Genomic DNA, 72,089 nt, shown 5'->3' on the forward strand with positions numbered 1-72,089 from the left:
GGATGAGAGCTGTCTTGTTCAGGACTGACCTAGCATTCAAAAGCAGCAGCACCAGGCCAGTGGGCAGGATGACTGACCTCCCGACCTCCCTTTGGATGGGGAGCAGAGCTGAAGGAGCAATGGCCTGAAGATATGGCCAGTGTGCTCCTCTGGCCTCCAGCTCCATAATGCCCCCAGCCTGTAAACACTGGGATGGCCCCAGCCTCCCTGCTCTTCCCCTCACCCAGGCACATCCCCCAAGTGACCTTCCCCCTAAGTCCGTGGTGGCGAACCTATGGCACTCCAGATGTTCATGGACTACAATTCCCATCAGCCCCTGCCAGCATAGCCAACTGGCAGGGGCTGATGGGAATTGTAGTCCATGAACATCTGGAGTGGCATAGGTTCGCCACCACTGCCCTAAGTTAAGCTTCTGCCAAACAGGTTCACTCAAGAGGCTTGGCTGGTGGTTTGTAAAACCAACAGGGATATTTTACTGGCCTGACATTCTTTAAGGACTGAAAGATTTTTAAGGAGTGAAAGTGCTGACATGTAACAACCATGTTATCTCATTAAAAGAGACAGAAACATTTACATACTCAGGCAACTGCCATGAATGACACTGATTTTAAGTCATCAGAAAGACTGTCTGAGGTTTTCAAAAGAGCCTTTAAAAAAATTAAGCGAACCCAGAAAAAAAGGCCACCCTCCCTTGGAAATGAGCAAAAGAGAATATATCTTGCTTTTTAAATGGTATTAAGACCAAGACTTGAAGTGTCACTGGAAGATCCATGAATGACTTTTCCACAACATGTTTAACAAGAAAATTCGTTCAAAGCCCAAATACAGACTGGAGAAGCAGTGCTGTTGCTGCTGGAATACTACTTCTTCCCCTTGGCCTTTTTCGCACACACGGTTTATTCTAGAATTAAAGCAATCCGCATCGACATCCTGACCTTTTTGATGCTGTTTCGTCGCTCGATAGCATTCACACATGGCCAGCGACAGGAAAAATGTGGAACAACGGCTGAAATGAGGTACAGATGGGGGGTTGGGACACATTGCGGCTCAAGTGTGTGCAAAAAAAGTGTGAAGCAGTAACGACCTCACATGTTAGATCTGCAACAAACAGTCTGTGCGAAAAAGGCCCTTGACATTTTTATGTTCCTTATTTGTGTTGAAATAAACTTCACTATAAAGCTGTAATTCCATGCACATTTATCTGACATAGTTCTGAGTAAGCTACATCAAACACTTCCAATTAAGGGTATGAAAGTGGACACTGATATACCTATATCTAACGACCAAAAACCCCACATGCACAGCCCAACTGCACAACAAGCCAGCCACCAGTATGATTTAAGGTTTCACAAAGCTGGGCAACTCCTGCCCCACTCCCCTTACAAAGGTGACAATAACATCTGCACATGTGTAGACATAATAAAAGAACTAGAACAAGCAGGATTTGGGGTTGGTGCACAAACACTGGCAACAGCAATGAGACAGAGAGGAGAGCTGGTGGGTAGGCTGGGAATAAGAACCCCCAGTAAGGAGAGTCTGGAAGGTGGCTGCAGGAGGATGAAGAACAACTGTCAGCAGCAGAAAAAGAAGGGGGAAGAAAGGCAGTTGAAAGGAAAGGGGGTTGGCTGTAGAGAAGAGTTTGGGTTTATATCCCCCCTTTCTCTCCTGCAAGGAGATTCAAAGGGACTTACGCTCTCCTTTCCCTCCCCCCCCCACATCAAACACCCTGTGAGATGGGTGGGGCTGAGAGAGCTCCAGAGAACTGTGACTAGCCCAAGGTCACCCAACCAGCATGTGTTATAGTGCACAAGTTAATCTGGTTCCCAGATAAGCTTCCACAGCTCAAATGGCAGAGCGGGGAATCAAAACCGATTCTCCAGATTAGAGTGCACCTGCTCTTAGCCACTAAACCCACTAGCAAGGGAAGGGGGAAAGCACTGGTGGGGGAGGGATAGAATTTCCCCTCTCCTGACAGTCTTTGTTGGTCATTCGCCCACCCCAGCCTTTGTATCTTTCTTTGAGTGGTAGTATGAAGAATATGAATTAGCTCAGTTATTAAGATAATTTTTAGAAGCCTTGCTCCAGCTGATCCTATCTTCAGAGATTAGGCTTAGTGTTTTCAGTAGCAGGGATCTCTAAATTAAAGCACCCAGCTTTGGAGCATTCTTCCTCAGAAGAGTGGCTACCATGCTTTTTTTGGGCACTAAGTGAAAACTGTTATGTATTTGTTCATGCCTTTCCTGAATGATTCTTTCCCTGCTCTTCTTCTTTATGTTCATACTTATAATTTGTTTCACAGATTTCATGATGATTCTTCATATTCGGTATTTTATGAAATTATCATCGTGAACTTTATTATTTTGTGAGCATACTTGGCTGATTCACTTGGAAAGGTGGGGTGTGTGTGCACGCACGCAACTCAATGTGGCAGAAATTCTTGACATCATGTACTGTTTTTCCTTAAGAGAAACACATGACTAATATGTATCTGTTTTGCATATACAACATATAACAAATGTTAATGCAGAAAAAGTCAGGTTGAGGCAACCTCTTTCATTCAAGAGCCAATGTCTACCTGTGAAGATGCTGATGTGCTGGCAGACAAAATGACATAGGGAGAGATGACCATTTAAGCAGCTAGGGATGCTTGGAGCAAGTCAATCCCCAACAGTGCTATCAGCATCTCTGGGATTCGGTCTTGGACTTGACTGGCAGCTGCACGAGTCTGAAAGGCAATGACCACCATAAGCCACAACTGTCACCTTCTCCCACACCATTGACCCCAGCAGTCCTATTAGTGTCTTGGCTGTCTGGACAGAATCTGACCTCGAGTGCCAAGCAAAATGGCCTGGTATGTAGCTTTTCCTGGGAGACGAGGAATCTGACATGGAGCCTGAGGGAACTGTGGGTCAGGAGCTGCAGGCAACAGAGCCTGCCAAGGCAGAGCCAATAACAGAGCCTGATGCTGTGCAACTGGGAGAGTCATCAACAAGTAATGAGCCAGCTGCTTGAAGAAGGCAAAGACAAAGGCAACAACTAAGTGCTAAAAGGAGAAGGGCTCGCATTGCTGCTAGGTATGGTAGAAGGCTCTGTGAAATGGAGGCATCTGCATATTAGGAGGACTGAGTCCTTGCAGGATCCTAGCCTCGTTAGCCAGGATATCCTATATAAACTCTGTCTTGGGCTTGGCTCTGCCAGAGTGCATCGAGTGTGTTGACTGCTCCGTGCCTTGTACCTAGCCTGCCTGCTTGAACTCCTGGACTTGCTTGACTCTGAATTGTCTGACTAGGCATTTGCTTGCTGCCTGCCTTGACCTTGGACTGTTTGAGTATGCCTCTGCCTGCTACCCACCATGACCTCAGTCTGTCTGAAGCACAATAGCTGACTCCTTCAGCACACAGCTGTTGAGAAGAGGTCAGGGGCTTCTGGTGATATTCATGAATGTGTCTATTCTGTATTAAAATAGGTAATAATTTTTTTAAGCTTAATTTTTTAAAAAGATTTTTTTTCAGAAATTCATGACACTGGTTATAAGCAAGCTAATGGACATACCAATGAAAGGAATCAACACGAAGAAAAAGAACAACTTGGGTGTCTGAGTGGGGGAACAGGATTTGCATGGTCCTAATATAAGAAAACAACTTATTTTTGAGGGGGTTGGACTTATTTTAGCTTCCTAAATGAAACCTTTGTTTAACTACTGACTTCTTCACACCTGTTTGCAAGTTTACATGTCAGTTTGTAATATATCAGCTTCATTAAACATGGTCAGCTCAAAATATAATTCTTCATTTCACGTCTGAATAGCACCTGGATCCCTTCGTCTATTATCAAAGAGGAGATGGCACATACAAAATACAAAGCAATCCATCATTTTTCTTAAAGATTGAGGCATTATAATGAAAACTGGGTACATTCAGGACAACGTTTTAAGCTTCAAGGGCAACATTCAGGACAAGATTTTATGCTTCAAGGGCAAAACCAAAACTCAGCCCCCTACCTGTTTTCAGGGCAAGGCAAACATGGTGCAAAATGAAACCAATACGCAAACCCCTTAATATTTACATATTGAAATAAAAACTGAAGGGTATATTCAGAATTATGGTTTTTGCATTTCCAATACTAAATCCAGTTCAACCCCTACACCTGGTTTCAGGTGTGGTAGAATTTGTCAGAAAATATAGTTAAAATGTGATGTGTCATCACTACAGCTGCCAATCTCCAGAAGGGGGCTGGAGTTCTCTCAGGATCTCTGAATACAGAGTTCAGTTCCTCTGAATAAAATGGCAGCTTCTGAGGGTGGACTTCTGTGCTGAGCTCCCTCTCCAAACTTTGTCCTCCCCGGGCCCTGTTCCCAAATCTCCAGATCTGGGAACTGGCAAGCTAGTCACCACTCTTGATTTCTGAGATCTTGGAATGAATATTGTACTGTTCAGAAAGACCTCTCTATCTGAGACTCTAGAGAGCTACTAGCAGTTATTAGTGATAGTACTTAGCCACTTATGAACCAATGGTTTAACTCACAGCAATGCAGCTTCATCGCTTCTTTGGACACTTTGTGAATAACACTGTGCTCTTTAAGGACAAACAGACTGACCCCAACATTCACATACAAGTTGAAATGAAGATTGAAATATTGGAATGAAAGTTTGTGTATACCACTGGCAGCAACATACTGCATTATATATGCGTCCCACATCTGATTTCAAGAGTCTGGAAGTGAACATTAATTCTTAAACATTGGGCTACTCTAGTAATTAAGGTCAAATTATCCTACAAGTACTCCAGCATGATTCATTCAGTTCCTTGAATGCTGTTCGTTGCCCCTAGTACAGTTGAAGTCAACCTGATACAATAGAACTCTGTACAAGAAGTTTTACAATCACATTAGTATTTCAGGCCCAAGAAAAGTGATAATAACTTATTACATTCCCAATTAGCAGGAAGGAAATGAAAAGGCCTGGCCATCTCCAAAGCATTAAAAATAGGAACTTCATGTGACTTTAAATCAACACCAAAAATGGTACTATCTGCAGTTGTTGAAAGTTGAGCTATTTCTGTGCAGCATAATTAAGCCTCAGAGGGATCAAGATAAGAATGCATCCTGGCATAAATACACACTCAGTAATCTCTGGAGACTGCTGTGCCATCTCCTGTTCTAGTCTACTGAATACTTTTTTATATACCTCAGTAGAGATTAAGACAATCCAGATCTTATTCAAGTTATTCAACCAAAATTCCAGTAATCTCTCACACATCATCACATCACAGTTCTTCCATACCTGGAACCAATGCACACTTTACAACAATGGAGGTCATAGGAAGTGGAAAAGCAGGACTTCGACAAACAATGATCTGCAGTTTCCCAGCACATGTCTCCAACTGTGTAATGATACTAGTTCTGAGATCCATCTAGGCCAGCTTTCAATTTCCAACCAAAAATGGCCAGCTAGATGTTCTTAGGGAGCCCTTTCTGCACTTCAAGCATTCAAGAGTTTGTAACTGGACTCCAAGGTTCCATTTGCTGCACATCCACCATGAATTTGCAAAGTAGCCATTTTATAAACCTATCAAAGCAAGTGACCATCATCACATCCTGGGATCATGAATTGCGTAAGTAGATTTTAAATGAAATAACACTTCCTTTAGTCACTTGGAAACAACTTCTGATTAATGTATTGTCAAAGGCTTTCACAGCCGGATTCATCTAATTCTGGTGGGTTTTCCGGGCTGTGTGGCTGTGGTCTGGTGGATCTTGTTCCTAACGTTTCGCCGGCATCTGTGGCTGGCATCTTCAGAGCTGTATCACAGAGGGAAGTCTGTTGCACACTGTGTCCAGAGAGAAGGAAATGTTTGGGGTATATATTGTCCACCCTCGGACATGGACAATTTTCTATGACTTAAAACTTGCGCAGATGCCATAGAAATATTCTTGGCTAGATTTTCTTGAAGCAGAACACAATTTTATAGCAAGATTTTCTGAGGACAGGAAACAGCACCAACTTTTTTGAAAGTATGGAGACTCAGATATAGTGTTGGGCTTAGAGCAGGGAGATCTGGGTTCCCATCACACTGGGACAATTTACTATTGCTCAGTGTGATATGTTTCACAGTGTTATTGAAGAATAAAATGGAAGAGTTAATACATATAAGTGGAAGATTCTGCACTGGAATTTTTAACTATCAGTAACTTTTAAAATAGTGCAAAGCTCTTAATACCCAGGTGGCCTAAAACAAAGAAAAAGAAAGAAGATTCAACAAATAGTTGGAAAGCCTGGATGAGGGTGGCAAGTGTCCCATCTTCTTGCAACAAACAGCATCTATACTGTATCTAAAAACAGAGGGGTCTGCCCAGTAACACAGTCACATATGGAAGTCCCTCCCTCTCTCCAGATGCTCATTGGTAACCTTTCAGCCATTATAAGCGCTTAACATAAAACAGGCAGGCTCTATTATCACCGGTTACAGTTCTTGTAAAGGGCACCGTGTTTATCTTTGATATTTATTATTATTATTTATTATTATTTATTCCACTTTTATACCGCCCTCCCCCAAAGGGCTCAGGGCGGTTTACAACATAAAATACATATAAGTGGCTAAACAGAATAAAATGCTAAAATTTTATACCGGTTAAAATGCAGCGCAGAGAGGGTGAGAGCCTTACTCTTTGGAGGCAATGCTGGTTGGCAGGACGTTGTTGCTTCTCACCAATTTCTGGGTTTTGCATTCAACATAACACTTCACACCTTTTGTATTTCATAGTGTTTTAAACCCACAATTCACACTCTTTCCCTTTTCTGAACGTGCCTCTATACTGAGGTTTCGTTTCAGACCTCTGTTAAGCTTACCATACCATAAATATGTCAGTCATTAAGGTGCCTAGTCCCTGGCGCCGAAAAAGCAAATGCACACTATACATGGTCAGAGTAATTATCGTTGCGTCTCATGTTCAAGGAGTAGGTCCTAGTCTTAAAAAAGAGGTGCCGAAAGATACTGGAAGAAGCGTTTACACTGGGCAGAGGAATGGAATTTTGCAAGATTACGGAACGTTCCTTGTGGCAACGGCGCGCGAGACAGGGAGCTCCCGGGTGTTGCGCCGACAAAGTAGGGAAACGATAGAAAATAAGACACTCCACAGAGAGGGTGAGAGCCTTACTCTTTGGAGGCAATGCTGGTTGGCAGGACGTTGTTGCTTCTCACCAACTCCTTCTTTTTACTTAACTTCGACATAGTCAGCTCCTCAGCACAACTTCAAGTCCGCAGCTGTTCCTCCCTCTAGAGCAGCCGCGTCCCCTCTGTTGCTAAGACGCGCGCCGCAGCCGACTTGGCCGTAGAGATAAGGGGGAAATGAGACACAGACTCAACTTCCGGGAAAAATTGGAAGCCGCCATGGGTCGTGATTCCCCCCTAGAGATACGGGAAGGGGGAACGCGAGTGTTTTTAGATATTTCCGGTTCCAAATTGGTTTCATTTTCGCTAACTTCCAATGAAAAGTAGATAGAAAAATAACAGTCCACCTTCCCCCCCTCCCCAGTTTCCCGTTTTATTCGAAATACATGCGTTTAATGTCAGGACAAAAACACAAGGTTTATGCGTACGAGCGGGTGAAGGGTGTGTAGTAGCACGTGTTGCAGTAGGTGGGCAGAGAAGCCGCGGCTGGTGTGAGACATAAAGTCGTTCTTGCTTCAGCTTGCGTTGGTTTTGCTTGGGACCTTTTTTCAGCGTGACTAATCATTTCATGCGATGCGCAGAGCAATCCTATGAATATTTCCTGAGTTCCGCTATGTTCCATGGGTTCTAGGATTGCCATCCCCCTGTGAGGCAACCATTTCAAGACGAAGCGGTGATAAGATAAAGCAGTCTAGGTATGTCAACTTTAGCGAGCTATTTTAAAGAAGTGTTTACAGTAAAGAGTTATGTTGCTTCCGCTGAATGGTATTTTGTATAATTTTCAGTATTCTTATAGGAAAGACAACAGACGAAGGTTGTAGTCCTAGGAGGATGAAAATATTGACTTCTACCCCAGGAAAAGTATGAATTATGAGTTATTTGAGGGCATCAGACTGGTGTATGTTTGCACATCTGGGTTTTTTTTATTTGTATTTATTATTTACAGGAATGGGCTTGATAAAGCCTGGGCGAAATAACAACCACTCCGGAGGTGTTATTGCCCGCAGTTCATTTTCTTTGCAAAGACAGTTGACCTATCACATTGTTTGGGTCGTTGAATATTTTCTTTGTAAAGGCAGTTTGCCTAATACATATTTTTTTCTGTATATATTCAATTAATGTGAAAGCATCTGTGTATGCCTGATATTATACCAGTGAGTAAAAAGAAAAAGTTTTGAATGTGCAGGGTTTTGCAGTTGCATGGTGTTTTCATCCTTTAGCTTTTAGGTGCAAAGTGTTGTGACTGTATCCTCCAGTGATGGCCTGGAATTCTGAAATTACAACCAATCTCCAAGCTACAGGATCAGTTTCTCTGGAAGAAATGGCAGCTTCGGAGGGTGGAGTACCCACAAAGCGGCTCCTCTCCTCCAGGCTCCACAGCACCGCCCAAATTTTCCTGAGCAAGATGGGCAACTCTATTTACAACCTTAAGCTGACAGTTGTTGGTCAGTTGAGGTTAACCAGCCTGTATACTCCTAGCCCCCACCCTCACCCTCGCCTGGGACAGAAAAGCCACCAGGAAATTCTCAACAGGCTGATGGCCCCTCAGGACTCAGAGCCACCCCAGCCCAACGAGAGTTGGCACAAATTCCCACCAGTGCAAGCTGGAGCCAAAGCAAAGGAATCACTCAGTTTGGACTCGCCCTGGCTGGCAAGGGACCTACCCCTGGCCTCACTGGCAAAGGACCTATGCCGACACTTACGGCTTAGGCATGTTCTCCCCCTCTTCTTTGGGGATGTGTAGTGTGGGGAGAGAGACAAGGCATTTCCTCTCACGAACACCTCTAGAGAGCCAAGCCATGTAACTGTTTCACTGTTTGTGCATTCTAATTTTTGCACAATCATAACTGCACAAGGTTGTACTTCCAGGCAGTTTACAGAAGAGGAACTAGAAACTCAGCTTTTCTCAAAGTTGACCCAGTTGGGCAGAAAGTCAGGATTATAAATCTTATGACTGACAAACATTCTGTATTCAATGGTGATTACTTACTGAATTTTTTAAGGAAATAGAACAGATTATTTATCAGATGTGAGCAAGAAAAAGTTAATTTGTTTTTAGAATAGCGGAAAGTAACATACCTCATGCTGGTTGTGTAACTAATGTGTCCTTCGTTTCTCTTTACAACTTTTGTCTAGCATATCATGCACCATAACAATTGCAATTGCAAAAGGAAATGTGGAAACATAAAAAAAAACCCATTTGCTGAACTAGATCAGAAAAGGCATATACTCAGTATTATGATTAGCTCTTTACATATCATCTGGCCAGAATTTACTTTCTACTATTCAGTTCCCCCAAGTTCTAGTACAGTGGTTCTCAACCTGGGAGTCGGAACCCCTTTGGGGGTCGAATGACCCTTTCACAGGGGTCACCTAAGACTATTGGAAAATGGTCTTTTTATATTTTATATATACCAATTTTATGGTTGGGGGTCACCACAACATGAGGAACGGTATTAAAGGGTCATGGCATTATGAAGGTTGAGAACCACTGTTCTAGTATTAGCGGACGGAGCAAGCATTTTTTGCCCTGGATCCAGCCACTCAACTCAAAAGTGGAAGTCTTCCAGTAATGCAAGAGTCACAATGCAGAGGAAGGCTGAACAAAGTTATCGAGATAGGTTATTGTCATCATACTATGTCACAAGCTTCCATTGCGTGAAGCTCCAACCTTTCCAGCTTCTGCTTTCAGCAATGTACTTCAACCTCTTAAGTCTGTTTTTGTTGTCTTTGTTGTTCCTTTCCGCCTCTACAATACCCACTCCTTTTTCCGCAGCATTCCAATTTTACAGATTATATACAAGGACATGATACTATTTCATTTTAAATCTCTAAAATCAGATTATTCAGCATTGTTCAAATAGTGATAATCAAGATCTAAAGCACCTGGACTCAGGGCGACAAGTAGATCTTCACAATGTCATCATTCAAATTGTTGTCTCCAGTGGAAAGAGTAGGTGTGGGATGCCTAACTGCAGTCCATTGACAATCATCTCTATGAGGACTAATAGAATCTTGACAGGGAGACAACCTGCACTGATAAGAAGTAGGTTGTGTCAGTGAGTGTGATTGGCATTGGTGGGAACACTCCTCTGAGGAAACAGAGCACCTATCCAATGAGCCTCCACAGTGAGCTGGAGATTGACGGAGCTCTTGCATCCACCTGTCTCTGGAAGATGTGCTCCCATGAGGAGATCTGCTGCTCTGAGATGTGCTTGTTCAAGGTGATTTGCTCCTTTGAAATAGCTGATGGAACAATAGCCATTAAGGTTCTCAATAACGGCACAATAATTATTTCTGATCAAGGTGCTTCCGCTGCTTCCAGACATGGCAAAGCAGCTGGCAGTGATCACTTGTTTAGTGAATGACCTCTCACCTCCAAAAGTAGTTGGTCCAGTGGGCATCAGGACAAGACAGACTTGGAGCAAGATTGCCAAGTGAGAGGACTTCAATGTCAGCTGCTCTATAGGAGAGGAGTGTTGTAGCTCCCTTAACAGGGAAGGCTGTGGATTTTCTGCCTTCTTTGAGCCCTTAGACTTTAGCTTTTTCTTGTTCTTTGCAGGAGGTTTGGATGATTCTCATAGTTCTGATGAAGTAGAGGGAGTCGCCTTCACAGGAAAAGGGACCAAAACAACAGAGGGTGTTCAGGAGCCCTCACCTTTTCCTGAAGACCTTCCACAGGTTTTTTTTCCAGGCCCATTAAGCAAGAAAGGCATTCCTATCTCACCTTTGGTCCGTTGTCCATGTAATTTATGGGATATGGGCCACACCACAAGAAAATTGAAGATTTGCATTTTGTACCACTTATCACACATCAGGGACTGTGTGGTAGAGGCTCCTTTGGTGTCCCACTTTCTGGAAGAGAAGCATCCTCCCGAATCCAAGAAATTCCTGGTGTTAGAGACAGTTGCCAGCTCGGGAAGTCTGATAGTGAAACAAAGACTGTTACAAAGAGCAGCTGTCTACACCTTGAAGTTGGACTGTGTCACACCAAGGGGATTAAATCTGGCTTTGTATGATGCCATGCCTTATATTTATTCAGAAATGAATATTTCATCCAAAAGGTATATGATTTCAAAACTATATAAGCAAAAGCCATTGTTTGGCAAAATTGATTTTCTTATACTTCCAGTCATATATATTTTGCCTCATTCCTAGATTCTCAATCTTAGCTTGCAGTCATTTCTTTATTTCATGGCTGTTGGTCATTAAGGATAGTCAGGAGCATTTAAGTGTAAGTAATTGCTATGTCAGCTCTCTCTTTTTTGAAAACACAGGCTGGACATCAGAAATCCTACACTGTTACCGTTGGCATAGTTTTATATACCAGCACCATGTAAAACATGATATGTATATATTACAGTATTATGTATTTGTTGGGTCACCAGCAAAAAAAAATTTCTGGAAGGAGTGACCAAGAACAATTGAGAATTTTGATTAGAGCATTTTAAGAATTGCCTATAAAGTATGTTCATGCAAGGTTCTTATTTACTTAAAGAAAGGTAAAAGAACAATGGAAATGATGTATGTTGTAATATTTGTATAATTTACAAAGGTACTTTGGCCAAGCTGAAGTGTGAATGACAATGTCAAACCCAACCTAGGGGTTGACTATTGTGGAATACAAGATTACATGTGTTTGAATCTTGTGTGACCATTTTCTATATTGGAGTCATATTTAGGCAAATATTGTATTTATCATTGTGTGTTTATGATTCAGCACATGAGTACAGGTTGCATTTAAACAATGAGTTGGAAACAAGAAAATAAAGACATAAGTTTGTTACATTGCGTTTATTGACCTTTATTGAAATAATCTGTCAAATACAGGCTGTCATTCAGCTGGTTAAGCCACTAGGTGCAGATTTTTGGCAATTACTTGGAGGTTGGCAGCCCTACTCCAAGCGACAACCACTGGGTGAATTCATTTTGCCCAGTTTGCACAACTCAACTAGGCTAGGCTTGTTTGCACAACTCAACTAGGCTTGCTACAGTTCAAAAGTAGTACCTACATAGGCCCTATGTAGTGTAGTGGTCAGAATTTCAGAATAGGGTCTGGGAGCATATTCTGCTGTGAAGGCTCACTAGGTCATTTTATATTAGTCACATACTTTCAGCTTAACATTGTTGTGAGGATAAAAAATAATTTAAAATGCTTTGGTCTGCACTGTGAAGAGATATGGCGCATGAATGAAGTACAGATATAGCTGAAGATGGAAGGCAGATAAAACGTAGATTGGCAAATGACTGAGGAGGTAAGAATGAAGCAGGGAAAGGGGAGAGGACATGGGGGTCTTCAGGAGGAGGGAAAGAGGAAATCATGTGAAGAGAGGGATACAAGGTACACTGAGATGCTCCCCCACAGGCCTCTTGTAATGGACAGGAGGCTGTCCTGCCCTTGAAGGAACAATAACTACTAAGCTGAGCCTATATGAGTGTTTCTCCAGCATCGGATCACCTTTGAGAAGTAGGATTGAATGTTGGAAGGAAGCTTAGGAAGAGTTAGCACAGGTCTGCCTCAGAAAGTTAGCAGTGATAGCTCATGTCTGGCTCTGCAAAGGAGCAGATGACATGAAGGAGAGCTCTGCTTAGAATCATAGAGCTGGAAGAGCCCCCCCCACCCCCAAGGGTCATCAAGTTCAACCCCCTGCAATGCAGGAACACACAATCAAAGCACTCCTGACAAATGGCCATCCAGCCTCTCTTTAAAAACCACATTCCGAGGTAGTGCATTCCACTGTCAAACAGCCCTTACTGTCAGGATGTTTTTCCTGATGTTTAAGGGGGAATCTCTTTTCCTTAACCTTGAACCCATTACTCCTGGGTTCTAGTCTCTGAAGAAGCAGAAAACAACTTTCTCTTCGCCAAACTAAACATACCCAGCTCCTTAAGTCGCTCCTCGTAGGGCATGGATTCCAGACCTTTTATTAGACCTCTGACTGACAGTGTGGCTCCACCTCTGAGACAGAACAGACTACTCAGTTGTTGGGTCTGTCTCTGGTAATGAACAGACCATTTAGTCTGACTCTTGGAAAAGGGTGGACTGGTGAAATCCTGTGTGTGAGAGAGGATCCATTCTACTTGAGCACCACAACACTTGCCTCACAGCAGTGAACCCATTACATGAGCTACCTGTAAAACATCTGGTGACTGATGGGAAGGTTTATAGTTTAAAACAAATGTGATCCCCCAAAATCATAGGCTGCTGTGGGAGTCCCCTCAGTAGGTAGAAAAGACCTGTCAGAGTTCCCTATTATGTAAGTGGGCCTGACAACCACACATTAGGCCAGTTTTCCTAAATCGACGCTACTGGGGAGGGAGGGGAGAGAAAGCTGAAGAGGGGCAGATAAATGTAGGTTGTTGGGTGGGAAGGAGGGGCGGAAGCGAGAAAAGGGGAGATGCTATGGGGGCTTGCAGGAAAGGGAAAGAGGATATAGTGGGAAGCAAGATACCTCCTGCGAGTCTTTGTGGATTCCCACTCTAATAACTAAGTCAGCCAAAATAATACTTAAATCCAAGGACTGGAGCAGTGAATGCCCAAGACTAATCTTTTTAAAAATCCAAAAAACTCTCCAGGTTTGTAGAAAAATCCAAAATCTTAAAAGAAATACATGGGAGGGAGTTTAAAATTGTGTAGTACTAAAATGATAAAATGAGCACCTGTAGCTTTAAGAAACCCCCAAGGGCAACCACAACATTCTAGACTTGTTTTTTAAATACCGTATATACTCATGTATAAGTCGAATTTTTCAGCACATTTTTAATGCTGAAAAAGCTCCCCTCGACTTATATGCGGGTCATTAAAAAATTTTTTGTGTTTTTACTTTGCCGGCCAGCAGGGGGCGCAGTTTTTATGCGAGAAGCACCAAAATTTCAGAGTACCCTCAGAAGACACTCCTGATGATACCAGCCAAGTTTGGTAAAGTTTGGTTCAGGGGGTCCAAAGTTATCGACCCCCAAATGAGGTGCCCCATTCCCCATTGTTTTCAATGGGAGCTATTAGTAGATGGGGCTACCCTTTTGAGGGTCCATAACTTTGGACCCTCTGAACCAAACTTCACCAAACCTGGCTGGTCTCATCAGGAGAGTCTCTTTATGATACCAGCCAGGTTTGGTGAAGTTTTGGTCAGGGGATCCAAAGTTATTGACCCCCCAAAGGGGGTGCCCCATCTTTACAATGGAAGCTAATAGTAGATGTTCTGTTTCTGATAATATCCCTCTTAAAATCTAAGTTGGGTTACATTTGGACATACAGATGATGATGAGGAATCCAGTTTTGGAGGATTTTAACTCTTCTGTTTTAGGTTGGTTGCTGGTTGAGCTAAGGTTTTTGTACTTTTAAAGTTATTGTTGATACCATATTGTTCTTGCTGACCCTCTTTTCCACTTACAGAGCCAGTTTACTGTTTTTCTTTGAAATAAATATTCAAAAACATTTAACCTACTGATGCCTCAATTGATGTAATTTTATTGGCATCTATTTTTATTTTTGAAATTTACCAGCAGCTGCTGCATTTCCCACCCTCAACTTATACGCGAGTCGATAAGTTTTCCCAGTTTTTTGTGGTAAAATTAGGTGCCTCGACTTATATGCGGGTCGACTTATACGCGAGCATATACGGTAAAAAGCAGGACAGAGGCAGGACCTTTTCCAGGGCTGTTTTGACCTTTGAACTAGTAGCAACTACCAGGGTACCTGCTACTACGTGCTTGCACGACTCACTAGGTCTGGCTGCTTGCTATTGTTCAACAACATTCGCCAGTCACCCTTCTCAAACCCAGTGTAATTTAGTGTGTAGAGCTTCATAGTAGGGTCTGGGAAACCCAAGTTCAAATTCCAATCTTGATGTGGAAGCTCACTGGGAGATTTTGGGCCAGTCACATACTTTCAGCCTAACCTGCCGCACAGGGTATAAAAAAGTTAAAAGGACAGTAATGTGAGTGGCTTTGGTCTCCACTGTGGAGAAAGATGTGGTATAAATGAAGTAAATAAATAATAAATATAGCTGAAGATCAGAGGCAGATAAAACATAGGTTGGTGAATGGTTCAGAAGGGGTCAATGAAACAGGAAAATGGCAGAGGACATCGGGGTTGCCAGGAAGAGGGGAAGAGAAAATAATGTGGGAGGATACATCATTTCCCCTGCACCATTCTCCCACAAGTCCTTGAGGGTTCCTTACCAAGTGAGTAGGCCTGGCCCAGCAGCTAGGGAGACTCTTCAAAGACAGGAGGGCAGGGAAAGCTAACGGTTGAATGGTGGATGAATGTTGGTTGACTGTTGGGTGGGAAGGAGAGAAGGAAGCTGAAAGGAGAACAGGCTATGGTGGATTTCAGGAAACAGAAAGAAGACATAGTAGAGAAGATAAATCAGATTCCTCCTGCAAAGTTCTTGTGAGTTCCTACTTGTGTAATACTAAATTTAAAACAGAAAATGTGTCAAAATGTTTTCCCCATAAAAACCAGTTCATAATATGCCATTATGTAAGCCCATCATGGGCCCAAACATTACATTTTCATAGGGCTCCATAAGCCCCCAGCCCTCTGTTCAGGATGGGTGAATCTGAGCATATGTCATGTGGTATACCAAGCCATTACTGGAAACAGGAGGGTTTGTGCTCACATGTCATCTTGGCATTCAGTTATAGGTTCTGTTTAAGGATCTCTAACTGATTGCTAAGCATCTAACCAGCAAACTTCAGTTCCTCAGATTCAAGGACGTCTCCATATGCCCACAGCCCATTACTTATCAAACATTAGGAAAGAGCTGGGGGGAGGGGAGATTGAAATAGACAGGGTCACATTACCTTTCTTTCTTGTTCAATACTGCTGAGTTTTACCCTGACGGTGTACCTTCTCCCCATATCCTTCTCTACTTCCAAGAGTCAAGATCATGAGGAGACCTTCCACATTGCCACACTGAGTGGATTTATTTATTAAAGTCTGGTCCCACTTCATTGACTAGAGAATCTTATAATTTCCAGCACTTTGCATTTCTTAATTTGCTCATCACAGAGTGGAACAAGTATCTCATAAGGCACTGAAATCCTGCCCAGTGACAGTTTTATTCTGTTCTACCTTTATAAATGCCCCAGGTCTTGCCTCTTGGATGTTACAAATATGCTTTCCAACAGCAAAACTGGCATTATGAAACACAATTAAAAGCAAAGAGAGTTTACGATTCCTGCAGCTAATGCCACAGAATTGCGGCATTATATCCAGATGCAACACTGAACAGCAAGGAATTATTAGGCCTTATCCACCTATAAGTATACAATAGCATACTATAACTATCCTACAAAAAGCAGGCCTTATACTACTGTTCTAGTCATGTCCCATCCACGTGGTTCTTCCTCCAACAGAAGAGTTAGCACAAGACAAGAACAGAATACCACCCAGTTACTTTGTACGCAGACTAAATGAATCCTGATCTTGGAAATGGAAGGGGTTTTTTGAGGGGGGGGAGGGAGTTGTGTATTGATAGATTTCAAATGAATAATTTTTTCTTGTACGAGGGGAATAGGCCCCTTTCAAAAATTATCATCTTGTTGGTGAGAAACAACCAATTATAATCAACCAATAATCAATGTACGTTTGTTTTCCAAATTATAAATAAGGTTACGAAAGTGTTCATCTTTTCAATCTCAGCATTTATTTTTCTTTCCTTTCTGAAAGAGAAAGTTTAATCTTTAAAAACCAACAGTTACCAGTGTTCAGTTCAGAGTTTGAACTCAAAGTGTTCTAAAAGCATTCAGAATAGTTGAGTTGACATAAATTTTGGAACAGATGGGGAAGTTAGAAGTATTAATGATTTCAACAAAATTAGCATGTTAGAATGGGGCAGGGGAAGAAAGGAGATGATCGTTGGATCTGTTTTTAAGTGACAAAGTGCCTTAATGTACCTTATAAAAGCTCTAGATCTGTGCATATACACTATCAAATACTTCTGACATCGTAACAAATCTAATTCTGGGCACATAATATGGATTTGTGAGTTTAAGCCGTAAGAATGTTAGGCCAAAAGAAGCTATTTTACAATTAATGGCAGCAGGCTTACTATGGCAGAACAAGTGCTGAAGACACCAGAGTTTAGGCTGTAACATATAATGAAAGTGTGTCTCTAGTTCCCCTCCACCCCAGAAGCCATAACCCAAATAGTAATAAACACTATCAGCAAGCAGTCAACGGAATTCTTTCAGGAACAAAAATAATACTCCACACTATTTTCCTACTTTAACACCACTACACCATTTTGGATTACATACAGATTTGCAAGTTGTACTAGCATAAGAAATTTAACACCCTTAAAGTCCAAGTGTTTGTGTTAAAAACAGTTAACAGTGGCAATAGACAGAGTACAAAAGCAGCAAGATTAAGAAAGACTCTATTTGTACCAAAACCTACAAATTACAAGACTGGAACCAATTTTCCACATCTCCTCTGGTTTCCATCATTCAGTCCAGCTCTTCATAAGTATTTAGTTGAAAATCATACTTGTGCAGTAACAACTGACTGTCCTCAAAGGGTTTAGATATGCAGACCATAACTTTTTTTCTTGCGATAATACAACAGTAAACTCTCTAGGATACTTGCAGAAGTCAGAAATGAATGAGTCACTTAACTGATAGAAAACACTGACAACACTCCCTTCCACCAGCTTCATCTTCTTTCCAAAGAATTACAGCCCAATCTAGAAAGGGAATGGGTTCTTGGAGCCAGAGCAGGGCTGCACCGGTGCATTTGCCCACCCTGCTGATGTAGGTGGCATCTACATCAGTGGAGAGGGCAAACTGGGAGGCAGGCAGGCACCGTGGAGTTTCATAGTACCTGACCTGGAAGAGGCTATGCCCCACAGAGCTGTACTGGCCTAAAGCTTTAGGCCAGAATGGCTGGGTGGGCGAAGAGCATTCCTCAATCAGCCTCTACTGGGCTTTCATGCCAGAACACCCCCTGTGTGGCCTTCATACCATGAAAACAGTGGCAAATGTCTGTTTCATCTATGGGGCTCTTTGAGAAGCAGGAGGGATTTTGAATTTTCCTCTTGCCTGTGCTGCCCAGAGCCCCTTTGGAGGCGGCACAGCACCTTCTTGAACTACACTGTCTCCAGACACATCAGATATTCCCCCACCCCCAATCCAGATTGTGCTGTTAGTCTTCTTTCACATAAGTACACCATAAATCAGGAATATGTGCTATTGCATATCAATTCTATAATATTCGGAAAATGTGAATTTTGGCCGTTAAGCATCTAAAGGATATTAGTTCTGTGATGCAGATGTCAAATAAAGAAGGTGGTATTGAAGTGGAAAGGCAGACAAATGCCAGCCATAGTAGATTGTTACACATATTAAAGGACTTGATAAAAAAAATGCTTATCAGAATGAACACTTTCATTCAGACCAACATTCCTATTTTATTTTGAAACTGCACAGCAGAGAACAAAATATCAAGGATGAGTCTCTCATACTAATGCTTGTTGACTATTCCTTGATGAATAATTACCCTCTTTTTGTCTGTGACCATCTTTTGATTGTGCTAGACAGTTCTGGTTCATAATCAACCCTAGAATATACACAAAATAATTTGAAGTCCCACTTACTAAGGAAAAAAAGAAGCGTGTAAACACCCTGGAGTGTGACCAATATCCCACTAGGATTGTTGTGATCCAGCACCATAGCAGCAGCCAGATGAGAGGAGCTGCTTTCATTGTATGTCAATGATACATTACAGTCACATTAACAGCACTGCGATTTACTTTCTGCTTTCAATGGGTCCGGGTCCAGCTTTATTCTACCTACATCGTTCTCTTCACTAGGGAAGGTTTTGAGATTTGCAAGGATGTTTTCCACCAAGAACCTAGTGGCTTCATCAATGTTGATATTGTCCTGAAGAAACCAAAAGAGAAAAAGTTAATGCTTTCCATTCCCATTGCACAGAAAAATCCAGATGGTACAAAACATTATCTCTGTATTGTATAAAGTTATGCTTCATAAAAGATCAATAAAAGGAATTTAAAAATGTGTGGTGCATAGTTTAAAATTTAGGATTATGACTAGGGTTGCCATCCCCTCACCAAGGGTGGGGGACTCCCCACTCCAAGCTCCCTCCTGCCAGTGTCATTCAGTTGGCCAGCAACAGGACTTAGTAGCTGTAAACAGAGGTCAGCGTTAACATCACCTCCAGAGGTGATGTCATCCTGTTTTCTCAAGCATTTTTTTATTTTGCACATTTAGATAACACACACCTAGAAAGATAAAGAAGAGATCCCGATCTAATACCCCTCCCCCCATAATAATAGTTCTAAATGAAAGAAAAAAAGAAAATACACATACCCTACACATATATATGGTGACTTCCAGCTACCTCACTATGGAACCAAACATAAATCTAGCTCAGTGCTTACAATGTCATCATCATGTTGATTAAAATAGCTTCCACCATAGAGTTTGTGACCCTGGATCATCAGCTACCCCCCCCCCCTTCCCTCACCCATTGCCAGGCCGTGTCTGACAATGGCTCATGTAATTCTGCTTTGTGTAACTAGCTTAGACAGCAACCTCAGTTTTAAAGGTGATATACTGAATTCTTTCACATTCAGTTTGATGTAGTAAATGAGACTGAACAGGCAATAAAGCCTGAAGGAAAAATAGAGTTGGGTGAATATTCCTTTCCTTCTAAATTTTGGTTGCCAGAGTTTACACATGAACGTCTGAGTGAAAATCTGAGTCAAATCTGAGTCAAAGTAAAAACAAAAAATCTTATTTCAAAGAATGTAGAGATCTGTAACAAACTGAAATCTTATCAATCAGCCAAATACCATCTGAGCTGTACTTTTAGGAATATTTCAATGTTTGCTTGTAAGACTGCTGCTTAAGATGAAATCTTTTGAAACTGAGATAAGGACCAAGTGCTGGAAGTAAGACATGGTTTCTATCTTGACTCCCTAGATCTTCAAGGTCTCCCTAGGTCGTTCAGGAACAGTGGAGCCACATTCCAATTAATTAGCTGATGACATTATTACCTTGTGATATTTTACACAAGGGAGGGTTTAAGTCTTCAGATAAATTCTATCTTTATGTCCTCTAGCTAACAATATGATTATGCAATTATCTTACATCATCAGCCACAGATCTGATTTGTCACTGGGCCCCATCCAAATCAGAGTCCCTGGCCATAAAGTTTTGCTTTTTCAACCTAATTTTGTGGAATGCATTCCAGGTGTTTCTATCATGGATCCTTGATACACTGTTGGACTTTGTGGTTTACGGGCTACAAATGCTGCCCTGCTGACTCAGGACAGAGTGGACTTTTGAATGCTAGAGGATTCCAACTGTAACAGTAACATCTTGTATTTTGACCAGCTTTTACTCTGCAGTTAGTCTTTTCTGGTTAGATTTTGTTAATTTAAATCCTCGGTGCTATCGTTCTGTTTGAAATATTCTTACACAATGGTAAATTCCTTTAATTAAATTTTGTGTTTTATCTTCAGGTGGTTTCAATCTAATTTCAGTACCGAGGCTACAAAGCTATCCTTATCAAGTTATTTCATGAAATTCAGACTGCACATGGTCTTGCAGGATGATGTTCTTGACTTTAATCCCAGGCAGGTTATAAGCTTGCCCCTAGGCTTCTGGCTGTTTGGATAGTGAAAGGGGGCTGGTGGCAGCTACCAGGACTGAAGTGTGAGGACTCATACCCCAGGGTTCTGTAATTTTGTGTTTTGCTGACACTACAGAGTGAACACTGTTGGACTAGGAGTTCTCCACAGTTTTACTTCTGTTCAAATACAAAATTGTGATGGCCTACTGATTAAGGGTTAATTTTAAAGTGCAGTTCTGTCAGAGCAAAAAGAATTTAAGGAGTTAACTTGGAGCTCCACCTGATTGGCTGGCTGGTACTGCATCTGTTTAAAAAGCCAGAGGGTGGGTGTTCATGAGCCGGGGGGGGGGAGGGGGGGGAGAAGAGAAGGAGAGATTCTTCATACAGTAGTTTACTGCCAAATACTGATGTTGCTGAAGACAAAGACTTTCTTTGGAGCGAAGTTTAGGCTGGCATGGCTATGAATCCCAGAATTATTCTACATTTGGAGGAAAACAGTTCATTTGTGTTCCTAGAGTGCTGGAAAGCTGCTCATCCCTAATGCAAACTCTGTTAAGCAACTCTATCTCATCTTGCTCCCAAATCTTCTGTTTTTAGCTGCTACTGAGTCAAGTTCGAAGGCTTATACTCGAGTCTATAAGCTTCCCAGTTTTTTGTGGTAAAATTAGGTGCCTCAGCTTATATTCGGGTCGGCTTATACTTGAGTATATACGGAATCTATCAAGTTCTGTGAAGGAAAGATTTTCCCTGTGAAGGAAGTTTACTAGGATTGTTTAAAATTGGGCCAGAAGACTGTTTGGAAACAATAATAGAATATCTGAAACAACTAAAATGTTTAGTAAAATATTCCTTCCAGAGAAAAAGAAAAGTTTAATTATTTCTGTAACTTATTTGCTTGTAATTCTATAAATAAACGTTTCATAATTGTTTGCTTGTTAATAAGCCGCAAGTGTCATTTAAGGGTGCCCCAATCCAGCCTGGTAAGATCGGTCAGTTTTGGAGGGAAAGTTAAAAATCCCCTCACAGAGCGATCAGTATACCCAAGAGGTGGCAATTAGAGTAAGGCTTACAGGAACTCCTAAGGAGCGTTAGGTGCATGCCCACTCGGTCTGCGTGAGCCGACCGTTACAGTGACATTTCAGAATTAACATTTATGGGCTAGTAACATTTGTGGACTTATCAGTAAGATTATGCTAATATAGTAGACCATGTTTGTTTCTCACTTATGATTTTAAGTCTTCTCCAATTTAACAAAATTTTTACCTTTGCAGAGGTTTCAAACCACCCAACAAAGCCTCCATCTTTGCAAAATTGATCCATTGAGGAAGAATTCTGCCCACCATCTTTCTTCTGATCACATTTGTTCGCAAGGAGAACTGCTGGGATGGGGCTGCCATTTGGGAGAAGCACTTTACTGTCCAAATCATGTTTCCACTTAGAAACTGCATCAAATGTCGAGCCTCTTGTAACATCGAAGACAACAAGAGCACCTACAGCTTCCTTGTAGTACACTCTGGTCATGTTGCCAAAACGTTCCTGACCTGTAAGACAAGTTAGAGTATTACAGTAGATTGGACATAAGCAAATACTGCTAATCAGTTAAGAAGAATTTAAGCAAAAAGAGAAGGCTGGATTGATTCCCTGTGTCAGAGACTTGAACTGCTAGTTTGTTATATATAACAGTTGATAAGAGATCAGAAGTCTTAACCTCTCTCTCATGCAGTGTAGATAAACAAGAGCACAAGTACGTTAGAGTAAATAGCAACTCAAGAAAAAAATGCATTACCAGCCCATCACCAGGGACTTTAGCGAAATGCAGGTAATAAATTTACGGAAAATAAATAAAATAAATAATAGCATGAATATTATGCTGATACATTACAACTTCCTAGGCCTCTGGGCGAAGCTCGAATTGTAATGAAAGGCCAACAACCAGCAAAAGAACTGGCAGCTGTGATATCAAACGTAATACCGGGCAAAAAGTAGCTTGAGCTTCCACTGATTCCTTGCAGGTCATTCTTATAGATTTTTCCAGTGTGTTACTGTAGGAAAATATACATTACACATACACAAAGCTGAAACCTTCATCTCCATTATAAACACATAAGGAATCTTGATATGAGCTCTTTCTGTTGCCATGGGAAAGTTCCCTCATACTCAAATCCATGTATTTATTGTAAGGCCTCTAGTAGGCTGAATACTGTGGTGAGATATAAGTATTCAAACTAAAATCCAAGTGATAATCCTACTATGCACCACTATCCTACTATAGTGAACTCTCAGTGTGACAGGACTGCCATACTGAAAATAAAACAGACAAGTCTGGGAAAGAACATGCCTCATGGTATGAATTGTTGTTTATCTGAAACACCAAGGCACAATAGATTGAGTCACTTTAAAAAACAAAAAAGTAGTCTTTTAGCTTTATGAGAACTAGCACTCTGCAGTGAAGTGAAGGAGGTTACTGTGCCATTAAGTTCCAGTGAATAGGCTGCTTCTACTATCTGAGAACTGCTAATAGTAGATGTAGAGAGCCAACAACCCCACTGCCCTCAATATACACGTTCTCCTTCATGGTCTCTCTGGCTGGACTTATACAACGACGCCTGCCCTAGCACAATATCATTCAGTTGATCCCTGCTTACTTTAAGGATCACAGTGGAATTTTTGAAGAAGAAAAAAAGAGATGTACTTAGTTCTTACAAGATAAGTACAATAAGTTTTTAGTTTGTTCATGCAAATAAGTACTGATATTGTGTGGAATTAGTCAAGTTGGTGATAAAGACTCTGGGTTGTTGTTTGACTAAACCTACCACACTGTCTACAGAAAGCTTATTTGTGCAGGAAAAGTGTTACACAACAGATGCTACATAACCTACCACATTTGGGAAACAAACCCTGACTGACCAACTGTGTGTCAGTTTCACAACTTGCCAGGGTTAGTACACATACCCAAGAGTAATCTAGCTTCATTACTAACAATTTGTAGATGATGGCTTAGGTTAGTGAGATTTGTTTTCATTCCATTGTGCCAAACACATAAAGCTCCAGCAGCTTTTCCAGGGAAGTAATGCACACATACACAACCACCCAGCATTTGGGTGTCAGTCCTGATAACAAGATTATTCACCAGTGATTCCTAGATCCATAGAGAAGTTGCATGAGTGGATTTACTGGAGATTCAAAAGGAAGTTCTCATTTTTACCTTCAACCCAGCACTTTAATATCTCAGCAGAGAGTTGGGAATGGGCAATCAGTTCAGAGTAGAGATAACGAAAGTAAATTAGAAGCGGTTAAAGCATCTTACCTTTAACAAATTACAGAAGCTAAACAGTTTTTAAAAATCAAAACTCAGTACTGGTCATGGATAGCTGATAATTTCTGAATTATGAACAAGATGTTATCTACAGCTATTACCCATTATCAGTATTTGAAAGATGCCTATATAAGATTTTTTTTTCATGCACGCATAATATTTATGACACCTGCCGGGAATCTTGTTTCACTATTTATTTTTGCAATATACAATACAGTCTTTTCACACTTGGCACACTTACACATTAACATACGCACTGTGTAAATAGCTAGTTGCCTATCAGCACACAAGAACAAACAACAATGTTTGAAACCATACTGTCTTAGTATAGCCTTTTACAAGCTATACTTATTACCTACCTAACTTTTACTCCTATTCCTCTTTACTCTACGCCAATCCACACCCAGAAAAAAGCTAGCGTTGCATCTTGTTATAGTAAAAGCACAACCCAAGGTATTATGCTTATGTTGACATAATCAGAATTACTAGTGTTCGATTGGGGGAGGGGTAAATCCCTTAATTTTCCCAGACTGGGTATATCATTTATATTTTCAGACAGGTACATCATTTATATATTCAAACAGGTGAACAATTTAAAACTCACAGTACCTTCTGAAGAATCAGTTTTACAATTTATATTGGTCCCTGTATCAATAGAGACAGTGGAAAAACCAGGGAAATTCTGAGGAGCACATAAAAAAACCCTATTGGAATCAGGGAAATTAAAAAGACAAGCATTTAGCCAAAATGTGTTGTATGATTTTTAATGTAAAACAACCCACACATTAGGTAATGATTCCTAAAACAAATAAAAGTTAGAAGTTTTTATTGAAATGTAAATTTACCACTGCAGTACAGCAAGTAGCATTCCAAACACTTAATTATTTATTAGCCTTGCCCATCAGCTCTCCACAGCTTTTGCTGACAAACAGCCAAGAGGTTGCTGTGTGGTTTCCGGGCTGTATGGCCGTGTTCTAGCAGCATTCTCTCCTGAGGGCATCTGAATAGAAGTATGAGTAACAATGAAGACTATAGCATGGGAGTAACACAGGAGATAGCAAGGTCACTGGTGGGAGCATCTGAATAGAAGTATCCTGGCCTTTGTTTCTTTTGTCTATGGTCATCTTGTGTTTGTGTGGAGCTGGTTAGACACTGTCTTGACTCTAGTATTTTTCAACATTGGAAGCCAAGTTCTGTTCATTTTCATAGTTTCTTCCTTTCTGTTAAAATTGTCCATGTGCTTATGGATTTCAATTGCTTCTCTGTGTAGTCTGACGTAGTGGCTTTCAGAGTGGTCCAGAATTTCTGTTTTTTCAAATAATATCTCTATATGGTCCAGGTTGGTTTATCATGTGGTTCTGCTATTGCTGATTTTTCTGGCTGAAAAAAGTCTGCAGTGCTTTTTGTGTTCTTTTGATCGTGGTCTGCAATGCGCTGCGTTATGCTTGTGGTTCCTATGTAGACTTGGTCCACAGCTGCATGGTCAGGGCGGTAGACTCCTGCATGCAGAATAGTGCGTCATTGTTACTCATACTTCTATTCAGATGCCCTCAACTATTGACCTGGTTGCCTTCTTTGTTACTCACAGACAATGTTTCTCCACCCACCCTGGACACTCCAACAGATATATATACTCCACTTGCTTTCCCAACATCAGATCCTCTGAAGATGCCAGCCACAGATGCAGGCGAAACGTCAGGAGAGAATGCTGCTAGAACACGGCCATACAGCCCGGAAACCACACAGCACCCCAGTGATTCCGGCCGTGAAAGCCTTTGACAATACATTAAACAGCCAAGACTTCCAATGAATAGAACTTAATATTTCTGCTCACCGTTGTGTGACATTTTAGTCCCTACAGAAGAAGAACTGGTGTTATTCAGATTTATCACCTGTACCATTCCATTACAGATCTTAAGAATATGTTAACCTCTGAAGCAGTAAGACCACGCAGCACATATTATGTCCCTTCTGCGTGATGACTCTTGAAAGGTTATAGAAGTTCTGAAGCAATAAAAATATACTGGTCAAAACAGAGAAGGGCCAGATCGTCATGCAATGTAGACATTTCATTGTGGTACCTTGTATCTTCAGCAATTATCAGGGGAAATAAACACATCCATGAGACTGATAGGCAAAATGACCTTCGTTCATCATTTTTTTTCAGTGAAATGGCAAATGAATGAGCTGCAAGCAGAGGAAACCTATGTGGTGAATCTCCATGGAGAATTTGCTGCAGCACACAAAATGGCAGGCGCCACTGTGAAACTGACAAGAGCTCCATGCAGCAGGAGGGGAAAATCCATTTTGGCTGGCAATGCTTGTGTTCTCCTGCAGTGTGGGAACACGAAATACCAAAATGGATGTTTCTATAACGTCCTAAAGACGTTACATTTAGGCTGTGCGGAATCCACCATTGTATATCGAAGCACTCAAAACCACAAAATGCAGCATAATTGTTAGGCTCCTCTTACCAAAGCAATGATTGAGGAGAAATATATGCTGAAGCATTAAACACCAAGTGAATTCAGCCTTAAGAAAAATATAGTAATTGCTGTATGTATAAACCAAAATCCTTCAAAATAAACCAGTCTTTTACATTCACTATTTTTTAGATTCCATAGGTCTGAAATAACACAGAAATTTTCACTGTAGGGGAAGACAAGTCATTTTCAGCTACATGGGCTAACCACATGAACTTTCCCACAAGATCAGCACCCAGTGTGCAGGAAAGGTCTGAGACATAATCCCATATTTATGATGCAATCCTAGGAACACTTTCCTGGAAACCAGCCTCATTAGGGATAAACAGCATTTCAGTGGTTCATCTTGGCCTGCAGAAGGTCTCAGATTCAACCCACAGCATTTCCAGTTAAAACCATCAGGGAGTAGGTGATGTGTATGTGTAAGACCATAATCAGCTGCTTGAGACCGTAATCAGCTGTTGCCAGTCAGAGTAGACAACACTGACCTTGATGGACCAAGGGTCTAATTCTGTAAAAGACAACTTCAGGTGTTCAGGTGAACAGATCTGAACGTGATTCTGATCAGATCTACTTGGGATGGCACTGATAATCAGACAAGAGCTGTAAGCATATTCCATGCTTTGATGCGATGCATTTGTATATGACCCATGTGTCTAAAGCAACTGGGAAAATGTCTATGGATGATCAAATGTAAAAGCTATACTTTCATTAACTACTCTATGCACCACACATTTTCTGTAATTACAGTATGTCTAAAGTTAATAGGCATCTGAAACTTTTTTTTTAAAGAACAGAAGGATAACACATAGCAATCACTAAAACTTGTATTCACCCTTGGGATGTATGCTATCTACTTGGGAGAAAGAAAAGGAAACAGCAGCACCAACAGAATACTACCCCACTCCATGCCCCTTAGAGTCCATTCCTTGGCACCTACAAGCCCAAAGCAGGAAGGACAGATAATGTTTTTAAAAGACATGTAATTCATTCCTTAAAACTGACTTCTTCTGCCGTACTGCAATCTCAAATCTTTTATCTTCAAACAAATTAAATGTCTACTTCAAAGCAAAAGAGTGAAACAATATTTATATAGAACAGTATTCCCACTAAATTAAGTAGTTTACTAGAAGTGGCTTCAAATTAAAACTCTTAATCTTAGTGCATAAGTAAATACTAGAAGATATCCATTACAGAAGCTTTCCATAGTAGCATTTTGCAGGATAAGTACTAACTACTATACGTTGCCATCATCCATTTGCCTCTACATCCAGACAAATGCCATTAGAATTTGAAGGGAAACCAGTTTGGTGTATTTAAAAGCCAAAGTCAATTACATGCCATGCCTACCAGAAACAGAGCCATCATTATCTAAATCCTCCATAAAGCAATGTCTTGAATGTTTCAAAATGCTGCACACAAATTGTTTTGATGTTTTTTAAAACAAGGCAAGATATAAGTTTGGAACTTCCTTCCCCCAACAAAATCCACCCTTAGTGTAACAGTTTAAGAATCTTTCTCTCAGTTCAGAGACCGTATTTCCATGCCCCAATTTTTTTGTCCCTTTATGCCCATTTAGTTACACTAAGCTGTAAAGATAGTGGTTTGAAAAATGAAAAGGAATGACTATCACATGTGTAAGTTAGAGCATCATATCCTTTCATGAAAGGACAAAGTATATGTACAGTCATTATTATTGAAACTCATCTAGTCAGAGTATTTTGAACCTTTTATAGATTACTGATGTGCCCCAATAAGCAATGCACAAGATTTAATGCAAGAGAACAGGAGTTTCACAGGTCTCTTTCAGTATATTTTAAAAATCAGTTCAATTTCAGTCTAAGTAAATGCATTTAGGATTGCAGACTACAGTCCCAACAAAGCTGCCACAATACTACAAATGTTCAAGAAATGACAGCCACTGTGGCCTTTAAAGCCTAGAGAAAAAGCATTTTCAGTTTGAGGATGTAATAGATAATATAGTTCTACTTAAGAAAGGTGTTTTAGAATGCAATAGGATTCAGGCTATCTCTGTTCAAGATTTATACTTTTCCCTGCAAGGTATCAGTGCTTCACTTCCAACTAGCACATGCAGAACTCCACTTCTTGAAAAACAACAACCATATTCAGAATGGTAGTCATGTGAGTCTATCCTAGAAAAGAGAACAGAATTTACAGACTTTGCTTTCCTTATCTACTCGCCTTAAGTTACTTCTCACCCTCTTGTTACTTCAGCACTGCACTACCCCCTCCTTGTAAAGAATGGAAGGATTCACCCCTATAAAACAACCCCCACAACATTAACAGTAAGCCTGGTTAGATCAATGCTGCTTTAGGTATTGCAGAGTAGGGAGGGGAAGGAGAACAGAATAGTGAGGGTAAACCTTCGCTGACTTTCTAAACTGCACCTTGAATTACACCCTCCAGCTATCAAAAGCAGAGGATTTTTCACTAATAAGCCCTTCCAGCACCTGGGCAACTGCTGATGAATGTTAGGGGACACTATTATACAGATCTGATCTAGCATAGCTGACCATTCCAAAAAGTGGTTTTGGCCTCTAGCATACTTGAATGAGCATTTGTTCTACAAAGTTCTGATTGTTATATTGGAGTCAAACTAAAGGAGGGGTAAATCCATAAAAGCAAGCAGCAACGCATGATTTATTCTGCTAAGACTTTCAATTCAGCACAGAAGTACCCAGTAACAGCAATCCATTCTAGGGTTTATACTTAAACTCTCATTGACCTGTTATGTTGTAGCCTTCTATGAACTAGATCAGAAATCCCTGCTGCCCAAATCCAAAGCTGAGAAGCTTGCATTTTTGCGGCATATTTCTGCTGTAATAATCATTCATATTCCAACCTTATTTCACACATGTAAGTAATCCCTTAAATCAACATCTAAAGCAGTCTTCAAGATCTGGGAATTAAGAATATTTTAAACTGGTCAAGTTATATACAACCTTTACATATCCCCTCATCCAGCAGTTTATATTTCCTGATTGAAGCCTTCCAGATTTCCAACATCAAGTGCTCATGATAAGAGTAAATCAAAGTACTTTGAATGTAATAGAACACTGTACCCTGAGCGTATATAAAAACCAATCTCTAACTCTGAAGAAAGGAGGGGTTAGCTGCTTTGGCCCCCATTGTAGAGAAAAGATCACAGTTTTCTAAGCTAGAGGCTGCAGAGGGGAGGAGATAGAAAACTTAAAATGGGTGGGGGGGGGGAGGAGACAGGGTTTCCATATTTTAAAACTTCGAGAGATTTGAGGAGTGGAATCTGGGGAGATTGGGGTGACCTCAAAAGGGTATACAATGCCATATACTCCACTTTCCAAAGCAGCCATTTCCTTCTAGGTCAGTGGTGGCGAACTTATGGCACGCGTGCCAGAGGTGGCACTCAGAGCCCTCTTTGTGGGCACATGTGCCGTTGCCCCAATTTGGGCACTCGGCAGTGGCATAGCACCAAAGAGTAAGGGGTGTGCGACGCACTGGGCGCATGCCCCTGTGGGGCATGGCAAGGGCATTCCTGGAGTGTCGTGGGGGTGTTTCGGGGTGTTTCAGGGCAGGGCAGGTGAGGGCATGGCAGGGCGCATGCATGCCCCAGGCATAGTTTCCCCTCGCTCCACCCCGGCACTTGGTCTCTAAAAGGTTCGCCATCACTGTTCTAGGTCCTGAAGCCCCACCTGAATGTTCCAGCCTCTCCCTGCATGGGCGAGGAGGTGATTTATGCTTGCCTGAGGCTTCCAGAAAGCTCTGCAGGATACAATGCCCATTGGTGGTTCACTAGATAAGCTGGAGAATGACTGGAATAGCCACCTATCTGAAGTCCCCCCTGACATCTTTTTCGTTGCCTGTCCTAATTAGCCCTGTGGTATATTGCGGAGCTGTGGAGGATGAAATGAGAGCTTAGATGCAGATTTGGCAGTGAACTTCTGACAAAGCTACAAGAACATTTATGAAATCCTATAAGGTGGCAACAAAGGCCACTAAAAAAAGAATATTATGCGGCCTCCATTGCATCCACTAGCTCTCAGCCAGCATAATTATTTAGGATGGTTTGGTCCTTAACATTCCTCTTAGAGGGATTCCAAAATAATACAGATTTGGTGATTAGCTGTGAGGCTTTTGCAAGCTTTTTTGTCACTTTGCCAGGACTTCTCTGTCAAGGTTGATACAGTAAGAAAACTGGAGGCCACTTGGTCACTCTCAAATCCTATTTTAGACTAATTTATGCAACTCTTATTGGCTGAGGTGGTCAAAATGTTAGCATCTGTGAAGCTTCCCACTTGCCCCTTAAACCCATGCCCATTATGGCTGGTGAAACCAGCTGTAACAGGATACAGTCCTTCCTGGTGGACATTATCAATGGTCCCTCAGCTCAGGGGTATTCCCAGGGCATTTGAAAGAAGAAGTGGTAAAGCTGCTGGAAGCCATCTTTGGACCCTACCAATCCATCCAATTACTACTCACTGTCAAATATTTTGTCCCTGAGTAAGGTAATTTGAGAGAGCAGCAGCAGAACAGCTCCAAGTTTTCCAGGAGGAATCATCAGTTCTGCACCCATTTTATTCTGGCTTCTGGCCTAGACAAGGAATAAGATGGCCCTGGTATCCCTCACAGATGGATCAAAGTGTGTCAGTGCTGCTGCTATTGCTCGATCTGACAGCAGTGTATGACAAGGCTGCCCACAAACTATTGTCCCACTGCCTTGCCATTGTTGGTATATATGGGACAGCCTTGTGGTGGCTACTCTCATTTCTGCAATGTCGGAGACAGAGGGTCGCTCAAGGGAAGGGGATATTGTCTCAGCACTCTTTAATGTTCAAGTCCATCAGGAGCAATCCTGTCCCCAGTGTAATTCAAAATCCACATGTGCCCCCTCACCCAGCTAGTCTGGAGTTTCAGGCTGAGTTGCCATCAATATGCTGATGACAGCAATACCAGTTGATTGGTGGCTGGCTGGATACTGACATTATTTTGGCCAGTTGTCTGGAGGCCATAGTAAAGTGGCTGAGAATCGACTAAAATAGAATTAATTGAAGATAGAAGTCCTGTGGCTGGACCAAAAGACTAGGATTTTTGGTGCCAGCTTCCCAGTCTTGACAGGGTGAAATTGACACCACAGCTATCCATCAAGAGTACGGGGGTGACCCTGGATGCCTCCTTATCAATGGAGGCATGGACCACCAACATAGCCTGAGTGGAATTTTCCTATCTTCACGAGATCCAGCAACAGGCTCCCTTCCTATCTTGCTTTGGCAGCCACTGTGATCCATGAGATAGTCACCCCCCCCCCCCCCGGGGTTAGACCATTGCTTTATGCAGGTCTACCCTTGAGGTTTCTCTAAAAAACCCAACTGGTCCAGAATTTGGCAATGTGGCTCCATCAGATGCACTGGCTCCAGGTGGAATACTGAATCAGGTCCAAGGTTTTGGTGTTATCTTTAAAGCCTTTAACTGTCTGGGACCCTCATATCTCCAGCCCAGGTGAGGGCTGGAGATCACCCACAATTACAAGTGATCTCCAGTTGACAGATGTCAGAACCTCCTTTAACCAAACAACTGAAACAGTTGTTGATGAACAATGATTTTCTTATTGCAAGTAAGATAAGTCCAGTACAGTGTCAAGACGTCTCCGCTGGCCCCAGCGGAGACATATCTATTTTAAGGTAACCAGCGTGTCCATCCCCCCACCTACAATTCCACAGGTGCACAACAGACCAAAGTATTTGGCCTTCACTAGTTTAGCAGAGGAGAGATAAGAAGTCAGAAAACAGCAAAAGAATACTTTCACACAGCAGATTCACATGGACCAGGGTTCCCATCCCCCAGTACTCAAGCCACCCCAAAAACAGAGATCAGTTCCTCTGGAGAAAATGGTTGCTTTGGAGGATGTATACCAGTGGTTCTTAACCTTCCTAATGCCGCGACCCTTTAATACAGTTCTTCATGTTGTGGTGACTCCCAACCCTAACATTTATCCATTATACAGATGGAGAACACTAATGCAGAGAGTCTTAGGCGACCCCTGTGAAAGAGTCGTTCGACCCACAGGTTGAGAACCACTGATGTATACTATGACATTTTATCCTGCTGAGTTTGCTTATCTCCCCAAACCTCACCTTCCCAAGGTTCCACCCCCCCCCCCAAATCTCCAGGAATTTCCCAACCTGGGGATGGCAACCATTAAGGGGGAATGATCTCTGTAGTTTGGAGAGCTTTGCAATACCTGGAAAGCAGCTGATGCATCTGTGTGTCGGGGAGGGAGCAGATGGGTGTCTAGGAGTGCTACTGCCACATCTGCTATGAGAGGAGGAGAGGAAGCAGGTGGGAGGCCAGGAGGGTGACGGGGCAGAAAAAGAAAGGCATGGAGGAAAGAGAGAATAAGAAAAGGGGGGAAGACGGAGACTGAGTGAATTACGTGGAGGGGGAGAAGCAAAAGTGGGGGCAATTGGCTAGCTGCTCCTGCAAGTTTCTTGAAGGTACCCACTTGTTATCTTCTGCATACAAAGGCACTAATTAAACTGCAGTGAAATTATTAATGCCTCAGAGCATGTGGAAAAGGTCTGGAAACGTTACTTCTGACTTTCTCTATTTACTCCTTTTCTTCTCTGTAATCAGAGCAGCAGGTATGTTGTGGTCCCTCTAGATGCTGTCAACTTCTCTTATGATTAAAACTCAAGAAAGAATTATAAAGTGCTGAATGTGTGAGATTTAGCCTAAATGGGATTGCGTTTGGTTCCTGTGATTGGATCAAAGCAAGTGCAATAGTAATACAGTATTAGTCCACTGACAAAGGCTTCAGTTGAAAATGCCAACTTGTACCATGGAGTGCGTTTTGGATTTTTTGTGGATGTCGATTGGAACTTTTTGTTTCCATATCATATATTCTCATCCTGAGAGTCATCACAAGAATCTCCGTTGAGGAGAACACATGCAACAGGATTGTGCTTTAGGAAACTCTAGCAGTTTAGTTAAAGGACTGCAGCAGTGTAAACGGTAGAGAGAACTCAGCCACTAATTGAGAGTACACGTATTCTGTTTATACCTTAAGTGAATTAATTTATATATGTGTTATCTGTGCAGCTATTATGATGATGATACAGGAATTTTGTATGTATATATATCATATCTGCCCTTTTGCACAATTTTTGTACTTCATAATTATTTATTAAATTGTACTATCAACATTCCAATGGTGGTTCAAATGCTTCAATGTGTGGCTTAGCAATCAGGAATACAGCAATTAGTCTTGTTTCTGGTTGTACGCTGTACTCCCCTGGTTTAGTTTTTAAAACTTAAGAAAAGCATCAGAGCACATTCTAGTAATCTTGGATACCAAGGAGTTCTGAATTGCAAAAGCCACAAGTAGGCTTTGCAAATTAGGTCATACAAGTAATATCCATATACTCTGGGTTTTTGAGTGTCCCTTACCATTCTTATCTTCTGATTATTTCTATAGATTACCAAACAGCTGCCATAAGAATGTCGTTGAAAGCCAGAAATATGTATTGTTACCACAGTGTAAGTCTAAATTTCTCTGGAAACACATTAGTGATGAAACCATTGATTTATTGTTTAACTTTTCCGCCAAACAATGTACTGTTTAAATTTTCCGCCAAACAAATTTTCCGTTTAAACAATGCACCACATGTGGCAAGTAACTGGGCAGGGTTGTTGCCTAGCAACGTTTCCGTCTAGCACAGGGGTAGGGAACCTGCGGCTCTCCAGATGTTCAGGATGGGTGGGGGGGGGGGGGGGTGGGGGGGGGGGGGGGTGGGGGGGGGGGGGGGTGGGGGGGGGGGGGGGTGGGGGGGGGGGGGGGTGGGGGGGGGGGGGGGTGGGGGGGGGGGGGGGTGGGGGGGGGGGGGGGTGGGGGGGGGGGGGGGTGGGGGGGGGGGGGGGTGGGGGGGGGGGGGGGTGGGGGGGGGGGGGGGTGGGGGGGGGGGGGGGTGGGGGGGGCGGTGGGTTTGGGCGGGCGGGGGGGGGCGTGGGGGGGGGTGGGCGGTGGTGGGGGGGGGGAGGGCGGGGGGTGTGGGGGGGGGGGTGGGGTGGGGGGGGGGGGGGGGGTGGGGGGGGGGGGGGCGGGGTGGGGGGGGGGGGGGGGGTGGTTGTGGCGGGGGGGGGTGGCGGGGGGGGTTGCGGTGGGGGGGGGGGGAACCTGCGGCTTTCCAGTTATTCAGGTTTTATCATTCCCATCAGCCCCTATCAGCATGGCCAATTGGCCATGCTGGTAGGGGCTGATGGGAATTGTAGTTCCTGAACATCTGGAGAGCCGCAGGTTCCCTACCCCTGGTCTAGCAGATCAGCAAGCTTCTTTCATCTTAGCCTTCTATCTCCCTTCTCACCCCACTTGTCTCCATGAAGAATATGGAGAGTAGAAGCAATCGCCCACCTGGCCAAGCTCCGCTTACAGGCTGTTGCTAGGCAGAAATGAGTTGGGCTCTATAGAGAAGATGCTGCTATCCCTATCCCAAGACCAGCTTGTTCTCCTTACCTGCCACTGGGTTTAAAGTGGTTGATTTATTAAACAATATTTGCATCCCTAGAACATTCAGTTTCAGTATTTTTATATTGTTTTATTATGATAACAATTTCTAGGGAAAATGCAGTATTATATGAGTTTATTTTAAAAGAATTTCAAGAATCTGTAATTCCAGAGGGGCAGCTATGTTGGCTTGCTATAGTAAAGTTACAGGAAAAAGTAAACAGTAGTCTAGTAACACCTTAAAGCCTAAATACTATTCATTCCAGTAAAAGCTTTCATGGGTCAGAGCTCACCTCCTCAACAGGTGCCAAACAAAAGCAGCCAAATTTGCACTAGAGCTCAAACATCAGAACAGGCAGCTCTTCAGTGATGCTAAGGTTAAGCTGCACAATCTACCAGTGCTTCATTGGCATATGCTGGAGGGCAGTAACTGAGCTACAAAACACACTCCTTGACTTTTCTAAGGTTCGAAGAAGAGAAACAAGCACGCTATTAGAGATATCCGACAATTCTGTAGCACTCAGATATGGAAGAACAATAAGTGATACTTCACACCATGTGTTGCTTAGTACTTCAGAATAGAGGGGTTGACTTGTACGTCAGATTCTTTAAACAAGACATGACCACAATACAACAATCAATCTTGCCAATATTGCTGTCAGTTTCTCTTCCTGCATCAAAGAAGACAGCAAGCACTCATTCACAAGAACTTCTGAATCAAGCCATTGGGGAAAAAATTCTCAAGCTATAAACAAACAAAACCTGCCACTTGCAGCATTAAACAATCCCATAGCTGCTTCTCTGAAACTTTATGAGACTCAGGAACCCAAGCAACTGCCATGTAAGAATCCCTATGTTTCTGTATTTATGTAACAAGGCACTGTTACACATTTTCTTCTTCTGTTAGACAATAAGAGCAGTGAAGGTATTGTGACACAGCTAACAGAAGAGAGCCTGTATTAGATTATGTTGCATCATGCAGTCTCCACCAATACCACTTGAAGGATAGAAGTACTATGGGCAATAATGTTCCTATACTGACAACTACTTCATTAATTTAACCAAGGTATGAAAAACATGGAAAGATAATACCCTTTGTTATAAATCAGTTACCAGAAAACAGTTGTATTTTATATACAGACTATTTTAAAAGCCTAGCAACCTTGTTTAAAAGCCTAGCAACCTTCCCCATGACAGTCATTGATCTTATTTTACAAGCCAAAATTTGAAACAGTGACAAAGTCACCCATATCAGAACACGCTATTTAGCAGACCATTCTAAACTTATGTATAAAGAAACCAAATTTAAGGGCAGAGGATTGAATGAACGGTCTGGCTTGCAACTAGAGCTTGCAGATGAGTTACCTACCTATGAAGCATCTAACTTGACTCATAATCTGGTTCTTTTTTTTTACATTGTAAGAACTTAAAAAGTGAGAACAGTGATGGTCATGCAGCAGCAGGTTGCAAATGACTGTTCAGTAGTTTAAACATCTTCTTCTCTACAATAGAAACCTCTTCAGTCCAAATACAGTTTTGCCCAGGTGGGGTGTGGGACAGAATTCCAGACCCATAATAGCCATGGGCAAGTTTAGAGGGGGAAAAAACACTAGTTTAGTCAACTGTTACCAAATAAGTAATGATCCCCATGGCAGAACAAAATAACAGTTTGGGAAAGAAGACTTAAATCCATGTTTAAAAATGTGAAGACCACTTCCCTTTACGAAAGCTGACTTCCCCATGACAGTGATGTAACTGATGAAAAAATGCCACGTTAAAAGCTCTGCTGCTCATAGTTCTCATGCTACTTCTTGTTGAAAAGTTAAGTACCATAGATAATTATGCATAGTCTTTATCCAGATCACAACAGTTCTGGAGTCTTTTAAAACAAATGCTGGGAGATAGGCCACCTGCTATCTTGCCATGCTAATGAAATCAAGATCAAAATTCTCACAATGGAGAGATGTAGAGAGTGGTGTCCCCCAAGGATCCGTTTTGGGACCGGTGCTCTTTAACCTATTCACAAATGACCTGGAAGTAGGGGTGGGTAATGTGGTGGCCGAGTTTGCGGATGATACCAAATTATGTAGGGTGGTGAGACCCGCAAAGGATTGCGAAGAGCTCCAAGCGGGCCTTGATAAATTAGGTGAGTGGGTTAAGAAATGGCAAATGCAGTTCAATGTAGCAAAATGTAAAGTGATGCACATAGGGACAAAAAAATCCAAACTTCACATACACGCTACAGGGGTCAGTGCTATCAATCACAGACCAGGAAAGGGATTTGGGCATCTTAGTTGATAGTTCCATGGGAATGTCAACTCAATGCATGGCAGCTGTGAAAAAGGCAAACTCTATGCTGGGGATAATTAGGAAAGGAATGGATAATAAAACTGCAAAGATTGTCATGCCCTTATATAAAGCAATGGTGCGACTGCACTTGGAGCACTGTGTTCAGTTCTGGTCGCCACATCTCAAAAAGGATAGCAAAGAGATAGAAAAAGTGCAGAGAAAGGCAACGAGGATGTTTGAGGGATTGGTGCATCTTTCTTATGAGGAGAGGCTGCAGTGTTTGGGACTCTTTAGTTTGGAGAGGAGACGTCTGAGGGGGGATATGATTGAAGTCTATAAAATTATGCATGGGGTAGAAAATGTTGACGGAGAAAATTTTTTCTCTCTTTCTCAAAATACTAGAACCAGCGGGCATACATTGAAAATGCTCGGGGGAAGAATTGGGACTAATAAAAGGAAACATTTTTTCACGCAACGTGTAATTGGTGTTTGGAATATGCTGCCACAGGAGGTGGTGATGGCCACTAACCTGGATAGCTTTAAAAAGGGCTTGGACAGATTTATGGAGGAGAAGTCGATCTATGGCTGCCAATCTTGATCTTCTTGATCTGAGGTTGCAAATGCCTTAGTAGATCAGGTGCTCAGGGGGAGCAGCAGCAGCAGGCCATTGTTTTCACATCCTGCATGTGAGCTCACAAAGGCACCTGGTGGGGCACTGGAAGTAGCAGAGTGCTGGACTAGATGGACTCTGGTCTGACCCAGCAGGCTAGTTCTTATGTTCTAAAGGACAGGCTTGTTGAGATTTTTCCCTCTACTGACCATTTAGTAGCTAGATGGCATGTAGGAGTTCAATGTGAAAGCCATCACCTGCCCCCAGACCCATGAATCATTACAGCAAATGAGGACAAGTTTCAACTGTTGAATTTCTAGCAGTCATGGATTCAACAAGAAAATAGCAACGCGCAAAAAACCAAAAACTTAAACACCAAATAACAAGTAATGTCCAGTCTTAATGTTTGAGCCAGGGCTCATTGGGTTTGTCCAGGAGCGTCAAACTCATTTGTTATGAGGGCCAAAAATCTGACTTGGTTAGAGTGGGCCCAGCCGGGGAGGGTGGCTGCCTTGGCTGTCAAGCTGGCAACAGGACCGCCAGCCCAGAATGGCACTAGAGGGTGGTAGTGGCTGCCTCATCTGGCAAGCCCACAGCAGCCTCACAAGCCCAGATCAGCACTGGAGGATGGGAGGGGGTGTGGATGCCTCACCTGGTTAAACTGCATTAGTGGTGGGGAGGCTCCCTCAACTGGTAAGTCCGCAGTGGTCTCATCAGCCCAGAACAGCACGGGGGGGGGGGGGGAAGGGTGGCTGTCTCACCAGGAAAACTTGCATTAGGGTGGGGTGGTTCCCTCAGCTGGTGACCTCGCAATAGGCTCGCCAACCCAGGTCAGCTCTGAGGGGGTGGGGTTGGCTGCCTCGTCTGGTGAGCTGGCAGCAGCCTCATCAGGCCAGAGAAGCACTGGGCGGATGGGAAACTTGCCGGCGCAGAACACTGGGGGAGGTAGTAGGCACTCAGTAAGGGTGGTTCTCTCAGCTGGCAAGGCCAAGTCAACACTGGGGGGGGGGGTAGTTGGCACTGGGGGTGGATGACTGTCACAGCTGGTGAACCTGCAGAAGGCTTCCCAACCCAGAATGGCACTGAAGGAGGTGGTCAGCAATGCAGCAGCTGGCAATCCCAAAGCAGGGTCTCTAGCCAGATCAGCATGGGGGTGGGGGCTCACCAGGAGACACTGTGGTGGTGGAGGAGGTAACTGAATTGACAAACCCACCAGGCCAGACTGGGAGTGGGGTGTGGGAGTGCCTGGACTGGCAAGCCCAAAGCAGTGTGTGGTGGGTGCCTGAGCTTGCCGCTGGCTCACCAGGCCTGATCAGGAGCGGAGTGGGGTGGATGCTTAGACTGGCCAGCTTGCAACAGGCGTGCCAGGCAAGATAGGAGCGGGGTGGGGTGGGTGCTAGGGCTGGAGAGCCCATAGTGGGCTCACCAGGTCAGCTAGGAAGTGAGGGGAGGTTACCTCCAGCTGGGGTGCAGGTTTGAGCCAACCCCCAGGCCACATGCTTGACACTCTTGGGTTAATCTATTCAGCAAAAGAAAACTGCAGCACATAAAAGGGTAGCAGTTATTTCAATATGAGCATCTGTATGTCACAGCATCTCCTATTCCAGAACTATAACATATCCTGCCCTTCCTTCCAACAGTACAAGATACATTCACGCACATGCCTTCCTGCTAAAGCACTATGTGGCAGGGTACACTAAGCAACGGCCAAGGTCACACAATTAATTGCATAATAGTACAGGAATTTGAATCGAAGTCTCCCCAACTCCATTAAGACAACAGCACATTTAAGCCCGCCAATATAAACCATCAAAAGTTTATAACTTTTAATTGATATGGCTAATTGTATACTGTTTTATTGTACTATTTATTTGGTTTACTGATGTTCGCCGCCCTGAGCCTTGTTGGGAAGGGCAGGGTATAAATTTAACAAATAAATAAATAAGCAAGCAAGAAACGTGTGTTTCTGAGCATGTAGAGAATTAATTTCTATACTACGGTCAGGATGACAGTCCTGAGAGAACGGGGCTGGGCTTGACCGACTATCTTTTCCCGCGGGTTTAACTAGGCTGCTCGCGTCCCGGCCCCTCCTCACCTGCGATATCCCAAAGCTGCAGCCGCACCAGGGTCTTGCTGTCCCAATGGAGGACTTTGAGGGCGAAGTCCACGCCGATCGTGGCCCGGTAATGCTGGGAGAAGAGCTGGTGGACGTAGCGCTTGATGATACTTGTCTTGCCCACGCCCAATTCACCGATGACCAGGATCTTGAAGAGATGTTCCCGGCCCTCGACTGGCCCGACGGAGCTCCTCTCCCCTCCAGCCATTCTCACGCTGCCTGACTTTCCTCCTCTCCAGGCGGCGGCAGCGGGAAAAGGCCAGCTGGCCGCCCAGAAATTTGGCCACCTCCCTGCCTGTAGAGCCTAAGAAACTTTCTTTGTCCCACTTCTGTCTTCGGCGGGAAGGAGCTCCGACTCCAGACGTGGTGGGGCGAGAGAAAAGGAGAAGAGGAGGGACCACCTGACTGCAGTCACAGGACACGGAAACCCTGCAAGTTACAAAACTCCTATGGAGGGAGGAGGCAAAAAGGAAGGAGGAGCCGGCCGAGACCAGACTCTTGTGCTTCCTACGAGGCTCGGTTTTTCCCCACCCCCGGGAGATCTTCAACTGGAGAGAAAGTCCTTCTTTCTGCGCTCTTGACTTTCCTTTTTTATATAGGGTTGCCTTCACTGCACTCCTTGGCTATTGGCCTTCCACTTCCAGGGTGGTTTTCTTTCCAAGCCCTGCCCTTTCCCTTGAGGTGGTCTTACTCGTGGTAATACGAGCTCCCCAGTTTTCCTAACACGATTCCTCTGCCTGTCTGCATCCGATCGTGGAGTACGCGGAGCTCCCATGGCAAAGTCTTGCACCGGATCCTGTCTTCGGGGGCAGGCTGCACTTACTCAATTTCTGCATGTCATGAAAGGTGCAACAAGAGCCCCTCCCGCCCTTGGGGAAGTCACGCCAGAGACTTACACAGAAGACTGGCTGGAGAGATTGTAGCCGAAGGCTTGGTGGCTTTTCAGGCATCAAAGAAGAAGAGTTTGGATTTATATCCCCCCTTTCTCTCCTGTAAGGAGACTCAAAGGGGTTTACAATCTCCTTTACCTTTCCCTCCTCACAACAAACACCGTGTGAGGTAGGTAGGGCTGAGAGAGCTCAGAAGAACTGTGACTCTCCCAGCTGGCATGTGGTGGAAACAAAACAAATGAGGGGCAGAGGGAGATACGCATACTGGTTTTGCACATTCTCTCTCCCACCCACCCCTTTTCACGTTGCACTTGCTTGCTCTACCTTCTCTGTTCAGAGAGATTGTTGGAGCATCTTTTGAAGGACCATTATCCATAAATAGCATAACAAGATGTCACAGATGTCACAGATGTTTCCTGGTAATACTGTGTTTCTCCGAAAATAAGACAGTGTCTTTGCTCTCCCAAAGATGCGCTATGTCTTATTTTCAGGGGATGTCTTATTTTTCCGCTCCACAGCTGCATGCTCTGGTGTTCTGTTGGACAGGCATGCTTCCAAACAAAAACTTTGCTACGTCTTACTTTCGGGGGATGTTTTATATTTAGCACTTCAGCAAAACCTCTACTATGTCTTATTCTCAGGGGATGTCTTATTTTTGGAGAAACGGTAAGATGGAGAGTAAAAAAGCTGCATGTATGTGTGACTAGATTGCTGTAGAAAGCAGAAGAGCCACAGTAGTTCTAATTTACAGCTAGGGTTTGAACTGAGTGCTAAAACTACCAACAGGATGGTCTTTCTTAACCATATGTACGCTGAAATAAATTCCAGCTGGATAGACATGTTTGTTAGTAGGAGTAAAGGAAATGAGAAGTTCGATGTCATTTTGCAGACTAACAAAACATATTGTAGGCTAGCATACAAGCTTTCGTAAATCAAAGTTTAGTTCATCAGATGGAAGATTTTACTGAGGAGTAAGTCTCAGTAACTTCTGTGGGACACTTGTTCTTGAGACGTACTTCTGAGTTAATGCACAGGGATAATACTGGGAAGAAACGATGGGTAGGAGAAGAAAGACATAGTACAGAATTCTAAGTTCCCTGGAGAATTTAAAATAAGACTGTGTTATATTATGCATAGTAGATAATCCAACGAGAACCACATGACAAGTACAAAGTGATTGATTTAATTATATTTGTATTGGCAGTGTATGTAAGCACTGCAAGGAAGCATTTCACACTCCATCAACATTCAAATGATCTTCAAAGTGGATGAATGATTTGGCTCTGAGATGTATTGTTGTTAGAAGTGCTAACAGCCCAGAGAAAAAAATATCCTGCACCTTTAATAGAGATTTAATAAGATGTTTGCCAGGTTATTTACCTTCATGCTGTTAAAAGCTTCAACAGCCATTTCCACACCTTAACCCTCTATTAAGGAAACCTGTTCTAGCAGACCCTTCTCTAGGCCTGTTGGTAACTATATCGTTTAGCAAAAACCTTTTAATGTATTGATTAAAATATTGAATTAAGAGTAAAAGCAAATACAGAATAATTCTTGGGGTCTCACATGTATCTTTAAAATGCTCAGATTGTATTTGGCAACCTCTTGCAGAATGGTCTTTTCTGTGAATCTGGAAATTATCACGTTTCTTTTAATCAAGATGTTTTGTCAGTTTCTGATATAACAGCATTATATGTTAGGATGTTTGTATTAATGCAAAATATTTTTTTATTTTTTGGTTGGTTGATTGTTGTTTTATTACACATGTAATAAGAAGAGGTCCCTTGGGAATTTGGGCAAAAACACACAAAGGCCGTTTCCCCACTCACCGTTTGTTGCGCGCTACTTTCCCCAAGTAACGCGGGGTCCAGCAGCCCTCCCCACTACAGGGGCGGCGACAATGCAGCCGCCCCGACTCTGCCGCTCTTGCGTCCCCTCAGGGCGTGTCATTTCTGGCGCTGTTCGGAACAGCACCTTTTGGATGACGTTCGGGGCAATGGGGAAGCCTGGAAAGTTCAGCCTCCAGAGCTGCGCTCCAACCAATCAGAACAAAGACCCGCCCTGCCGATCACCAGCGAACACGCGGATGTGGCGAGTGCTGCTTCTCTGCAGCCGCAACAGACAGTGAAGCTTTCCTACGGTACAAGCTGAAGTGGGGAGAACTGCGCGCTCAAAAGCTGCAATTCATACGAGACTGGTTTGCCTCAGCATTTTTTTTTAAGTGGGAAATTGCCCAAAGATATCATATTCAATAGAACTAAAATATGTACAAAAAGGGTATTTTCCCTGTTGACTTTTTAATTTCTTTGCATTTACATTTAATTCGTATTTAAAATGCTTACAGAAAAGCAAAGTAAAGAAAAGGATTAAAAACTATAAAAAGTACACTTAACCTAAAGACTTCCAATTTCATCTACACCAAGTGTGAATAGTAAAAATTAATACCACATGCTTAAAATTCCAACTACCTCTACCTCTACTGATAATTGAAATACTTTTCTCTAAGCCTTTTAATAACAATCCATTAATCTTCAAAACTACTAATCATAATTTTACCTTTTAGTTAAAAAGAAAGAAAGAATTGGTTTGCACCTTTTTATTGATGTTACTTCTCATGAGTCTCAATTACTTGCCCCATTTTGTTGCCGAAGTATAAAGAGAAAGTTATATTTCCACAGTGAGAAGGGCTAGAATTACTTTTTAGTACAAGCTGGGAATTCAGTCAACCTAACGGACAGATATTTCAATACGTTAACTCTATGGCAATATGTTACTGGATGGTTTGAAAAAAGACCAGAAAATCCTTACGGTGTTGGGGAAAACAGCTGTCATGGTGCTTGGGGCCCTGAGGCAAGACAAACAGTGCCATTGAGGATGGATATGTAAAAATGCCTATCTTCCTGCCTATATAGCATCAAACATGCTTTGACTGCAATCCTTCCAAACAGATTATACTAAACAAATTTTTGGGAATAATCGCAGCAAAAGTGACATCAATATTGATAGTGGATAGTTTGGGGACAACAACTAGTGGTTTGGATGCCAATTTGAAGCAAAACCATTGTATGGAAACAGCCCAGTTAACAACAGAGAAACAATAAATACTCTTTGCTCGCCATCTTAATTAGCTAGAACAATAATGCATAAATTAAACTGAAATTTTGATCTTTATCTCCTAATCTCCTAATCTAGATCCTAATTTTGATCTTTATCTCCTAATCTAGAAAGCCTAGAAACTTATTACAAAAACAAAAGTGCGGGACCCAGATCCAATTATGGGCCGAATTCTGCCCACTGGACAATATGGCAACCATACAGAACTATGATCTGGATAGTTTAAATGAGGGGCTGTGGCTCACTGGCAGAGCATGTGTTCAGCATGCAGAGGGTCTCAGGTTCAATCCTTGGTATTTCCAGTTAAAAGGACTAGGTAAAATAATATGAAAGACTTCCAAACACATCCCTTGGCAGCTGCAGTGACCAGTCTGAAGGGACAATACTGACCTTAATGCACCAATGGTTTCAATCTGCATAAGGCAGCTTCATTGCTGAGTAAACAGCAATGGCCATCTTGTCAGGGCCAGAATACCAGACTGTCTCCATATTGTCTGCATTTATTTTCCCCTTTAACTAAAGGTTCCCAGTTCAACTAAATAATTCTAGCTTATTATACATATCCATAGACTATAGATTCCAAGAAAAGTATCAGTTTGAAATCCTTAAAAGAAGCAAGTGCTTCTTTTGAAGGTCAATGGGGCATTTATGAAACAGACCTTTGTGCTGTCCTGATTAAATCAATTGCCTTTGAATTATGCATAGTGATAAACTGAGCATAATATTTCAGGAAAACAGTTTTTAGGCTACATCAAAAGGCAAGTGTGGAATGGTTTATGTAACTAATATACTAATTGACAATGGGAGCTCAAAAATATTCAACATACAATGGAATTCAGGATAATGTGCTAATCAGTATGCTGATGATACCCAACCAGTGGTGGGATAATTTAATAACTGGTTCTGAAAGGGCTCAGTGGTGGGATTACAACCAATTCTCTGAACTAGTCAAAAAATTAGCTACCAATTCTACCAAACTGATGCGAATAGACTTAATCCCACCACTGCACCCAACTATATCTGTTGATGGGGGACTGGCTGGAAGCTGCCCTGGAACATCTATCCAGGTGTTTGGAGACCATCATGGGATGGTTGCATCAGAGCAGGCTGAAGTTAAATCCTTCAAAGACAGAGATCTTGTGGCTGGTTTGGGGAGGACTGGTGAGAGAGGACTGGCTGCCCAAACTGACTGGGGTAACAGTGCCACATACACCCATAGACCAGAGCCTGGATGTGGCTTTGGATGGATCCATCCTAGGAAATGTCTCAAAGCAGCTGGGGATATTTTGATAAGGGTACAATGGCTTTTGGCTATTGGAAGGACAGAATATGTCTAACCTTAGAAAGATGAATGCAATGCTCTCTCTTTTCTGTTTAGAAAATTTGCAGTTATCACCTTTAATTGATACATTCTTCCTGTAAAACGATAGACTGTATTAATAATTTACTTTAGACTTTTATATTATGTGAGCCATTTGTTTTTACGAAATTATATGCAGGGAGATTATATTTCTTGCAGTGATAAAATCTGGTTTCACACTGGGAAAAATTTGTATCTGGAAACCAATTAGAAAATGAGCTTGTCATTCTTAATTATGGGAATTTGCTTGGGAATTGGAGGAATTATTGGATTCTACAGGTTAGTGGGTTGCTTTCCTAATGCTTAATTCCTCTCATTTTTCTAACCTGGGGACCATATTTCTATGTCCCTTGAGTTCATTTTCAAGATCTTACCAACTGGCTCTCCCACTCTTACCCGTAAGCATGATAAATGTTGTGAAATATAAATATGGCTCTTCTAAGTTTGAATGATACAAATGAGACAAGATTCTCCACTTGAAATAGGAATCATAGAAAATAAGCACTAAGCAAATCACCATCTGCACTCCCTGTAGAATAATGGAGCCAAAAGGCTGATATATACTATTTCGAATTATTCCCTACCCAAACAAACTTCATTGCATTCACTACTGCATACTTATTACCTTGGGGCTTTTCATTCAAAGCCCTTATGCAGTACTATGTGATTTTGCCCTGAGATCTATTCAGGTTGAACTGTGAAGTAGGGATGATGTGAGAAATGTACTTTCTGGCCTGGCTTGAGAAGTTTCACAGTAAAGGAAACCTGGGGGCAACTTGAAGATTTGCAGACCCTGCTACATATACCATGACATTTTCTAGCTTAATTGCAGCTGTTTCAGTTTCTCCCTATATTCCTCAGATGTTTTGACCAGGCAGAGACCTCCAAATTTAGTGGCAACGCTTCTGAGAAGTGTTGCATTTTCAATATTTTGTCATGAAGATGTTGTAACTATTTAAAAGGCTTGTAAAGTTTGGCCCAGGGCAGCTAAATGAGAATGTAACATAATATCGCATGTGCTGAAATAATTCATATTTCATGTTACTGGGCCCTAAGGCAAGATCTCATCTTCTCCAGTTTCCTGAAAGCATATTATATTTATTTGTTCTTCTATTGCCCAACATTGACTTTAGAAGTTTTATCAGATGCCTTTGAAATGTCTTCTGGTGCACTGATTTCATTGGGGTACAGATTAGTTAAGTGGTATTTTAGAACTGTTCTTTTTTCAAGAACAAAGTATCCTTTGGTAGAGTAGCTGGTGATATTAAATTATTCATGAGACAACAGAACACAACTGAACAGTATTTTATGGAAAGTTAGTAAATTATGGGGTTAATATAGTATGGATGGAATGGTGTCAAGATATGTTACTGAAATTATCCTTCCATCCTCTACTTGAACAAACAAACTAGATTATTTAATCATGTTAGCTATTTATGTACTCAAACAGGATATGACTAGATTGTGGGCAGTTATCAGGACCTTAGTCTAATAATACATAAAGCTGTTGTACCAAGCGATGTACTTGGTAAACGGTTCAATAAAACTGCAGTTTATATGATTTCTTTTTCACATATTTTTAATTAGAATATGTGTTTCCAAGCTTGTAGACACTTGAGAGAAGTTGTAAACTTCTTTGTTCTAAATTAGCTGGAGTCACACCTTCTCACCATGTAGAAGCAACAAGCAGCTCAGATTAGAGAGGATTGTTTTATTATTTTCTACCATGTTGCCCTTCCCTTCTATTTTTCTTCGTAAAGTTTATCTAAGGTAACCAGCAGCATCTCTGATTATTTACTTGCTGTTTTATATTTTTCACACCGACAGTTTGGCTACCCTAAGTGACATAGAACTGCAGGCCTCTCTTTCCCTCAGCTATTCTTATGACAATCAACATGACCACTCAGTCAAAAGCTACCCACCTTCCTTATTAGGAAGCCAATCATGGGCTTGAGGACTCTCCTGATTGCAGCTTCTTGCTTGGGACTGTACACCAGGGAAACTGACAAGCAACTGACAGGCCACAATAATTAGTACAGATGATTTGATTTACAGTGCAATCCCAGTCAGAGTTTAGGGTTGGCAGCTCTGGGTTGGGAAATTCTTAGAGATTTTGGGGGTGAAGTCAGGGGAGGGCAGGGTTTGTGAAGAGGAAGGGCTTCAGTGGGTATAATGCCACAGCATCCACCTTCCAAAAGCAGCCATTTTCTCCAGGGGAACTGAACACAGTTGCCTGGAGATCAGTTGAAATCACAGGAGATCTCCATGCGCCACCTGGAGGCTGGCAACTCCAGCAGCACCATTCTAAGCCCATTGAAGTCAACAGGCTCAGAAGTATTGTACTGTTACTTGCAATTTGGGTAAATCTAATATAATCTCAAAATTTCAGAGTACTCACCAGGTTTGACACTAAGGTATCCAGGTTATGAAGTTGTTTTTGTTCATTATTGAAAGAAAGACATGTTCCTATTTCTGTGTTGCTCATATGACATACGACAAAACACTTTTCTATTGATATATAAATGTGCATGCTTGCTTTTCTTGGGACAGCTCAGGGCAAAGCTGGGCATATAAATATTTCAATTAATAAAAATAAATAAAATACAATTACAGCTTGCAATTAAAAGCAACAACTTCATTTAATTACTCTCAGGGATTAAACAATGCTGGAGAAAAAAGACTGATCGTTTTGTGCAGACTCCAAAAGTACTTTTCATCAGATGGAAGTAGTTAGTGAATTATTCAATGGGGATGACATCAATATTTTAGGAAGATGTACTTACAGCAATCCTCCAAAAGAAATGTGAATTTCTTTTCTCTGCATATAAATGGGAAACCCTTAGAACCTGGCCATGTCCCAACAATAGCACTAACTATTCCTTAAGGCTGGAAGGAACTGGGCTATCGCCAATGAACACACCAGAACACTACTGAAGACAAATGATCTACATTGAAAATCAGTGCAAACCCTTTGATTTAAAAAAAGTAAATAAAAATAAATGTATTTTGATTCTTGTCATTTTGATTCTGTTGTTTTGAATACCTGAAAAGACAGTGTTGTATAGTGGTTAAGGTTGTGAGCAATGCACAAACAATGGCTAGAAGTCAGTAGGACTGAATAGCTTAATACTTTATTCAATCACTAGAGTGAACAGAGTTTACCACTGGGGCTATGAGACAACTAATGCCCCAATTTCCACAAATATATGTCAACACATGCAATCATGCAACAATTCACCTCAATGTAAGCTCCATAGAAAAGTCACAATGAACTGCCAGTATCCAGTGGTGTCTGGCTTTAATAAATCTTTGAAGACTTGGGGGCATGTGGAATTTTTAACATACATTAAATTTGACCAAAGACAGATGTTCTTACAATTCAGTTCATACTGCAGTATTCTCTGTGCTGCTATCTCTTGCTGCAAAATACAAACAAAAATGCAGTCCCCCTCCACAACTCTAATCAGCTCAAATTTAAAAGAAAAATTATGAAGGTATACTTCTGCCAACATTAGTAAATGGGGTGTATCAAGAGAGTAACCATTTTGATTGTGATTTTCAGAGAGAATCCATTTTGATTGCTGAAAAGCCTACAAAAAATCCTTTTTCTTTTCTCATTATTTCACGCAGCTTAGAAAGCTGGTTTCAGCAGCCAGAGATGGCTGTATTATCCTGGAAGGTCAGAATCCTCATTACTAGATATGAAATCATTTCATTAACTGCAGCTGGGTTGAACCAGTCATCTAGGGAAGTTAATTGAGTAAATTTAGTTTCAGGAGGAAGGGGTAGTTTGCTCACCTTTTGGGGGGTGAAGTCTAGGGAGGGCAGGGTTTGTGGGGTGAAGTCATGAGAGGATAGAGAATTCTCCTTCAGATTGGTTAATTATTGATCACTTGATGAGGCCAAACTATGCCATAAATTAGTCACATCTGTATTAGCAATTGTCTTTCCTTTTGTTTATGCTGTGCCTCTGCTTTGCCTGAATACTACATTATGTACATGCTAGAATGCTATCCTTTTAACTACATGCTTTTAAAAATTGGTGGTAGGGGGGAAAAAGTTTTAATGAAAAAATAAAAAAAATGGAGGTGGGGTGGACTGCTATGAATAACACATCTTTTTCTGTTTTAGAAGTATGTCTCATTAACTTTTTTCTGCTTGAGCCAATTAGCATTATTAGACCACACTTCCAGTGCTATTGCCAATCATTATAATGGCTTAATAGCAACCATCTAATTTCTTTTTTTAAACGGTGCCATTCAACTAAGGACTTAGGTAAGGGGGGGTTTCTTGGTTCAACCCTCCCATTACATGTCCGAAGCACCGCCCTCCCATTTGTGTTTTTTGTATTTTTAAAAAATGTTTTTGGCCTGCAGGGGGCGCAGTTTTTAGGCTAGCAGCACCAAGATTTCAAGGATTTGTTGGGAGACTCTCCTGATGATACCACCTAGGTTTGGTGAGGTTTGGTTTAGGGGGTCCAAAGTTATGGACTCCCAAAGGGGGTGCCCCATCCCCATTGTTTCCAATGGCAGCTAATAGGGTCCATAACTCTTTTGAGGGTCCATAACTCTGTTATGCTTGCCATGCCATCTGTGCCTAATGGAGGGATGTATGTTGTTCTTTTGCAAGCTTTTTCGCAGATAAAATATCATCTCTCTGCCACGACCTGCCTGTAACTGTTGACACAGTAAGTGAACTAGAAATTCCTTGCCTGTCTTCCAGTCCTTGTTGAGAGCACTTCAGCCTGCTTGATTCCACTGAAGTCAATAGGATACTGGCTGCAATTCGAGCAACCACTTGTCCTCTTGACCCGTGCCCTTCCTGGCTGGTGAAAATCAATGATTTTAGGGTGGCTAAAAGAGGCAGTGGTCCACCCACCTTTGAAAATACCAGCTTTGGATCAATTTGATCTGGCCAATTACCGCCCGGTCTCAAATCTTTTGTTTCTGGGTAAGGTAATTGAGAGAGTGGTTGTGAAGCAGCTTCAGTCTTTCCTGGATGAAGCTAAAATGTTTTATCCCTTCTAGTCCAGCTTCTGTGCTGGTCATGGGACAGAGACTATGTTGGTCACCCTTGTGGATGACCTCATCTCCAGCTAGATTGGAGTGGGTCAGCGCTGCTGGTATTATTAATGTCATGTCTCAAGAAACAGGAGTCGGAGGAACAAAACATAGTACTTTATTCCATAGCTGCTACTCACACATAGCTTAAAATCACTCTGCAGCTGTGCTCAATATAACACACTTACTAATTACCAATTACAGTGCAACAGCTGCAGACTCTTAAAACCATACAATACATTACACCCCTTCCCCCTAACTCCTGTAATAATCTGGTGGGATTCTCTTTCGCTGCGATCGTCTCAGCTCCCGCTCTGGCTCCTGAGTCTGTGTTTGTTCCTGGTTCTGCAAAACAATTGGACCCTTTGCTGTTTCCTTATCCTGCATCTCCGTCTGCTTCTTGTAACGCCCCAGGTTTCCTCGGGGACAATTGGACTACTTACTGCTTGCTCTTCCTGCAGCTTCATCTGCCCCCTTATCGCCCCGTATACCTCTAGGCCCTGGGGTTCCTGATCTACTGTTCGACCTGTCACTCTCCTCCTTACTTGGTCAACATGTCTGCTATGATCACCTGCCCTCTTTCTTCAGTTTCCACCTCTATAAGACAAGGGCCCTGTTGGCTGCCTCACAACTGCTGGGACCCAACACCGGACCTGCTCCATAATTCCGGACATACACCGTGTCATCCCTATCAAATGTCCGAGGTGCTTTCAACACTTGGTCTTCTTTTTTAGCGGACCCGATCATCAACTGAATGTCGGGATGCATTCGGGTCCAGCATAGCGCTTCGTGAAGTTTCCGATTCATTAGCAACTCCGCCAAGGACTCCTCCCGTGGCTGTGCACGGTGTTAGTGTGCTGTGTTAACAAAAAAATTAAGCCAACCGACGGTGCCAATCCCCTCTACTATTAGCACGTAATGCATCGCTTTTGTTGCTGCATGCAGCACCTATCGCTTTCTGCCTGCCCATTCGGTGAGCCGGATGAGAAAAGGGGTCGAGGTAACCTGGCGAATAACACCATTAGCCAGGAATACTCTAAACTCCTTAGATACAAACGCTGTCCCATTATCCCGGGGATACCACCGTATCCGGGAGGCTATGGGTTGCAAATAACTTACGAGGTGCCCTTAATTACTGTTTGTGATGTCATTGACATTACTGGCACTACTTCTAGCCATTTGGAATATGAATCCACTACAATGAGAAACACCTGGCCCTGGAAAGGTTCCCTGCAAAATCAATATGTACCCTTGACCACGGTCTTTTGTGGACTCCCCATTGATAGTAGTAGGGGTTTGAGGTGGGGGGCAGGTCGTACAAGTATCTGGACACTCCCCTGCACCTGGCCACCCATTTCTTCTATTTCGCTTATCCATCTTTGGCCACCACACATAACTACGGGCCAATGCCTTCATTCTCACTATTCCAGGGTGCCGCCCCATATGCAAGAGCCTCCAGCACCCTAATCCTTAAAAGCTGCTGGGATCACTACTCTATTTCCCACAGTAAGCACCCCCCTTGTGGACTGATTATCTCGTGGCTGCCTCATTCCAAATGGTCTAAATTTTTCCTCTAACTTACCTAATGGCTAACCCTTCCATGCCCAATTCAAAGAAGACTTCGGGCAAGCACTGGGTCCTTAGCTGACCTCTCTGCTATTTCTGCCGCTTGCACTGGAGGCTCTGATAATGATTCCAACATCAAAACCTCCAAAAGTGTGGGGAGTGATCTTCTCTCCTCCCTTTGTACTTGGCTTAAGCGACTCAACGCATCTACATGCCCAATTTTCTTTTCCGACTGGTGCTGCAAGACATAATCATATGCATTCAGAAAACATTGCTCCACCGCGAGCATTCTAGAGGGGACAATATCTGTGGTGTCTGGCTTCTGGAGGAAAATAATCCCAACAGCTGACTTATGGTCTGCCTAAATAATCAAGCAAATGGTCAGCCCATACATCGTGAATCATGAAACTTCTTAACCCCAGCCACTATTGCTAATGCCTTTCCTTATCTATTTGCGCGATAATTACGCCTCCGTTGCAGACAACGTCCTAGAATAATACGCGAATTGGGAGCTTCCGCGCATATCCTCCAATTGATGGCTCAACACTGCTCCAACTTCCACACGGGGAGGCATCGCGACGCCAAAAAATCAGAAATGGCTTCCTCTCATCAAAATGAACCAATACACTTTCTGATGACAACAATCTTTTGACATCCTCGAATGCCTTCTCATGCTGACTTGTCCACTGCCACACTGCCCGCTTATCTAATAAACGGTGCAGTGGCTCTGCCACTGTGGCCTTATGCGTTTTAAGAATGAATGGTAAAAAATTTCTTAGCAATCCCAAAATGCCTGTAGCTCTTGCTTTGACGCTGTGGTGCTGGGGCATCCTGGATGGCTCCTCACCTTTGCTGATGTCGGGTGGATTCCCCTTGCATCTGTTTCCATGTATCCCAAAACTCCTACTCTGCGCCACTCCAAACACACATTTTTTCACGCTTGACACGCATAACCCTACATCTGAGAAGCTTACTGCAGTACTTTCCGCATCGATGCATCATCAGTTCCTCCTCAGTTGCACCCACTCATCAAGACATCATCAAAATACGGTATGACTTTCCCGGCAAGTCTTCTTAATATTTCTTTCCATCAAACTCTTGGATAATATCCCAGGAGCTACACTCTCACTCCAAATTGCAGCCATGCTTTTACTCTGAATGCCCCACCTGCTGAGTCACTATAGTCTGGGCTTCTGCAGTGGCATCATCCACTTCCAGCTGTTGGTATGCCTGCGCTAGATCTAATTTTGCAAAGCCTTTTCCCCTGCCAATGTGTTTGCTAACAACTGACTGACAGCTGGCACTGGGTAAAATGCGGATGTTTCTTGGGTAATGCCTTGTTAATTGTGCACTTATAATCAGCACAAATGCGCACATCCCCATTGGCCTTCAGAGGGGGGGGGGGGTCACAATGGTGGAGTTTCCCCACTTTGCATTTACTCACTGGCTCCAATATTATTCCTGTTCCAATAACCGATCATAGTTCTTGCCATCCACTTTAGAGCGCAAAGCAAATGGAATCACGTATGCGGATTTTAGACTTATTGGGGGGGTACTTCGAAGGATCAAGATACAATGATATAGATGGACCCTTATACTGCCCTCTAGTCCCTCAGCAAACACACTCTTAAATTCTTTCCACTAGCACCTCCCATGTTAATCTTGCATAACCTCATGAATTCCAGTAATTGTAATTCCCAACCCTCCCAAACCAGTCCAACTCCCCTAAGAGGCTCGTCCGCCTCATTTTCCTTCCACTCATTAACAATTTCTAAACATCCATCAAACATATGATATTTTACATGGACATTACACACATGCCAACCACAGGTACCCTCTATGTCCTTGATAATCCGTAGTTGGTAAATCACAAGATTGAATGTCCAAATCACCCTGTGGGCAAAATGTTTTATAAGTGTCCCATGAAACGATGGAGGTAAATAAGCTGGACCCAGAATCCACTTTCCATCACACAAAGGGACATCCTGGATCTTCACAGTCACCGACAACTTACGCTGAATCTCGGGTTGCACGTGGTTAATTACATCAGCTGGGCGTGTGAACACATTCATCACACTGCTCATGTGGGGTTGGGCCAGTCAAGGGCCAGCTACATGGGGGACAGCAAGCAGTGCATCCACAGAGTGTGTAGCAGATGAGCCGGAACATGTCTTCTTGGTCCCCTGATGCCTTTTTTTTCTCTGCACACCCTCTCCCCAATATGCCCCCAACCAAGTTTACAACAGGGAAACATTGTGCCTCCTTTTAAATTTACACCTTTCTCTCCTTCATGGGGCCCACCACAACTCATACATTTCTCTTGTTAACATCCTCCCCCCCTCTGTTGTGGTTGGTCTTCCCATCTTCATTGCACCATGCTGCAGTCTCTGAATTTCACCATTACCCGGGTCTACAGTCCCAACTGGCCAGCTGTTTGCAATCTCTGTGGGCTCCTCGGCTTGTCGCGACCTCCCGAGTAGAGGCTGCAGCAAGTTCAAAATTCAAAGGCTTCTTGGTATGCCGTTTGAAAAGTCAAGTCTGTCTTTGCCAGCAGCAACTTTTGCAATGGTGCCTTGCCTCTCTCAGGCCACACAGACCAGACGCATCCCTTAACATTTCTTCCAAATTGGAGAAATTACATTGTTGTGCCAACCGCCGTGAAAGACTGCAACATAATCTGCAATGCTTTCAGTCCCTCCTGATCACGCTTTATAAAAACACTCCGTCTTAGCTTTTCATTTCTGACGGTTGAGGGAATGAAATGGTTCCTTAATGCAGTCAGTATCTCTACAAGTTAAAAGGTGTTGGGTTGATGATAAGTCTCTTGGCGCTATCAATGCTGAGGCTGAGGTCAAACACCCCTTCACCACAGAGGCTCAAAACACGGCTCTTTTCCTTTCCTGGGTCTGTTATGCCATTTGCCAGAAGATAAAATTCCAATCGGGCCTCATAACTCTGCCACTTCAAAGGAAACTCCAAATTAAACTGTTCCAGCTGCCCTTGAAAGGCCATAATTTACTCGCAGTCCTTGCTTCACAAAACTTGCTAGACTCGTCATAAGTTTTATCCTCAAATTAAGCCAATTGTCATGTCTCAAGAAACAGGAGTCGGAGGAACAAAACATAGTACTTTATTCCATAGCTGCTACTCACACATAGCTTAAAATCACTCTGCAGCTGTGCTCAATATAACACACTTACTAATTACCAATTACAGTGCAACAGCTGCAGACTCTTAAAACCATACAATACATTACAATTAAATCTCACATGGTGGATCTGACTTGTTGGTTCACTGTCTTGCTGACGCTGGAGTTCGAGGGACAACTTTAAGCTGGATGACCTCGTATTTGGGGGCCATGGACTGCAAGTAGTGTTGGGAGGGAGGAGGTTTCCAGGTGGCACTCCATTATATGTGGGGTGCTGCAAGGGGACATCCTTTCCCTGATGCTGTTCAATATCTATATGTTGCCCTTGGCCCAGTTGGTGCAGTGCTTTGGACTTTCATGTTGGGATGTCATGTTAGTGAGGGAGCAAGCTTGTTTTCTGCTGCTGCAGAGACTAGGACCAGGAGTAATGAGTTCAAGGTGAAGGAAAAGAGATTCCGCCCAAACATCAGGAAAAACTTCTTGATAGTAAGGGCTGTTCAACAGTGGAATGCGCTACCTCGGAGTGTATGGAGTCTCCTTCTTTGGAGGTTTGTGTATGGAGTCTCCTTCTTTGGAGGTTTGCATGACCATCTGCCAGGAGTGCTTTGATTGTGTGTTCCTGCATTGCAGAGGGATGGACTTGATGGCCCTTGGGGTCTCTTCCAACTCTATGATTCTATGATTCCTAGTTGGAGGTTCTAGCTGGGACCATATAACTCATGTACCGAAAGACCTTCATTGGCTGCCTGTCGAGTACCAGATCATCTTCAAAGTTTTGGTGATAACCTTTAAGGCCATTAGCAGCCTTGAACCTGCATATCTGCAATACTGCCTCTCCCCTTATTGCCCTCAAAGATCCCTCTGGTCTGTGGAGGGGAATTTGTAGGTGATTCTGGTCCCCAGGGATGTTCAGCTGGCAATGACATGGACTGGGGCTTTTACGGCCCTGGCCCCAGCCTGGTGGAATGCACTCCCTGGCGACAGCCTGGCCCTGCAGAGTCTGTCTCAGTTCTTGTTGAAATTTGGTTTTAATGTTTATATTTTTATATTATTTATATTATTGTATTGTTTTTATACATTTTTACTTATAAGTTTATCAACCGCAAGATGAAAACAGATTATATAAAGATGTTTGTTTGGGGCGGAAAGTACCAACCACAAGATGAGAACAAATGATAAAGAGGAAGTGTAAAGGCAAAACAGGTAGATGAATTATAACGAAACACAGCAGCATAGACCAAAAACACAAGCAAAGGTCAAGAGGTCACCTAAAAGAGGCATGCGTAATTAGCTAATGCATATTAACATTTACATTCCAGCTTGAATAAGGGGCATCGATAATGGACATGCAGGAAGAATTTGGAAGTAGAAAACATATCAAGGAACAAAATGTAAATAGGAGGATCAGAAAGCTGTAAGGCTAAGTACACTTTGCCAGTGCGGGAATGGAGAAGGTGTGGTGAAACCAGGAGAAGGAATAAATATGCTGTGGATGTGTTGTTTTGGTGGAGTCTGCCCATGCAAGGATGGCTCCCCTCTCTTTGCAAATAAAGCCACTTAAACTTCTCTTCTGTTGGCTTGATGTTTGGTGAAGAAATATTGGGCACCACAATATGAAAAACCTGTGACAGAGATGCCAGTTAAATGTTCTGAAACAGGAAGGGGTCTACTAAATAGAATGCAGCAGTCCAGTGAGCAAAGTTTTAAAAGTAAAAACCGAATATGTCACAATCTACCGTGTTTCTCCAAAAATAAGACAGTGTCTTATATTAATTTTTGCTCCCAAAGATGTACTATGTCTTATTTTCAGGGGATGTCTTATTTTTCTGCTCCACAGCTGCATGCTCTGGTGTTCTGTTCGATGGGCATGCTTCCAAACAAAAACTTTGCTACGTCTTACTTTCGGGGGATGTTTTATATTTAGCACTTCAGCAAAACCTCTACTACGTCTTATTCTCAGGGGATGTTTTATTTTCGGAGAAACAGGGTAGTTGCTTATCTGCCTGGGATCCCTTTTTTGGTATCTGGAATCATAGACTGCCTTTCTGTGTATTATTCCTCAGACCTCAGCCTAAGAACACAGAATAGGTTCTTGCAGCCTTCATGCTTATTAACTCCTCTAAAGGAGGGATACCAATGTCTCTGTTTCTTTCTTACTTATTGGTATGATGTGCTGCTAGTTTGTAGTTCTGTGTTTGAACTAGCACAATGAGCCAGACCATCTCCATGACAACCCTAGGATTTCTCTTTCTACCATTTATATGATTGGTTCCCTTCACATTCCCTCTGGTCTTGTCCTTCTGCGTTGTCTTTTGATATGTATGTGGTAAGTTTTCAAGCAGGGTTTCAATATTGTTGTTTTTAGTAGCTAGTTCTTATGTGTTGTTACTGTTATTACTGTTAAATTCCCACATTTGCAAGAAATTATGAAAGTTCCAAATAATACAGAGGCACAAGGAAAATAATACAGCTTTCACTTTTATTTTGATATTAAGCCTAACAACCTCCAGGGGCTGGCTTGCCATTGTTAATATCTAGGATTTTAAAATGGGGAGGGGAGAAGTGGATTGGGACTGCAGCTCATAAACTGCCTCTTTGTTCAGCATAGGCATGCATTCATGGTTCTTCATATGGTTTCTTTATTGTGCAGCAATAGCATCACTGGGGGAGGGATTATTTTTTAAATCACAGACATAGCTCAGGGAAATTCCTCCATCAGCACCACAGCCCAAATCTGAACTGCAATTGCCCAGTTAGCTTTTTTTTTTGTCAAAGTGGAATCTGTACTTGTGGTTCTTCAACCATTATAAACAGTTGTGTCATGAGACTACTTTAACTCCTGCAGCTCTTGCCATCTCATGATCTTGACTACTGCAGCTGTCAGTTATCCCTTGAGGATTTATTCTTCAACAGCATCCTTGAATACATTAGTCACATTCATAAAGATCCGCAAATTTTCTGGCTCTGTATGGCCAACAGGTGCTGTTGACACCTGCATCCCTATATGCAGGGCCTTCATAATTTCATTCCATGTCACTGCTTAAGTACCCAGTGAAGGGTTATAATCTTTAATCACTAGGTTTGCATCCCTTGACTTTTAATGGAAATTCTTCATCAAAGCACAGCTGGAATCTCAAGTGCACAGTGAGCTGATTTGCTTTGATTACTTCCATTTTCTGTCTTGATCTCTTCATTATCTGTAATAAGACTGATTCCAGGAGTCTTATCACTGTCGAACAGTAAAACCCACATCTCAGAAGTGATTTGAAGCATTATTTTGATGGGAGGGGCGGGGGGGTTGGAATCGCTGAAGATAGTACAGAGGCAGTAATTCCCTCTGCCCAACACACCACCATAATGTTACTTATGGCTGAAATGAACACAAAGTACCATTTCAGAGTGGAATTTCATAGATGTATAAAACTTGTTCTCATAATGAAAGGCAGCTTCCTAGAAAGGGGGTTTTTGGCATGAGGAGTTGGATACTTAATCCTTTTTCCACCACCTCTTGTTTACTTGTTTCGAATTGCTTCTTAAGCTACTTCTCCATACCTCTGCAGGGTTTGAAAGAATGTATTTGAAAGTGCTTGTGGAAAGTGCCTTCAAGTCCCCAATGACTTATGGTGCCCTGAAGGGTTTTCAAGGGAAGAGGCAAGCAGAGGCAGTTTGCCATTGCTTACTTCTGTGTAACAGCCCTACACTTTCTTGGTGGTCTCCCTTGTAAGTACTTACCAGGGTCATCCCTGCTTAGCTTCTGAGATCTCTCAAGAGTGATCTATCCTGGACCATCCAGGTCAAGACATTTTTGAAACTACATGTGGGGAGACATTATAATGGGGATCTCCAGCAGAGAAGCAACAGGGAAGAAAAAGGTAAAGCATCCTCCCATATTTCTTCAGTCCACATCCCAGTACCGAAAAGTAAAAGAGGTCTTTGGGTTTTGTAGTGCATGTTTACACTATACATGCAGTTTGATCTTAAATCAGATCATACGTCAAACTGATTTAGTATTGTCTACCTTGGTATGCAAAAGCTTTTTCTTAAGATCTTTTTAGCAAGGAGTGCCATGCTTGGAACTTCCAATATTTTGCACATAAAGTGCCAGTGATATGGCCCTTTCCTTTCAATATTCAGGGCTAGCTGCAGGTTTTCAGTGAGCCTACATTAGTGTTCTCTTGCCATCTCATGACCACCTTTTGCTTCCTCATGGTCACTTGATTCTCCTCTCCCCATTGCATCCATCATCACCTGCCTCCTGTTCAGATTCCTGTTCACCTCCATAACCAGAGGTGGGATCCAACCAGTTCTCACCACTTCTCTAGAAGTGGTTACTAATTTTTTTTCTGAGTGCTGAGAAGGGGTTACTAAAGCAACCTCCATGCCCAATAGGAACTGGAGGTGTGTGTGTGCGGCGATGCCACTGTTTGAATCCCACCACCATCGGAACCTGTTATTAAAATTTTTGGATCCCACCACTGTGGACCAAAACTGTTGTTACCTTCCACTGAATCCTATTGGAACCAGTGGGTCTAAAAGGAGCAAGAAAAAACAGCTGCAGTATTTTAATTATGGGCTGACTGGGAGGAACACCTAGAGGAATCAGGAGAGTGCAATTCTCGTGTACTCTATTTTCTCCAACGTTGCCTAGCACTTCTGCCATTGGGCAATGGGAAAATCTACTCAGCATTTCCAGTTAGGGATGACTGAACCATTTGATGGGTCCCTAACTGCACCAATCCCTAACACCAGCCCTGATAATACAACACTATAAAGCACAATTATCTATTTATTGGACATTTCTGGTTATTTTTCTTGAATTAACCACACCTCAGGTACCCAACACTGATAATTTTTGTTCCTTCTGCATACACTGGTAATTTTTACACTGCAGATAGATATAAGAAAGCTCTTAAGGATGCAATCAGCAGTCAAGTTGGGAAAAAAGAGGCAGAAGATGAAGTAGCATCTTCTCCCTTGTGTATCAGTGGGGGAGGGATGTTATGGCCAGCCAGCTCAGATGTGGAAAGCTGACTCTTTAGCCCTAAGGACAAGCCAGAGAGATTAATCAGTCAGGAGTGGTCAACTCCATAGGTGGTGTTCTAAGAAGTTTTGATCCCATTGAAACACCATGCTCTGTCACAATTCAGCCTAACGGGGGAAAAAACCTTTGGAGAAACTTCACCTTTAACTAAAGGAGCCTATTCCTAACTTTGTCTTGTTGTGGCCATCCTTTTTTAAACAAAAAGCCAAAAAACCCTCCTACTTTGACAAACCCTCCAAAACATCCTTCTCCCTGGCTTGAACTCCTCCCTTGTTCTCCTTTTAACTAATCCAGAAGTTTACCCCCACCTCTCCCCTTGAAACCTACAAAAATCTTTTTTTTCTTTCTGTTTTTCCCAACAGTTACTGCAAGAGCTATCCTCATCAGTCCAGCTTGTGCTCAGTGTTTAGCTTTACTGAAATTGCATATTATGGATCTTGACTTGGCTATTTTGTTTAACTAGGCTGTTGGGGAAGTGGCTCATTCATACCAGACAACATGTTCAACTGGAACCCATACAAAGCTCTCATGGAAACATTTCTTGTAGCTTATGAAAGAATTGTCACTACCAAGGTGTTGAGAGATCATCATCTTGAGTTTTGTCTCAAAGTATTATCTGTGCTGAGTGTCTACTGTTCAATTGTGTTTAATTTTGTCTCCATCCTTATTACATTAATGCCACCAATAATGCAAACATGAACCGAGTTTTAGGATAGATAAGGGAGTCTATTTACTCTGAGATATCTGTAATAAGAAAGATCTTGTTTTCGCAAAAATGTGTACGGCAAGCTGTGTTTTTGAACCAGTCATCCCATACAAGCAATTGCATTAGGTAATGCTTTAAAACTCCTATTTTTTAATGTTTCATGATTAATCTGAAGGTCTAGTTTCATTTGCAAGCTGTAGACTATTGACCAAAGCCCCATTAGGTCCCTCCAATCTTCGGAGGAGAACCTACTGGAGGCCCCCAAACTGAAACACATCTGATTGGCCTTTTATGGCCCTGGCCCCTCTCTGGTAAAACAAACTCCTAGGGAGACCAGGGCCCTGCGGGACCTACAAAGCTTCCGCAGGGCCTGTAAAACGGACCTGTTCTGCCAGGCATTTGGCCAGCTGGGTTGATTACGACCCCGGGCAATCCAGGCCTCTGGTGGGCCCAGTTGCTGTGGGTGGGTTTTTGTCTTTGTTTTGTTTTTTACTGCCATATGTTCCTTTTTTAGTATTTATTGTTGTTTAGTTTTAAATGGTTTTAACTGAATGGATTTTATGATATTGTATAATTTTGTATTATTCACCGCCCTGAGCCCCTCGGGGGAGGGTGGTCTAGAAATTTAAAATATAAATAAATAAATAAATTAAAATAAATTTATTTAAATAAATTAATTAATTAATAAATATTTGAGAATTATTATTATTTGAATCTTAATATAGTTTGTAGATAACAGTGCATTATACTGCCTACTTTTGCAGTTCCCTTCTATGCAAATATTCCAGTGTTATTTAGCAATACCTCACTTTATTTAAAGTGTTTTTGTTGTAAATAGAAGTGATTCAATAACATTTGGATTTTAATGACACCCATAATTGGAAAGCTGAGGAAATTAGAACGGAGAAATCTCTTTAGCATTAATGGCTTTAGGAGGCAGTCATTTAATAAACAATAAGCTTCTCACAAAATGAATGAGCATTACCATGAGGCAGTTTGCCAAGAAGGGCATTTAAGCATCTAGAACTACAGGACATGTTTGAGAAGCTGCAGAAATAGCATTTACATCTAGAATTGGCCATCAGTGGCTGATTATGCACAAGGTGTTTAATGCGTAAAGGGAGCTAATGTCTGACACAGTGAGAGTTCTTGTATGGACCTGTTTCTTGGAGCCCCACTTTCACTTTCCATTCTTCCCACAGTACGGGGGACCACTTTTAGCATGACTTGTAAATTGCTTCACCGTCAGAGAGATTTGCCAGTGAGCACAGCTTTGCCCCAAAGATCTTTCCTCCGCCCACAGCCTTCCCTCTCCCTCGCTCTGTGATCCATACCTTCCCCCTAACCCCCTCTCCATGTTGCTGGCTCTTTCAAGTTAAAAAGAAAGTTCACTCACATGGCTTTAGTCAAAACACACTGACCTCTGCATTTTCATGTCGATAGATTGATAGAAAGGACAGTACTTGGAAAATAACAACCCTATTTGTCCTCCCGGCACCAGCAGCAGAAAGTGTGTGTGTGTGGGGGGGGGGGGGGAGAATAGCATGACTTACCATGTCCCTTTCTTTGGCAGCGAGTGGTCCAGGGAATTGCTTTGCTCTTTCATTTGGGATGGGATTATTTTTGGAACAGGAATATGGATAAAAGTGCAGTTTAAAGGCTAAACCAGCAATTTTGTCTACCAGGTGTAGTGAGATCTGTCATGAATAAAAGCTTTTGAGATTTGTGCCTTTAAGGAGCACTTTATGGTGGAGTCAAGAGAACCAGGCCTGAAAGAAAGCATGCAGCAAGGTGAGAGTGTCTCCTCACGTGCAAATAGAAAAACACAAGGAGATCCCATGGCAAGCTGACTGAGCACTGAAGAGCCCCTGAAGAGCCTCAAGGTAAGTGTTCCATGTGTAATGGGTCAATATTTAGGAAACCACTACTGCATTATGGGTCTTTCTATTGTTCCACACACAGTTTATTATTAGGTCATGCCGTCCTTGAAGACAGTGATTTTTAAGACTGAAATATTGATTGAGCATATTTATCACTTTTATATGCCACTTTTATCCTGGAACACAGGTCTTAAAGAGGCTTCTAAATGTCAAGGGTGTAGAAAATCTAAGTATAATATTTAAAAATTCCATATATCAAAACATTTTTTTACTTGCACCATCATTACACAAAACTCAAGATTAGGCACCCCACCCCCCACCCCCATCCCCCCTGAAACCCCAAAGACACTAGCAAGAAGTCACTCACAGAGACAAAAAAAATCAACTATTAAACTCAAAAAGTAAGAACAGGGAAACACAACCTATCAGGTCAAGGTGGTAAGCAGCCTCTCCTTTCCCAGCCCCAAGACTCTAGGGGGGATGATCTCTAGGTAGGGGTGCAGCTCTGCATGTGGGACAAGGGGCTGGCAATCTGTAGGCCAAGATGATAAGAAGCCTGGAACTTAGAGCACTTCCGCACATGTAGGATAATGCAATTTCAATCCACTTTCAATCCACATTCAATGCACTTTGCAGCTGGATTTTACTGTGCAAAATAGCAAAATCCACTTGCAAACAATTGTGAAAGCAGATTGAAAGTGCATTATTCTGAATGTGGAAAGTTCCTTTAGTGTGCTATGTTTCTTTTTAATATGCAGTTTGGTTCCTGGAGTTAGTGCTCGATGATGAATTCTTCGAAATGTTTCATACAGCACTATGGTGTGTCCCTTTAGTCCTTTACAGCATGTCACTTTGGTGAATTAGAATGTCTCTGAGCCAGACCCAGTGATTCTGTGTTTGAAAAAATACTGTCTGAAACAAGCCCAGGTAGATAAATATATCAGAAATCTATACAGAACTGCTTTGTTTGTGTGTTGCTCTGAAATATGTGATATTTAATTTATTTTTACTTTTCATTCTATGTTATTAATAGTCCACCTAAGACTCTAAGTGAATTCCACAGTGTATGGCAGTACAATCAACAGTATAGGACATCCAATAAACAATGCAGTAGAGTTTGGACTGCTGAAATCTGGCAACCAACAGAAATCTGAAAGAAAGCATAAACAGAGAAAGAAATAAAGGAGGTGAGTAAAGTAGATACTGTTGTGATACTTGGAGACTTCAACTATCCTCACATTGATTGGGTAAATGTGCTCAAATCATGCTGTACAAATGAGATTTATAAATGATTGCACTGGAACAGTTGGTCACAGAGCTAGTGAGAGGGCTAAATATATTTGACTTGGTTCTGAGTGGGGTTCGAGATCTGCTTAAAGATGTAGAAGTTGTTGCACCAGTTGGGTAACACTGACCATAGTTCTATTAAGTTTAGCATTCATGTTAATGGAAAGTTACCCCAAAGGCCAAAACTGTAACATTTGATTCAAAAGAGGAAACTTTACAAATATAAGGGGAACCATTAAAAGGAAGTTGAAAGGTAAACACAAGAGAGTCAAATACCTAAATGATTCTTGTAAGCTATTTTAAACCACACCAACTGAAGCCCAGATAGAATGTATCCCTCAGGTTAGGAAAAGCAATGCCAAGTCTCAAAGAATGCCTGCTTAGTTATCAACACAAGGCAAGGAAGCCATAAAAAGTTATCTGACACTCCCTGCACCTGGCCACCCATTCTTCTTTTTCACTATCCATCTGTGGCCACCACACATAACTGTGGGCCAATGCCTTCATTCTCACTATTCTGGGGTGACCTACATGTAAGGCCTCCAGCACTCTAATCCTTAAAGCTGCTGGGATCACTACTCAGTTTCCCCACTGTAAGCACCCCTTGTGGACAGATATCTCATGCTGCCTCATGCCAAATGGTCTGAATTTTTCCTCTAACTTTCCCAATGGCCAACCCTTCCATGCCCAATTCAAAACTCAGGCAAGCACTGGGTCCTTAGCTGACCTCTCTGCTATTTCTGCCACTTGCACTGGATGTTGAAATCTGATAATGATTCCAACATCAAAACCTCCAAGAATGGGGAGTGATCTTCCTCCTCCCTTTGTACTGGCAAACGACTCAACGCATCTACATGACCAATTCTCTTTCCCGACTGGTACTGCAAGACATAATCATACGCATTCAAGAACATTGCCCACCGCAACATTCTAGGGGACAATATCTGTGGTGTCTGGCGCTCTGAGGAAAATAATCCCAACAGCTGCTTGCAGCCGGCGAGCGAGGTCCCGGCGGCTCGGAGCGTCGAAGGGGAGGCCCGTCGCTGGGCCGACGGCGGGCTCGACCGGCGCTCCGCTTTTTCCTCGGCCGGCGTGTTGGGCGGGGGCAGGAAGAGGCGCGTTGAGCGTGCTCAGGAGTCCCGCAGCTGCCGTGACCGGAGGAGGGGCGAGCCGGGAGAGCTTGACCAGCTGAGCCCTGTTAGGCTGAAGACAGGGGAAGGAAGCAGGCGCGGGGGAGCAGGGGCGGGGTTTTCAACCCCTCAGACAATTGGGAAGGGGATAAAAGGAGGCACAACCAGGAAGGAAGGGGAGAAGGGGGAGAAGGAGAGACGGAGGGAGGGTGCGTGTGGAAAGGTGGAGGAGGGAAGAGAGGGAAAGAGGCAAGGAAGGGAACAACGGATAGCGTGTGTGGAGGGAGGAGGAGAGAGGGAGGAAGAGAGGCCTGCTCTCGAGAGTAAGGAGAGCGCAGGCCTGGCATTCAAGGCGGCTGCTGAGGGGACGGGAGAAGTCACCATTCCAAGGGCTAGCCAGGAGGCTTCCCTACTCTCCATCCCTAGAGAGCTACAGGTCTTAGGGAAGTGGTGGGCAGCCGGGCCACCCTGTGGCTAAAGCGGCTGTCCCACTTAGTCCACTCCCCGGAGAACGGGAGTGAGGCTGGTGATTCCAACAGCCGGGCAGGGGACGGTGGGTTGGCAACAGGGGTCCCAGCAGGGGCCTCATCCTGGGCGCAGGACACCCAGCTTTCACAGGTTGTGAACTTATTTTTAAGGAATCTCCACCAGCTGCTAAGAGTGTAACAGCACACAACTATTTTAAGTAGCAACGGGGAAAATAACTTGGCTTAGCAATGCAAGAGGCAGACTGGGTAGAGATCTTTTAAAGACTATGTATACCAGAAAATGGCTTGAAACGTATCTGCAGAGAAGTCACAAAAGACCAAATTGCAGTTTAAATATTTTTGTATAAATTTTGGTTGCAAACAATCACACAGTAAGAAGTCAAGGCACATACACACAGTTCCTAGGATATAAACAGGGAGGAGAAGATAGGTGGGAGGATAGCGCAGGGAGTTGGGGAAGCAGGGACTATACATTACCTAAATTCAGCTGAAGAAGATCTTGTAGAGGTTGCAAGGATTCAAATGACCAGCATCTGAATCCAGGCGAAGGACGAATTCGTGTCTCACACCAACAAGACCAAGGGAGGTTCAAGTTAGCAATGAGCACTGGAGTTGGAGTGCACAGTACTTTTATACCCTTTTGCCCAGGTAGGGGCGGGAACAAGTGAGTTTTAAGTTTCATTTTTCTAAATTCTCTGGAATTTCCCATGCTGGGCTTGCAGGGCTGAGCTAATTAATCAGCTCTATCTAAAAGCTCTTCTATTGTTCTAAACCCCAGGACAATGGGAGTCAATTGCTCTTAGATTATATCAGTGATACCATGAATGGTTTATGCAGAGATACTTCTTACAGTCTCTGCCTTTAGTATTCAGATTTGAATGAGGCTTGACTGATTCAGGATGGGATCTTGTTGTTAGGGAGATCATATCTAGAGGTTGGGGAAATGCAAGGAAGCAACCATCTGTTGCTAGAAGAGATAGTGAAAATGCAGCATCTGATGCTAAAGTGGCTTTCCATATTCTTTGTCTTAACAGTATCTTTGCAAGGTGTGGTAATCAAGCATGCCTTTACACAGGATGAGACCTCCAAGTCATTTAGGAGTTACTCATTCTAATTAGATCATGTTAACTTGTGACCTTTGGAACATGCTGCTACCTACACTGAGAGGTTCTGTGAAAACTTAGCTTCTGCCAATATGATTTTTGAAGAAAATATTATGGCAATAATAATATGGGGGGTGATCAGGGCCGTAACAGTATGGTCCGTCACGATCACAAACGGCCACCCATACACGTACTCATTAAACTTCTTAACCCCAGCCACTATTGCCAATGCCTCCTTATCTATTTGCATGTAATTACGTTCCGTTGTAGACAACGTCCTAGAATAATACGCGATTGGAGCTTCCCGCATATCCTCCAACTGATGGCTCAACACTGCTCTAACTCCATATGGGGAGGCACCACACGTCAAAATTAATGGCTTCCTTTCATCAAAATGAACCAATACACTTTCTGATGACAACAATCTTTCTACATCTCGGAGTGCTTTCTCTTTTTTTAAAATAATTTTTTATTGTATTATTTGAATTTTACAGTTTATAGTAATTTCCTTCTTCATACATTTTCAAACAATATTTTCCCCCCTTTTCTCCCTCCCCCCATTACTTCTTCTTCATAGTTTTGTCACACAAACAGCAGTAAGTTCATTCCCTGTAGCCTCTTCTCCCATATTTCTTCATTGACTCGAGCTTCTTTCATCCAGTCCAAATATATTATCCATATCTTCAAATTTTCATTCTGTTTATCTTGCCACGTCTTATTTTTGGTTAGTATATCGAAAATATCAAGTGCCACTTGTTCCCAGATATATTCTAACCATTTCTGAAGTGTCCATTTTTTCTTTTCTTTCCAGCCCAAGGCTATTGTTGCATGGGCTGCTTTAATCATTATTTTATACATATAACTATATTGCTTAGCCATCCTTCGGAATGCTTTTTCATCCTGACTTGTCCACTGCCACACTGCCCGCTTATCTAATAAATGGTGCAGCGGCTCCACCACCATGGCCTTATGCTTTAAAAATGAATGGTAAAAAATTAGCAATCCCAAAAATGCCTGTAACTCTTGCTTTGACTGTGGTGCCAGGGCGTCCTGGATGGCCCTCACCTTCGCTGTTGTTGGATGGATTTCCCCTGCATCTACCAAGTATCCCAAGAACTCTACCCGCGTCACTCCAAACACACATTTTTCGTGCTTAACGCGCAACCCCACATCTGAGAAGCACTGCAGTACTTTCCGTACCCATGTCATCAGTTCCTCCTCAGCTGCGCCCACTATCAAGACATCGTCAAAATATGGTATGACTCCCAGCAAGTTTCTTAATATTTCTTCCATCAAACTCTGGAATCTCCCAGGAGCTACACTCACTCCAAATTGCAGCCGCTTTACTCTGAATGCCCCCCTGTGAGTCACTATTGTCTGGGCTTCTGCAGCGGCATTATCTACTTCCAGCTGCTGGTATGCTTGCGCTATATCTAATTTTGCAAAAACCTCTCCTCCTGCCAATGTTGCTAACAACTGACTGACAACTGGCACTGGATACGGATGCTTCTGCAATGCCTTATTAATTGTGCACTTATAGTCAGCACAAATGCGTACATCCCCATTGGCCTTCGGGGGTCACAATTGGAGCTTCCCATTTCGCATTTAACACTGGCTCCAATATTCCCTGTTCCAATAACCGATCTAGCTCTGAATCCACTTTAGAGCGCAAAGCAAATGGAATATGCTGTGATTTTAGACATATTGGGGGTACTGAAGGATCAAGATACAATGATATAGGTGGACCCTTATACTGCCCCAGTCCCTCGGCAAACACATTCTTAAATTCTTCCACTAGCACCTCTCATGTTAACTTGCTAACCCCATGAATTCCGGAAATTGCAATTCCAAACCTCCCAAACCAGTCCAGCCCCAATAGGCTCGTCCGCCTTCCTTCCACTACTAACAATTGCAAACATCCAACAAACATATGATATTTCACATGAACATTACACATGCCAACCACAGGTACTCTATTTCCTTGATAATCTGTACACAAGATCTAATGTACACAAGTCACAAGATCTAATGTCCAAATCATTCTGTGGGCAAAATGTTTTATAAGTGTCCCATGAAACGATGGAGAACGCTGACCCAGAATCCACTTCCATCACACAAGGGACATCCTGGATCCTCACAGTCACAGTCAACTTATGCTGGATCTCGGGTTGCACGTGGTTAATTACATCAGCTGCGTAAACACCATCACACTGCCAACGTGGAGGTTGGCCAGCCAGGCCAGCTACGGGGGAACAGCAAGGTGCGTCCACAGAGTGTGTAGCAGATGAGCTGGGAATATATCTTGTTGGTTCCTGATGCCTTTTTTCTCTGCACACTCTCCCAATATAACCCCAACGTTTACAACAGAAACATTGTGCCTCTTTAAATTTACATGTTTCTCTCTCATGGGGCCCACCACAACTCACACATTTCTCTGTTAACATCCTCCCTCTCAGTTGTGGTGGTCTCCCCATCTTCATTACACCATGCTGCAGTCTCTGAATTTCACCATTGTCAGGGTCTACAGTCCCACTCCCAGCTGTTTGCAGTCTCTGCGGACTCCTGGCTTGTTGCACCTCCCGAGTAGAGGCTGCAGCAAGTTCAAAATTCAAAGCTTCTTGGTACGCCGTTTGGAAAGTCAAGTTTGTCTTTGCCAGCAGCAACTTTTGCAACGATGCCTCTCTCAGGCCACAGACCAAACGATCTCTTAACATTTCTTCCAAATTGGAAAAATTAGAAAAATTGCATTGTTGTGCCAACCGACATAAAACTGGAACATAATCCGCAATTCTTTCAGTCCCCTCCTGACTACGTTTATAAAAAACACTCGGTCTGGCTATTTCTGACAGTTGGGGGATGAAATGGCTCCTTAATGCAGCCAATATCTCTACAAGCAGTGTTGCTGATAATTCTCTTGGAGCTATCAAAGCTGTGGCAAGGTAAAACACTCCTTCACCACAAAGACTCAAAAACACGGCTCTTTTCCTTTCTGGGTCTGTTATGCCATTCACCAGGAGATAAAATTCCAATCTGGCCTCATAACTCTGCCACTTCAAAGGAAACGCCAAATTAAACTGTTCCATCTCCCCCATGAAAGGCCATATTTTACTCACATTCCACACTTCACTAAAAATCTTTCCAGACCTTTCATAAGTTCACCTTCATTGCCAATGTGTTACGTCTCTGGAATCAGGAGTCGGAGGAATAAAATACAATGCTTTATTGCATGGCTACCACTCGCACATAGCATAAGATCACACTCCAGCTGCGCTCAATATAACACAAATGCTAATGACCAAGTACCGTGCAGCAGCTGCAGACTCTTAAAACAATACAGTACCTCACATCAATACAATACATTACACCCTCCCTACCAGTAGCACAGCAAGGAAAGATTGACAAAACTGACTACATCTTGCAACCCATAAATTGCATGGAGGCGGTCAACTTTTTCCTAGCTGAAGTATGGACCTTAATGTGGCCTGGAACAAAGTATCAGCTGAGAGGAAGGAAGTCATTGGCCCTTTCCACATATATCACTAAAAATATATGTAAAACATTTTCACCACCACCTCTTTTTTTTACCACAATGTATGTTCATTTACCCCCTCAAAACGATTCCTGGCTGCCATTTTATGTTTTTTTTAATGTTTATTTTTAAAGTATGTTGTCGAATTGATTCTTCTGTACTTCACAGCGTCGTGCTGCCTCCATATACTTGATGCTTCAAAGATCAAACTCCCTCCCACCGCCAAAAAACCCCCTCATAGACATACTCATAGAAACAGGCAAGAGGAAAGAGAGTAGAGAAAATGGCTCTGAGGAGGAAGTCTTAGGACTGCAGAGAGGAGTGGGAAACTTTTTAAAGAAATATGCACAGCAGAGAAGCCATTTTGAAAATGTTTTAGCCTCAAGAATCATTTTAAAAGGGGATTCATTTAAAATGTTTGAACCCTGGAAATAAAATGTTTCCAACACGGGACCTCATGGAGGGAATGTTTTATTTCTTACTTCAAAATGTTTTAAATGAAGTGTGCAGAAATGGCCATTGTTAACACATGATGAATGAGTCATGCTTATTGGAACACAGTTTTCACATCACACTCTAGATTTTTAAAAGGGGGAAATAAACCACTGAGGTTTTATTTAACATAGTGAGCAAACTGTTCAGTGATCAAAAAATGATATTAGTTCACTCTTCTTTTTTTTCCATTGTAAATTATTCATTTAATACCTCTGGGGATTTGTGAGTCTTGACAGTCTTTCACTGCTGTGCTGCGGGGGGATGGGGAGACATATGCAGTCTCAATTTCAATAGCCTTAATTTAGCCACAATCTCTACTGTTTTTAAACCAACTGATTTTTTTAAATTTCTAACTGTAAGTATGCTAGAACAAGCACCCACCTCTTGGAAAAGTACAAATGTCACTATAGACATTATGAATGCATGAATTGCTAAAGATTTTCCTGCAAGGCAGCATGCGGAAAGTTGAAAAATGAGCCTGAGGTTTGTGAAGGAAACGTGAAGGAAAACAGGAGATCTTATCCAGAGTTTTACAGTTCCCCCTGCACACATTCTTGTTCCTTGTCAGCCACTCAGCAGGAATAATATGTATTTCGTGTGACAGTTCAAGTGAGAGGAATATATGACACTTGAAGCCACCTTTTTAGAACAAATATGGCATTTTAGGGCCAAGCCAGGCATTATGGAATTGAATAAAGAGGAACTGTTTTGAGGGCTATCACATTTTTCTGGCAGAACCACTGGCTTAACAACAGTGTCACAGAAATAACTTTAATAGGTGCAAATTGTTTGTATTGAGATCTAAGCTGCATTCAGACATCACAAAAAATGATGGTTTGCTTAAAATATGGGGTGATGTGTGGTTTCCGGGCTGTTTGGTTATGTTCTAGTAGCATTTTCTCCTGACATTTCTCCTGCATCTGTGACTGGCATCTTCAGAGGATCTGATGGTAGTAAAGCAAGTGGAGTATCCAGGGTGGAATGTCCAGGGTGGGAGAAAGAACAATTTGCTTGTAACAAGTGTAAAGGGTGCAATTAGCAAGCTTGATTTGCATGTGTTGGGTGGGATCCACCCATTTAGCACGTGAGTAACCATGAAGATAGAGTAATCAATGAGTGAGGGCATCTGCATTGTAGTAGCCTGGCCTTTTGATCGCTTTGATCGCTTACTGCCTAGAGTTGTGGGTGCTGTTCTGGGTAGTGTTCACTAGTCCTTT

At 42.6% G+C, this 72,089-nt stretch overlaps 2 protein-coding genes across 2 annotated transcripts in view; both read right to left on the reverse strand.

Moving 5' to 3' along the window:
- The window catches only part of LOC125433040 (androglobin-like), a 20,301-nt gene extending 12,995 nt beyond the window's left edge, over nt 1-7,306 (reverse strand). Inside the window, exon 1 of the mRNA XM_048497378.1 lies at nt 7,157-7,306. Within this exon, the coding sequence (XP_048353335.1) occupies nt 7,157-7,230 (74 nt within the window). The 5' untranslated portion in view covers nt 7,231-7,306. The remainder of the gene's footprint in view (nt 1-7,156) is intronic.
- Nucleotides 7,307-16,797: 9,491 nt separating this feature from the next.
- RAB32 (RAB32, member RAS oncogene family) lies at nt 16,798-40,623 on the reverse strand. The gene is made up of 3 exons (XM_048489181.1): nt 40,055-40,623; nt 22,031-22,308; nt 16,798-19,053 (listed from the first exon to the last, which is right to left on the reverse strand). The coding sequence occupies exons 1-3, from the start codon at nt 40,281-40,283 to the stop codon at nt 18,904-18,906; spliced, it is 657 nt and encodes a 218-aa protein (XP_048345138.1). The 5' UTR covers nt 40,284-40,623; the 3' UTR covers nt 16,798-18,903.
- Nucleotides 40,624-72,089: the final 31,466 nt, after the last annotated feature.

This window comes from Sphaerodactylus townsendi, linkage group LG01 (genome assembly GCF_021028975.2).
Source record: "Sphaerodactylus townsendi isolate TG3544 linkage group LG01, MPM_Stown_v2.3, whole genome shotgun sequence".
NCBI classification, from domain to species: domain Eukaryota; kingdom Metazoa; phylum Chordata; class Lepidosauria; order Squamata; family Sphaerodactylidae; genus Sphaerodactylus; species Sphaerodactylus townsendi.

Coding starts and splice junctions, on each gene's coding strand:
- RAB32 (XM_048489181.1), bottom strand. CDS start 40,283: ATGGCTGGAGGGGAGAGGAGCTCCGTCGGGCCAGTCGAGGGCCGGGAA. Junction 22,309..40,054: donor GCAGCTTTGGGATATCGCAG/GTGAGGAGGGGC, acceptor CTTGTCTTACAG/GTCAGGAACGTTTTGGCAAC. Junction 19,054..22,030: donor GGTTTGAAACCTCTGCAAAG/GTAAAAATTTTG, acceptor TGGTTTCTTCAG/GACAATATCAACATTGATGA.